General features: G+C 40.6%; 2 protein-coding genes and 1 long non-coding RNA gene across 5 annotated transcripts in view; all 3 read left to right on the top strand.

Annotated features, from left to right (window-relative positions):
• The window catches only part of LOC117525947 (gastrula zinc finger protein XlCGF57.1-like), a 106,291-nt gene extending 81,759 nt beyond the window's left edge, over positions 1-24,532 (top strand). Inside the window, exons 3-4 of one of the 3 annotated variants that reach the window (XM_034187922.1) lie at positions 14,888-14,898; positions 22,217-24,532. In XM_034187922.1, the coding sequence (XP_034043813.1) occupies positions 14,888-14,898; positions 22,217-23,802 (1,597 nt within the window). In that variant the 3' untranslated portion in view covers positions 23,803-24,532. Of the gene's footprint in view, positions 1-10,337; positions 10,746-14,887; positions 14,899-22,186 lie in introns of those variants that run through there. The other 2 variants (XM_034187921.1, XM_034187920.1) reach the window with 2 other exon arrangements.
• A 3,266-nt stretch (positions 24,533-27,798) lies between these two features.
• LOC117525974 lies at positions 27,799-33,045 on the top strand. Its single transcript, XR_004565173.1, has 2 exons — positions 27,799-28,269; positions 32,602-33,045. It is a non-coding gene; the product is annotated as an uncharacterized LOC117525974 (long non-coding RNA).
• Positions 33,046-46,130: 13,085 nt separating this feature from the next.
• On the top strand, positions 46,131-64,237 carry LOC117525956 (zinc finger protein 37 homolog). The gene is made up of 4 exons (XM_034187936.1): positions 46,131-46,604; positions 55,437-55,556; positions 60,581-60,700; positions 63,158-64,237. The coding sequence occupies exons 1-4, from the start codon at positions 46,253-46,255 to the stop codon at positions 64,120-64,122; spliced, it is 1,557 nt and encodes a 518-aa protein (XP_034043827.1). The 5' UTR covers positions 46,131-46,252; the 3' UTR covers positions 64,123-64,237.
• Positions 64,238-72,089: the final 7,852 nt, after the last annotated feature.

Genomic DNA, 72,089 nt, shown 5'->3' with positions numbered 1-72,089 from the left:
TTATGTCTCTCACAGTGGACATGCACCTAAGATGAAAATTTCAGACCCCTCCATGATTTCTAAGTGGGAGAACTTGCAAAATTGCAGGGTGTTCAAATACTTATTTTCCTCACTGTAATTTCAGCTACAATGGTGCAGTGAATGTTAACTCTACCATGTCAAAGCAAGTTTATTTTTTCATGTTTTTCTCCCATCAAAATGTGAATGATTTGGACTCATTTTCTGTCTATTGCATAAACTGATTTTTCATCCTTTGCATAAGCTTTGTAATACCACTGTCCACATTGACAAGGGAACACAAGCAGAAATTGGCTTGTTCAGACCATAATGTCCAAAATTCTTTTCATTTAAACTACTTTTGTGGGTGTGTAACGTCAGTTACGAAAGTCACAACAAAGTGCTGTTGAAAATTCTGTGGATGCTCCAAGCTAGTACTGGTCATATAATTCTTAGAGGTAGGCAGTAATAACCTAAATCACAAATCATGTGTTGCTTTTCATGTATCATTCTTGCCTGAGAATGAAATAAAATTTTGTAACATCAAGCAGCCCCTTGAGGTGACGCTGTCATGATTTGGCACTCTATAAGTTTAATAAATTGAATTAAATTGAAATTTAACATCAGTTGCATGTAATGTCACTCATAGTGAATTGGGTCTGAAGTGTCAGTCACAAAAATATATTGAAGTTGAGCAGCACAATACCAGAAGTGTACATTTAAAGTTAAAACAAAGGTACATGTGTCGTGTTAGTGATTATCATTAGATGGCAGCATCATGAATGTCCTAGAGGTGAATCACAGTTTCAGCAGTCATGAAAAACTATGTCTTTAAAACCAAAGCTCGAGGTTTTTGTGGGCATGTGAGACTCACAACCACCACCTTTTGTCTTTTCCAGAATGCCTATGACTGCATCTGAGCGACAAGCCAAACGAAGGCAAAGCTTAAGGATTCAGGCAGATATGATGGACTGAGAGAAAAAAAAATAAAGCAGAGCAAAGAAAAAGTCGAAAAAAGCAAAAAGAGGAGCTCGGGAAATTGTCAGCTCTGAACAGAAGCAAATCCGGGATGAAACTCGGAAGAAAACAAGGGAGCGGGTTTCAAAATGCCGGTTGCTAAAGAAAGCCAAGGCAAATCAACAGCAGTCGCAGCAGCCATCCCCTCCAGCTTTCCGAGGTGCTCAGACACTAGGCAGAGCCAGGCATCATGCAAAATCTGCAGTTCAACCTTCTCGACCTTCAACACCAAAGAGGAGGAGAGCTGTGTGTCAGAAACTCTTCAGTGACCTTAATGGAGGCAGTCCTACATCGAAGACGCCAACATCAAGCAGTCCCAATGAACTTACTCCAGAAACAATTGATTTAGTGAAAAAAACTTTTACCAACATGACGATTCCAGCAGGCAGGCACCGGGATGGAGAGACAGTGTGACAGAAAGAAGATGGTTCTAAGATAAAAGTTCAGTCCAGGCATTTCAGTTCAAAACAGAATATCCTGATGTGAAAATAGGCAAGTGTAAGTTTGCTGCACTCCGCCGCTCTCATGACCTCCTCAGTAACAAGCTACCGCACTGTGTGTTTATGTAGATGTCAGGAAAGTTTCATTTTAGCTGTTAATGCTCTGCATGAAAAATGGCCCAGTGTGCCGTCTTATAACCATTCCCTCCTTGAAAAGCTCCTCTGCTGTCCAGCTACAAGAGCTTGTTGGTTGAATGAATGTGAGATGTGCAGACAGTAAAGTGTTTTTAGCTACTGGCACAACGGGTGCAGAGGAGCCCATTTCATGGTTTGTGTGGAAAAATGATGCTGATAATAGGCTATGTAAAGTGTTGGAGGAGGGAGTAACAGAAGACCTCAGAGCTGCATATGTTCCTTCCTTTCCCAGTTCATGGAGCACTGTTATGTAAAACACCAGCAGGCAGATGCTTACAAGCAGGAATGAGAGGCAGTCAATGACAGTCCAGATGAGGCACTTCTTCAAGTAGACTTTTCTGAGAACCATACTTGGTATCAAGATGAGATTCAAAGTGCCCACTGGAAGCAGCACCAGGTAACAGTTTTAACTGCTGCTCTCTGGCGTACTGGTTCAATGCACTCCACTGCCTTGGTTTCAGATAACTTGGCACATACCAAGGACACCTTTTTGGCTTGTATTGAGTTTCTTCTGGACACTCTTCCATTCTCTGAAATTAGTGTCAGGTTGGTCTGATGGCCCTGTCTCATTATATTGCAGCTGTCCTAAAGGTCCTCGAGAAAAGGCACAGCATTTTCATCCACTGGAATTACTTTGCTATGCCCCATGGCAAGTGGCCAGTGGATGAGATTGGTGGTGCTGTTAAGAGATGTGTGGAATGCAGTCAGAAATAGGAAGCACAAGGTGGTCAACAATGTTTCCACATGCCCAGTGCAAGTGTTCATGACTTGTCAACAGAAGATATTGAAAGTGCCGTGGTGACTGCTGTATCACAGTATTACGTTACTAAGCCATATATATTGATTTATAACAGAAAACTCTCAAAAGGAGGAATAAATATGTGTAAAGATGATTGAATATATCAGAGCAGTAAATTGATCAGTCTGTGTGCAGTTATTCCCCCCCCCCCCCCCCCAAAAAAAAACACATTTTTGCAGAGGATGTGGTTTGCGATCAAGATTTCTAGAAGTAATTGATTTGTAAACTGAAATCCATAAACTATTTAAAACTGAAAAAAAAAAATGTATGTATCATAAATGATATTCACATTTTGCGAGACCCGTCTTAACCTTTTGGGAGATATTTTACAGTATTCACATTTTGCAATTAACGGTTTGCAGATAATTCATGATTTGCAGCCGATTCACGTTTTGGGGGTTAACAGTGCCAAAATTTTACTGTATTGTTCGTTCTCGCTAAGGAAAAAAAATCTACCCACCCTCATCACTTTTTCTGTTTCCAAGGATGATAAACTGTTTTTTTTTTTTTTTTTTTTATGGGGCTTTACATTTGTTCACCATTAATGGAGGCTTCAGCGTCTTCATTTGACCCTTTGTGTAATATATGCAATCCTGATATTTAGTCTTATCGGCCCATTGCCAAGACAAACCAACCTTTTTCATGACATGAACCTTGAATCTATTTTCTTGTGCATCTTTAACAAAACCTGGAACAATCTGCCCATATTCCACTGCTCACCAATCTCCAATTTCTATTGCTGTGTCAGTCTCAGTGGGAATATTGTCCACATCAGGAGTGGAATGTTTCCCACATCGGGTGAGGCACTATTTCACACTTCAGGTGCGGCACGAGCACACACTTCAGAAGAATCAGCAATACTTGCTTCACTTGTCAGGGGGAATGTAGCAACCCTCCCCTCCTCTGTATGCACGTGGTCTACACGAGCGACACCTTTGATGAGATGCACCCCTTTATAAATATCTCAGCCAAACCAAAGGCATCATTTCTTTTTTCTTGAGGCTGAAAAGAAACACTGAAGTTATACGTAATGCTCTCTGATAGCAGTGATGGACATTACGGTCTACCTTATGTACCAAAAAAGTCTGGAATCTCAGAACCAGTTTGAGCAGTTAGATGAAGGGACGGTGCACCATCAAAAGCAAGAACAAAGTAATGCTAACTGGAAATCCATAATTGCCTAACAAGAATAGATAGTTTACAAACATGAGTGAAAATAGCAGAATAAACTCCACATAAACTGATTAGAAATAGTAGAATCATCTGTTAAAAGTATTGGCCAACAATGTGAAGCCATTTTTTTATAACTCTGAAACTGTCTTTCATATAATGTTCTTGATGTGGTTGAGTGAATTGTATATTGAATGGAAGCTGTATGATCACTGATGGATAGATCTGTTCAAGTGTGTGCTGTGCTGCTGTGACATGGGGAAGAGAATGTCCTCACCCCCACATCACTTTCTGAGATTTGCAGTCACCCGTACGTCCAAGCTGCATTGTAACGTATGGTGTTCATAAAGTGAGTGTTTAAAAATACATCAAATAAGTGGAACCACATAGAATATTGTACTACTACTGTTTGACGCTACTCAGCTTTCACACAGTTTCTTATGCTGAAGTTTCACATGACATCAATAAACTTCTGATAGCCATCATCACATTTGTGTTTCTTTATGATTTCATTTTTCCAAACACAGTCAACAAGCACAAAGTGGAAAGTGTTTCACTGTCCCATGTTCATGCCATAGCTTTCAGTGCGGTTTGGATGAGGAAGGGGGGGAAAAAAGGTGTAATAACAGTATAGTACTTGAAAATGTCCTTAATTATTATTTCGTTTTTATGCAGAGATGATTCACCGGTGCCTAAGAGGTTCCGCTACTCCCACACATCATCTCTCCTGCAGTCACCATCATTTCATGTACTATTGTCCCCATCTCCACTGTCCTGGAAAACTGCAGAAGACGCAGACACTGTTCCCCCTGTTCCAATTTTTCAGCCAGCTTGGCCACCAGGGCCACAGCTGAGTTCCACCTCCACATACACGCCCTTAGACATCTTCAATCTTTTCTGAGGATGCTGTGCAAACTCTGTCAGAACACAAACAAGCAAGCTGCCAAAAGGATTTCACAGGGGAAGATGTTCAAGTGGACTGACCTTGATGTAGAGGAATTTTATAAATACACGGGACTGCTGCTCTATATGGGCATGATAAAACTTAATGGCATCAAGGACTACTGGAAGCAAGGACATCTCTTTTCTTTGACTGTGCCAACTGAGGTAATGTCACGCAGCAGGTTGCAGTGTATTTCCTGGAATCTACATCTCAGTGACCCGGATGAAGATGTAAATAATGACAGGGCAAAGGGCACAGCTCAGTATGACAGACTGTTCAAGGTAAAACTACTTATGGACACCTTGAAGAATGCCTGCAGATCAGTTTATCATCGAGGTGAGAAAGCTCGTTGTGGATGAAAGAATGGTCAAGGCTAAGACTAGAATGACCCAGTACATGAAGGCAAAGCCAAACAAGTAGGGATTCAAGCTGTTTGTGCTGGCAGAGTCAAAAAATGGATACACAGTGGACTTTTCAGTCTACACAGGAAAAAGTGACATCCCTTCTGGACATAGCCTCTCCTATAATGCTGTTACATCTTTCATCCAACCAGATTTCCTTGGAACAGGTTACCATATATGGGTGATTCTTTAACTACGGACACTATTGGCCTTGTAATTTCCACCACACCATTGCCTTACAATATAAAGCGCCTTGGGGCAACTGTTTTTGTGATTTGGCGCTATATACATGTGCTCTGATGTCACTGTTTATCTCCATAGAAACTACCCAAACGATCTTTCATACAAACTGTTTAAAGGGACATTACAGTGTTGTGGTGGAAATTACAGCAGTAGTGTGGGACAACTACATTTTGTTTAAAAAAAATCACAACAGTTGTATGACATTGAATACCCCAATTATGTTTTGATTATTTTACTGATATTTTATAACATTAGAAAAAAATGTTTTTTTACCATTCATTTTTATCATTGAAGATCAAAAGTCTGGGTGTGGGACAAGCACAAAACGGCAATATTTGCATATAATGATGCTTAAAAAAGGTGAAAAAGTCATCATAGGCTACTAGAACAAATTTCTTAAAACACTTTCATTGTAAAGATAACTATAAAAGTGTGAAATTTCCCCTTTTTTCTGTTTTTCATACAATATGATCAAAGGACATAAGTGCCCGTAGTCTAAGAATCACCCATATATATGGATCATTCAAGTCCCAAACTATTCAGGGCACTTCATGAACAGAACTTTGGTGCCTGTGGGACATACAGAGAAAACCAAAAGCACTGCCCTCAAACAGATGCCAGTGCCCTCACAAAAAGATCAGAGAGAGGCTCCATCAAATGGATCCGGGATGGGCCCATTGTTTACATGAAGTGGATGGACATGAGGTGTCAGTCTGCTCCACAATTCATGCAGCTTACCCTGGGGAGACTGCAGAGGATGGTCAAGCAAAAAAAGGCTGGTCTGAAAAGTTGTCCATCCCCTGTCCCACACCAGTCATGCAGTACAACACACACATGGGAGGAGTGGATCACTCAGACCAGCTCATACATTATTACTCTGCATGGCACAAAACAGTGCAGTGGTACAGAAATCTGTTCTGTCATTTTGTGGACATTGGTGTCACCAACAGTTTCATTCTCCACAAAGAACTCTGTCTGACCGAGCAAACCAAGCACATGACACACAGAGCGTTCATGGAGCAGCTGACTGCTGAGCTGTTGGACAGACCTCTGTACTCAACTCCCACCCGGGCACCTTCACGTCATCTTCCGACACCCATCGCTGATGTCAAGGTAGCAGGCCATCGTTCAAAAGCCACCACGGGTCGCAAGAGGTGTGACAACTGCTGGAACCAAGGAGTGCGAAAGGACACACCTTGGAAATGTCCTGAGTGTGAAGCTAACCTCTGCCTGCAGGTGGACAGAGACTGCTTTGCTGCATGGCATGACGGCTGATAACTCCAGACAACTGAGATGGTTCTGAAACTTTTGATATGAGCCACATGGGCATCGTATGGTGTGGAAGTATCTTTGACCAGCAGTTTTATGAAGCTATGAAAAATCAAGAATACAGACTCTTAGATTAGCTGCTCATTACTAATGACGATCTGAAAATCCATCTGCTAATTTATACATGCAAAAGACCCATAAGCTGTTCTGAATGTAGTAAAGCATTTGTCCAGAAGTGTGGTGTTTGCCAGAGACAGCAGTTTGTTGAAGTTGTCTTGGGGAATGAGAATGTTTGCTGAGAGATTTTTGGGAAGTAGAAATCCAGGCTGTCTGATGGCAGTCTGGTCCATCGCCACCTATCAAAAGTAACCATCCATCTGCTGCAGCCAGGTCAAACGTGGGCATCCCCTTGGTCTTCTCCAGCCACTGTGGGTCCTTAACACTGATGTACCTATAGTATGTGTTACAATGTAGGTGGAATAGCTGACACTCCCTCACAGTGCAAGTGGTATTCATCCGAGTCTCCCTAAGGAACCACTTGTTTGACACAGTTATTCCAGTGGAACCAAAGTATCATCCAGAGAGACCTGGTACCAAAGACATCCAGCTGTCACCTGATGTCACTGGTTAGAGTCAAAGCCTCACATTCTTACATTATCATACATGTAACACAATATTAATTATTTGCTTTAAAGTGAAATACTTTGATAGATTTAACATAAAGAAAATGTCAACATGTAAAGATTTATTGGCAAAATTGGGGATGCTGTCAACTGTAGTTTTCATTTCAAACATTAGTTTTGCTTAATTTAATAGCTGATGGGTGTTTGATTTTTTATTATGGATCGATTCATTCATTTTCTATAACCGCTTACTCCAGTTAAGGGTCACGGGGGGTTCTGGAGCCTATCCCAGCAGTCGTAGAGTGTGAGGGGCAGGGTTCACCCTGGACAGGCTGCCAGGCTGTCCAGGGCCACATATAAACAGAAAAAGCACACACACTCTTATGGACAATTTAATGTTTCAAATTCACCTAACATGCATGTCCTTGGAAGTGAAAGGAAGCCGGAGCACACAGAGGGAGCCCACGCAAACACAGGAGAACATGCAAACTCCACACAGACTGGCCACAGGTGGGAAATGATCCCTTGACCTTATTGCTGCGAGGCAACAGCACCTTAGCACAGTGACCACTAAGTCAAAGTGCCCAACCTAATGGAGTGGCTGATTTATTTATTTTTGTGTGTGACAATTTTGGAATATGTAACAAGCTTTTATGTTTTGTCTTTTTAGTCTATTATTTTTGTTGCTTATGATACAAGTTTTTTCTTCATTGTGTAATATGTTCTGCAGAGTATTTATATATTATGTTTGAGACACCAATAAAGTTTTTTGTTTTTAAGCACATACATTTTATTTCCTCAATATTACAATATTTATTGTCAAGTTTACTGTAAAATCAGTAACAGTGCTGTTGTTCCCAATGATAACATGAACAGCTAATCCTTGTAGTACACAATTTTTAGCACATTTTGTGTGTCTCTTGTGGTGTTATTAAAAATGAAGCAAAACAAGCCAAAAAAATTTTTATAGCACTTTAAAAATGTTGAGATTATTTTGAATATGTGTGTGAGAGAGTCAGAAGTTAAATCTAATATTTACTTCAGCTGTTATGTGTAGCTGAACTTGAAAAATGTATTATTTATCTAGGAACAGCAGTGCCCTTGGTAGCTCAGTTCAAGCCTGTGTAATTTCAAAACATTTTAATGCTGATAGAGGCAGGGAGTTATGGGAAAAGTACTTTGGTGGGGAATAAATGCAGATGTGTGGTCAGCAAGGTTGGGTAGGATTACTTCGAAAGAATACATGTGGATTACATGTATGTATGTACATACATTTGGATTACATGTAGTCTGATTACTTTTGGATTACATTTCAAAGTAATCCTCTCCAACCCTGGTGGTCAGATTGTTTTTATCACCGGTATGAAATACAGGGGTATATAGCGATCAGCATGTTTGTCCCTCTGTCTGTTTTCACTTGTTAGCGTTGTGTCTCAAGAACCAGTTGCCCAATTTCATTCATATTTAGCATAAGTGTGTACTTACTTGGCTGATCCCCTGAAATTTTGCATTACTGATTTGTGGTGTCCGGGGGGGTATGTCATCTCCTGATGACTCTTGTTTTATCTGCTAAGAAAATATTTATATGCAATGCACTCCAAGAGAGTCATTATAGAGCTTTAGACAGAGTGCAGTGCGTGCCTCACTTTTTACATAGTCCCATTGAGCTCGAGCTTTCTTTTACAAGGGAGACCTGCACAGTTATTTTTTTCATCTAATCTGCATGTCTTTAGATGTGAGAGGAAGCCGGAGCGAATCCATGCAAACACGGGGAGAACATACAAACTCCACACAAAGGCCACAGGTGGGAATCAATCCTGTGACCTTCTTGCTGTGAGGCATTGGTGCTAACTGCTAAGCCATCATGCTGCCCAAAATTAAATTACACAGATACATAAAATTAAGTCACAGATTTTCCACCTTTGTGAAGCGTAACAAGAAGTAGGGACCAACTATATGGGGAAAAATGCAGCTGTGGAGCACAAGTCCAGTTAGACTCAATATAGTTTTTTGTGGGTGGACCTATGGGGTGGTTCTCTGTATCTGCTAGACAGCTGACTTTTATGTGTAAACTGTTGCTTCTAGTGAGGTGGTGCATTCTGTCCCAGTGGATTCACGAAACACCTCCCTCGGTTACTCAGTGGGACAGAGAAACATTGAAGGCTTTTCATATGGAACGTCTCAGTTCTGTTTTAAAAGGCAACAGCAGCGTCTTTTAAAATATGGCAGCCCCATCTTGGTCATTTCCTCAGTGATCTTGTCAATTTATTGCAGAAAGAGCCTGCATTTTGTCTTCATGAATAAGTCACAAGGCTGTTTAATTTCTTCCTGTGACATGATCTTAATGCAAACAAGTTGTACGATCCAAATGGTATTCTTATGTAATTTGGCAAGAGCTGTGCTGTGTTTGTCTGTTTAATGCAAAATTCACTAAAATATTATTCAACACACATATACATGCTGAAAGCAGAGGTTCCCAAACTTTTTCCTGTGATGGTCAGGTCTGGGAGCAAGCACTTGTGCAACATGTTCCATCCACTACACTGGAACTCTCCTGGATGACAATCAACCTGGCAGACAAACGGTACATCTCAACTGTCAGAACAGTTAATAACGATGTTTCTGTGTAGGCTCTCAGTTGTCCAGGTGTAGTTAATAACGAACATGCAGTTAAAAATAAAGTAACATCAAGCTGACCTATATCTGCTTTTGGGGCCATGCGTTTCCTCAGATTCCGCAGTGAAGAGGACGACAGTCTGATTCCAAATGGATGGTACACCAGTCTGAGGTAGGGTACTTCACAAGCCAAGGCCAAATTTTAATTTATCTTGTCAAAGGATACAGGTGCCTTGATAAGTAAGTAAGTCCCTTCGGCTGCTCCCTTGTTTGCACTCGGGGTCGCCACAGCAAATCCAAGGTGGATCTGCATGTTGAATTGGTACAGGTTTTATGCCGGATGCCCTTCCTGACACAACTCCACATTACATGGAGAAATGTGGCAGGGGTGGGATTTGAACCTGGAACCTTCTGCACTGAAACTAAGCGCATTAACCACTTGGCCCTATACAGGTGTCTTGATAACGAATTTGAAATTAGGTCAACATTTTGGTAGCCCAACGATAGAGGGAGCCATTTGCACGTTGAACTTGCGATACTATTTTTAACTTTATTTAAAGTTTGGCGTTTTATTTTGAAGGTCAAAATCCAAATTGAAGTAATTCATAACTTCCTAAAGATGGCGCGTGTCAGTGTGAATAGTGTCTTTTTTGCGAAACTTTACCTGATATCCAGCTGGACTGAACCATTCTAAATTCTCTGTGTGCTTAATCCTGATCACGGATTAAATATGAAGTTCAAGATATGCACTTTTTCTTTTCTTCTGCCGAATGTTGTCTTTCAAAGCTAGCGGAGTTAGCTTAGCCTGCTAACTGGGCCTTTTGCGTGTAGAAACAGTTTGTTTTTGTGTGAAAATGTCTAAAGTCCACATTTTAAGAGCGTTACTGAAGCAGCGACTACCTGAAGATGAAGAGATATTTGAGTTGTTCGAAAGAACAACAGCAGAATACGAGGAGGAACTTTGTGGTTTAAAACAAGAGAACGAACGACAAAGAAAACTACTGGATGATGTTTTTAACTCCGACGACTCAGGTTTGTGACAAGTGACAAAGTTTTTTATTCGGCACACAAAATATTCAAATAGAAAAAAATTAACAGTTCCACAAACAAACAGACAAAACTAGTGAGTCCGAAAGGGTGTGGGCTGAAGCAAAGCTTATTAGCGCCCACCCCTGCTAGTACAAGTCCAACAATTCTAATCAGTCATATTTACATAAATACAAATTTATTACTACATGTTGACACACAGACATACACATCAATATACTGTTCACTTGTAATTATATTTATATAGTACCAGATCACAAGAAAGTCGAATCAAGGCACTTTACGCCAGTAAGGACTAACTTTACCAACCCCCAGAGCAAGCACTAGGCAACTGTGGTGAGGAAAAACTCCCTATAAGGAAGAAACCTCAAGCAGACCAGGCTCTTGGGGGTAACCCTCTGCTTGGGCTGTGCCATATATACCTATATACATACGTATATACTTTACAAACATAAATATATACATACATATACACAGTCACATATACATATACACCTACCCATATCTATATATATCTACATACGCATATACATACCCACACATTCAAATATACAATAACTCCCACTTATAAATTCAACATTCCATATAAATCAAATTATATTTGCTTCTTTATGATACTTAGACATGATGTTCTTTTTGAGTAGTTTCTTAAATCTTACTAAGGTACTACTCACTCTAACCTCTGTTGAACATTTGTTCCATTTCCTCACCCCAACCACAGACACACAAAAACCCTTTACATTTGTTCTTACTGGTGGTTTCATAAAAATTGCACAACCTCTTAAACTATATCTGGATTCCCTCAATCGGAACAGACTCTGGACATGTCTCGGTAAGGCTTGGTTTTTCGCTCGAAATAAAGTTTGAATTGTAATGTAATTGCCCAAATCTATGAATTTTAATAAATTTAAAGACACAAATAGAGAATGAGTTGGTTCCCGATATTGTTTATTGCAGATGATTCGTATGGCTCGTTTTTGCAAAAGGAATATTGGATTGGTATTTGATTTGTGTTTCCCCATGACTCAACACAATATGTCATATATGGTACCATCAGAGAATGATATAAAGTAAGTAACCCTTCTTGCGGCAGTAGGTCTTTGGCTTTATACAAAATGGCTATAGTTTTTGACAATTTTGATTTCACATAATTTATATGTGGTTTCCAGCTAAGTTTATTATCAGTTATAACACCTAAAAATTTATTCTCTGTTACTAACTCAATTTCCTTATTGTTTATAGTTAAATTTTTACATTTGGGTGCCTGTTTATTTCCAAATATAATACATTTAGTTTTCCAAAGGTTGAGTGACAACTTATTAGCGTCAAACCAAACCTTAAATTTTTCCAGTTCTTTCTCCACTATGTCCAGAAGCTGTTCAAGATTTTCACCGCTACAGAACACAGTTGTATCATCCGCAAAAAGGACACATCTCAGTGAACTAGACACCCAACTTATATCATTTATATAGATTATAAACAACAAAGGACCCAGCACTGAGCCCTGCGGCACCCCACATGTGACATCGCTGAGTTCAGAATTTGTATTATTGAATTGAACATACTGAAATCTGCCTTGTAAATAACTAGCTATCCATTCATATGCCAGACCTCTGATTCCATATTTCTGCAGTTTAATTAATAGTATTCCATGGTTAATTGTGTCAAACGCTTTCTGTAAATAAAAAAAAAACACCTATTGTGTATTGTTTATTGTCAATTGCAGTTGCTATACTTTCCACAAAGTCCATCAAAGCATGTGATGTAGTTCGAAACCTTCTGAATCCATATTGTTCTTCACAAATGATGTTATGCTTCAGTAAATAATCATTTAATCTTTTAGCAAATATTTTTTCCAAAATTTTGGAAAATTGTGGCAGGAGTGATATAGGTCTATAATTAGAAAATGTGTGTTTGTCACCAGTTTTAAACAGATTACTTTGGCTATTTTCATTTGAGAAGGAAATTTACCAGTATTTAGTGACATATTGCAAATATAATTGAACGGTTTTACTATACAATCAATAACTTTTTTAATAAAGCCATATCCAAATTATTAAAATCAGTCAATTTCTTACTTTTTGAACCATGAACCAGATCAAGTATTTCCCTTTCATGAGTACCACCAATGAACATTGAAACAGATTTGTTAAACGTTGAATTATTTACCCAGAAGTTATTAGTTGAGTCAATTTTACTGGCAAGATTTTTACCCACATTAACGAAGTATTCATTAAAGTGTTCAGCAATAGACTCGTCGTTATCAATCGTGATGTAATTGTTACTCTGAAAAAATGGAGGATAATCTCTAGTTCATTCTTTTTTACTATTTCATTTAATATGTTCCATGTGTTTTGATGTTATTTCTATTTTTGACAAGTAACTCATTATATTTTTTTACTGAGTCTCATGATATTGATTAACTTATTCTTATATGTTTTATACTTGAATGAATGAAAACTGTTTATTTCGAACATTTGATACAACAACAATTACAAGATAGATCAGTAAAGACAACAACAAAAAAAGTTCCTACTGTGTACCCAACATGTCCGAAAAGGGGTAGGGTGAAGCATCAGCTTATTTATCCCTACCCCTTCTTCCCCACAACCAGTAATACCCTTTGCCACATATACACATAGATTCCTACACACCTAAACCGATATATATATCTATATATCTATCTATATATCTATCTATATATATATCTATATATCTATTATATATATCTATATCTATATATACACATACAAACATAAATATACACCTACACATACCTACTTACATACAAAATACTATATATTTACAAGCCGAAGCAAAAAACAAAAACACCCTAACCCTCATTACCCTTCCTCCTCCCTATACCTAGAAAAAAACATATTTTTGTACCGCTGTTTGAACTGGTTCATGCTTGGACATTGCTTGAGCCCCACTCCCAATCTGTTCCACATCCTCACCCCACAGACCGAAATACAGAAACCTTTTAATGTTGTTCATGCCCACTGATGCTTTAAATTAAATTTCCCCCTCAGACTGCAATCCCCTGATCTGTTAAAAAACATATTTTTAATATTTGCTGGAAGTAAATTGTTTATTGCTTTATACACGATTTGTACTGTTTGAAAATGAACCAAGTCTGTGAATTTTAAGAATTTGGATTGTAAAAATAGTGGATTTGTATGATCTCTATAGCCACTATTATGAATAATTCTTATAGCTCTTTTCTGCATTACTGATAGTGATTGTGTTGTACCTTTATAAGTATTACCCCATACCTCTGCACAGTACTGTAAATATGGTAAAACCAGTGAGCAGTAAAGAATGCGGAGTGAGTTGTGGTCCAGAATATGTTTCGCTTTGTTTAGAACTGAAATGCTTCTTGACAGTTTACTTTGTATATGTTTTATATGAGTCTTCCAGTTTATCTTATCATCTATTATCACCCCCAGAAACTTATTTTCATGTACCCTTTCAATATCTACCCCCTCGACTTGTAACTGAACCTGTGTGTCTGTATTACAATAGCCAAATAACATGTATTTTGTTTTACTTAAGTTTAATGATAATTTGTTTCTGTCAAACCATATTTTCAATTTTCCCATTTCTATACTGATCCTCCTCAGTAACTCCTGCAAATCCCCCCCTGAACAAAAAATGCTTGTCATCTGCAAATAATACTAATTTTAATATTTTGGAAACATTGTCAATATCATTTATATAAATTAGAAACAGTTTTGGACCCAATACTGACCCCTGTGGGACGCCACAAGTATTGTCCAAGCATGATGATGTATATTCCCCCAACTTCACAAACTGTTTTCTGTTACTTAAGTAGCTTCTCACCCAGTGCAACACCAACCCCCTAATCCCATACTGTTCAAGTTTATTGATTAATATGTCATGATTGATTGTATCAAAAGCCTTTTTAAGGTCTATAAATATTCCAACTGAATGTAATTTGTGGTCTATGGCGTTTGTAATCTCCTCAACTAATTCTATTAATGCAAGTGATGTTGAACTATGTGCTCTGAATCCATATTGACTATCAGTAAGTAATTTATGTTTATTTTGAATTTGTCTAATCTATTATTGAATAACTTTTCTAATAATTTGGAAAATTGTGGAAGCAAAGAAACAGGTGTATAATTTGTGAAGTGGTGTCTATCCCCAGTCTTATACAGACTGGGGATAGACACCACTTCACAAATCTATCCCCAGTCTTATACAGACTGGGGATAGACACTTACTTACTTACTTTCAGCTTCCTTAGTTCGTAGTTTTATGAATTGTTTATATAGTACGTTTTTCTTTTTACATGCCCTCTGAAGCCCCTTAGTTATCCATGGTTTGTTGCTATATTGATTTCTATATATTTTGTCAACAAATGGACAGTGTTTATTATACAAACTGGAAAAAATGGAAATGAAAGCATCATATGACCTGTCAACATCATCAACAAAAACATCTGACCAATTCTGACTTGATAAAGCCTCCCTTAAATTATCAATTGTTTCAGGTGTTACTTTTCTACTCATGAATTTGATATTGCTTCGATACATACAACAACCCTCCAATGCAAAGACTGAGAAAACTGGCAAGTGATCACTGATATCACTGATTGTTAATTTTATGTTCCTTTTTTGCACATAGTAATGAGTCATATCCTGAACATTTTATACGTGGATAACTCACTGTAAAACTAGTTGCCTGGTCATCTTGAGCTGAACTGGATTTATTGCTCTTTTATTGCATCATCAGTTTACAGCTTCAATTTCAATTTATTTAACTTATTACTCCAAATCACAATAAAGCTGTTTCAAGGCACTTCACACAAGTAAGATCTAACCTTACCAACCGCTAAAGCAAGCACACAGGCGACAGTGGTAAGGAAAAAGTCCCTCTGATGATATTGAGGAAGAAACCATAAGCAGACCAGACTCAAAGAGGTGGCCCATTGCTTAGGTCATTTTACCAACACACTTGACAATATGAAGATACAGGAATTTTTGGGAGTCCATGCTGTTGTACAGGACAGGAGGCCTGCAGATGGATGGAGCCGCACCTCAAACAGAAAAAAACAATCAGTTGGCAGAAAGACAACAAATAAGCTATAATTTGTCAGCATTAAGCATCAAGAACAACAGAAGAAATACTAAGGTGATCTCTGGCCACTAGCCCTAAGCTTCACTAAAAGCCCCAGACTTTCGATAAAGTTGAGGCCACGAGCCGCTCTGTTTACTAATAAAATGAAATTAAAAGGGTAGAAAGCATAGTACCATACTATACCAGTATGCTAGCCATATGAAAGGGAAAATAAGTGCGTCTTAAGTGTGGACTTGAAAGTCTCTACAGAATCTGACTTTTATTGACACAGGGAGATCATTCCACATATGTAAATTTGTTTAAATAGCTTGGTTGTGTTATTTGCTGGTACTATAAGTGTGGAGTGGTGTGTATTTGATGACTTCTGCCATTGTTTCTGTGTAAAAATTAAAGCACTTTTAGAGGAAGTGTGCAAAAACAACTAAATCTGTGGCTCGGTTGCCGTTCTTCTATGCAGGTCACAGTGTAAAATGAAAATGAAATGAGTGCGTCCGTGTGTTTAAATGCTGAGGCCAGACCAGCACAAGTAAAAAAAAATATTAGGTGCGCAGTGGCTGTGTGATATTCACGACATTACACACGTTTATGGACAAGTACTGAACACAGGGTGACATTCAAGGGCTTGTTAATAAGCTCTCTAGTTCCACCATCAAGAAAAAGAAGACACATTAATAATAACAAAAAACGTTTGAATACGCACATGCCCAAATGTGTCCAAGCTGGTTATCATTAGAAACATTTAAGGGTGATTCTTTAACTACGGGCACTATTGGCCTTGTAAATGTAATTTCCACCACACCATTGCCTTACAATATAAAGCGCCTTGGGGCAACTGTTTGTTGTGATTTGGCGCTATATACATGTGCTCTGATGTCACTGTTTATCTCCATAGAAACTACCCAAACAATCTTTCATACAAACTGTTTAAAGGGACATTACATGTTGTGGTGGAAATTACGGCAATAGTGTGGGACAACTACATTTTGTTAAAAAAAAAATCACAACAGTTGTATGACATTGAATACCCCAATTATGTTTTGATTATTTATTCAGAGATATTTTAAAACATTAGAAAAAATGTTTCTTTACCATTTATTTTTATCATTGAAGATCAAAAGTCTGGGTGTGGGACAAGCACAAAACGGCAATATTTGCATATAATGATGCTGAAAAAAGGTGACAAAGTCATCATAGACTACTAGAACAAATTTCTTAACACACTTTCATTGTAAAGATAACTATAAAAGTGTGAAATTTCCCCTTTTTTCTGTTTTTCATACAATATGATCAAAGGACATAATAAGTGCCCATAGTCTAAGAATCACCCTTAAATTTAAATAAACATTTAAATAAACTATTTACCCACGCAGCCATGCATCGCACACCGTGCCAGCCTCTAGCCTGATGCGTTTCGCATGGTTTGAACATTGATGGAATGAAAATGTTTCCTATTAACAAAAATAAATCCATCATGTGATGGCGCCTTTATGGCAACGTGTGCAGTTAAAAGCTTTGATCACATTAGGGAAACCGGATCTCGCTGTAAATTGCGCTTTATTGTTGGAATGTGATGTACCTGGATGCTGTTTGGATGATTGCATTCCACACAGCTGGCATTGCTTGGTTCAAGGTTGACTGGCACACTCCTGACCGGTTGGCGAACTCCCGCTGAAATGCCCCTGTTGCCAGGAAGCACAGCATGGGCAGCACCTGTGTGGGCACAGACAACCCCCAGCTCCTCGCTGTATTGCACTCTGGGTCGGCCGCGTTCTATGCACAACTCGGGTAACACTGGCCTTGGTAAGTGAAATCGGGTTATGGACCAATTATCACCATTTGCAAGGTCCTCTGATGCTAACGCAGCCATTGTTAGTGTCATTTTACGCATCACTTTGCTCATATTTTTATACCCGCTCATATAATTGTAAACATGTGGATGTGATAACTGTTCATGAGTGTGTCTCTGATGTCCACATCACTCTGATGACTTCGTTTTCACATTATTAACAGTTCCCAGTAGGGCTGCATCTATCGGTTATTTTAGTAATCAAGTATTCTATCGATTATTCTGGTGATTAATCGCATAATTGGATAACAAGTACTTTTGCATTTTTAAACAATATCAATAGTCCAGGGCTCTCCCTAAGCAATGGCACATCGCTGCACCAGTGTTGACATTTTTCTGAAATGGCGATGGGATGTGGTTTCTGTTTTGTTTTTTTCCCAACTTGTAAAATGTAACCATTTTTTATTTTATTTTTTTTAAAGGTTGGTGGACTGGGTCCCTGCTTTTATTATTTTTTTAATCCCTCTTTCTCTGCAGTTCAGCAGATGCATTTCAGCTGGAGGTTGAACATGCAAGCTTTGTAGTCAGTTTTTTTTTATTATTTTATTTAAGTTACAGTGTTTGTGAAGCGTTGTGTGTTGCCCAAAAAAGCGAAAATTAAAAAGCAAAACACCCGATGCGAGTCTGAGTAAAACACAGAATAGAGAGTGGACTTTTGCTGAGAGGATCTTTCAGAAACTGTTTGTCAGTGTGGCCTTGGATGGAGCTGTGACTTGCCCAGTGTGAGTGGAGTGCTGAGCCCCTCACACTGGGCAGAGAGAGACAGCAGCCAGCCGCCGAGCAAGTCACTCCCTACGTAGAGCGGACTGTGTGTTTTTAAAAACAGACCAACACACTGCTTCACTTTAAATGCACAGTCTATTTCAGATGGTCAGCGTGGAGCCTCTTTCTCTTTAAAGGCTATATTTTACTCGGTGTGTTGCACTGGAAAGCGGAAGCTTTTGGATTAGCCTTTGCACGGTTTATGGGCATGCTCTAGTCTTCTGTTTTTTTCTGGTGACATTACTGCGCCACACACAGGCCTGGCATATGTACTACAATATCAAACGAAGCTTCGAGGCACAGAATTTGCCTCAAACATTTTTTGTAATCGAACTGTTCGAGTTACTCGGCTAATCGTTTCAGCCCTAGTTCCTAGCATCACCTTTACGTGTTGGCAGTGGAACAATAGCTGTAGAAAAATGCGTACGCCAGCCAGGATATTTGCGTGACGCACCACACATTTCCTCGGTCATTTCGCTTTTGATACATCTGAATGTTGGCGTGGAGACGGACATACACCACGTTTTTGTGCGTATGCACGCTTAGTACATGAGGCCCCTGCTGCCGGGACTCCTCAAGGATGAACAAGCAGTGAGGCGGTGAGCCATTGGAGGTCTGGATCCCTTCAGATACAATTGACCTCCTGCTCAATCTCCCATGAGATGGCACCAACCACAAAGGAGGGGCAGAGAGGATGATAGACTTATTCCTGGACAAGTAAATGGAAGAGAACTGATGGGACATCTGGTTTAATGTCATGAGAACCTGGGTGACAAGATTGTGCAAAATCAAATTGTGTGAAAAGTAGGGCCCACCTGCCTTGATGGGAGTTGGCTTGGCACTGCAGTTGTACTTGAGATTTTTATGGTCTGTCCACATCTGGAATGGCTGTCCAGTCCACCTCCAAGCCTTGCCTTAATTATTAAGATAGACCTTAGCTTAATAACCAGCAGGTCCTGATTGCCAGTGTTGTAATTGCACTTTGTAGAGAAGTAAGCACAGGGATGTACCTTGTTGTCCCCAGAGTTAGTGCTGAGAGAGAATCACACACTCCAACAGCAGTATTTAGGATCATTGCGCACATGCTGAAAATTACATACTGAGTGCCCATTCAGGAGTAGTTGTTTAATCGTGCTATTGTTGATATTATATATTTTTTAATTAGTTATAATTATAGCTATATAGTTATATAGTTATAATTATAATTAGTTATAATTCTTGGTGATTTTAACAAAGGGAATCTCAGTCAGGAATTACCAAAATACAAACAGTTTGTTAAATGCCTGACCAGAGAAGGGAGCACGTTAGATCATTGTTACACGACAGTGAGCGGCGCCTACCGCGCAGTGGCCCGTGCAGCTTTGGGACTCAGATCACGTGATGGTCCACTTGATCCCCACGTACAGACAGAGACTAAAACTCTCTAAACCTGTTGTGAGGACCTCTAAAGTGTGGAGCAATGAAGCTGTAGAGGAGCTACGCGCGTGCTTGGCCACCACGGATTGGGATATGTTTGAGGCTTCAACAGACAGTCTAGATGACTACACAGACACTGTGACGTCATATATTCATTTCTGTGAAGACAGCATCATCCCACAGCGTACCAGGGTGAGATATAACAATGACAAGCCCTGGTTCACACCTAAACTCCAGCAGCTCCGTCAGCAGAAAGAGGTGGCTTTCAGAGAAGGAGACAGAGACAGCTATAGAGGTGCAAAGTACAGATTTAGCAAGGAGGTGGCAAAGGCTAAATCCATGTACAGTTCACGTCTGCAGCAAAGGTTCTCTGCCAATGACTCGGCCTCTGTGTGGAGGGGGCTGAAAGAGATCACCAACTACAAGCCCAAAGCACCTCGTTCTATTGACGACCTGAAGCTGGCCAATGACCTGAACGTCTTCTATTCACGCTTTGAAGACAAGGACTCACACCTCCCCACCCCCCACACAACTGGATAGTCAAACACTCTGGACCTCCCCCCTCTCACTGCTGCCCTCCCCACTCCCCCTGTTGCCCTCTCGGTCCAAGAGGATGACGTGAGGAGACATTTCAAAAGGCTGAATCCACGTAAGGCCCCGGGCCCAGACTGTGTCTCTCCTGCCACCCTGAGACACTGCACTGATGAGCTGGCCCCAGTCTTCACGGGGATCTTCAACACCTCCCTGGAGTCATGCCATGTTCCAGTCTGTTTCAAGTCCTCAATCATAGTTCCAGTCCCCAAGAAACCATGCGTCACTGGACTTAATGACTACCGTCCTGTGGCTCTCACGTCTGTAGTCATGAAGACCTTCGAACGCCTGGTTTTATCCCACCTGAAGTCCATCACCGACCCCCTCCTGGACCCCCTGCAGTTTGCCTACAGAGCCAACAGGTCTGTAGATGACGCCATAAACCTGGCCCTGCACTCCATCCTGCAGCAGCTGGACTCCCCAGGAACCTACACTAGGATCCTGTTTGTGGACTTCAGCTCTGCATTCAACACCATCCTTCCAGCTTTGCTCCAGGACAAGCTTTCTCTGCTCCACGTGCCCAACTCCACCTGCGGATCACAGACTTCCTGACGGACCGGAGTCAGCGTGTGAGGCTGGGAAAGAATGTCTCGAACACTCGGGCTCTCAGCACAGGATCTCCACAGGGCTGTGTCCTTTCCCCTCTGCTCTTCTCCCTGTACACTAACTGCTGCACCTCCAGCCACGACTCTGTAAAGCTCATCAAGTTTGCGGACGACACCACCCTCATCGGACTCATTTCGGATGGGGATGAGTCTGCCTACAGGAGGGAGGTGGACCGGCTGGTGACCTGGTGCAGCAGCAACAACTTGGAGCTCAACGCCCAGAAAACAGTGGAGATGATCGTGGACTTCAGGAAAGCCACAGCCCCCCGCCCTCCCTCGCACTCACAAACAGCCCCATCACTACTGTGGTCTGTCACCGCTTCCTCGGCACCACCATCACCCAGGACCTCAAGTGGGAGTCAACCATCAGCTCCCTCATCAAGAAGGCCCAGCAGAGGATGTACTTCCTGCAGCAGCTGAAGAAGGCCAAGCTGCCTGTCCAGCTGATGGTGCAGTTCTACACGGCCATCGTCGAGTCCATCCTCTGCTCCTCCATCACGGTGTAGTACGCCGGGGCCACAGCCAGGGACAGACACAGACTGCAGCGCATTGTGGCCTCTGCTGAGAAGGTGATCGGCTGTAGCCTTCCATCTCTCCACGACCTGCACATCTCCAGGACTCTGGGCCGAGCAGGTCGGATCACGGCTGACCCTTCTCACCCTGCACACGGTCTATTCAAACCACTCCCCTCGGACAGGAGGCTATGGTCCATCCAGACCAGAACCTCCCGCCATAAGAACAGTTTCTTTCCCTCTGCTGTTAGACTCATGAACACCTCATAACTCAGTCACCTTAAGCTTAACTCTGTCACTTTATCATTTTATCACGGGTCACTTTAGACAATGTACTTTGGTTTTTAATTGCACTCCTCCCACTGCACTGTTTTTTCTGTTTCTCTGTTTTTCTGTTGCACACAGCCTTTCATATTTCTTTTTTTATCTTATATTTTATCTTATTTTGACACATATGTTATATTTTATCCTAGCATTTTATCTCTTCTTAATGTTGCACCATTGTACCGAAGCAAATTCCTAGTCTGTGAATCCTGTTCACTGGTAATGGCAATAAACTTCTTCTGATTCTGATTTTTTTGTTTTATATAGATGTGCAGCAGCTGTTGATACAAGGAACAGAGGTTCCCCCTGAGCAACAAGCATGGATGTCCTGTCTGGACCAGGAGTGCCCTGAGCTGCATCACATTAAAAAGGAAGAGGAGGAACTGTGGAGCTGTGAGGAACAACAATACCTGCAAGTGCTGGAGGTTAATTCCTCCTTGTATGCAAATGATGAGGTGAAACCCGAGTCTTCACTTTGTCATCAGCCACAACATGAGGAGAACAGGGAGGCTGAGTCTCTTGGCAGCTGCTCAGCTGAACAGAGGAAAACTGAAGATTATAAAGAGGACATGGGAGGATCAGAACCAGTTGACAGGTTAGATCAAGATAGTTATTCCCATCCACATAGTGACTTCATGATGCAACACTTTCCTGGACCTAAAAGTGGTGTCAGCTGTGTTGATTGGAAGGAGACCAAGAAAGCTAAATCAGGTTTAAATGCTCTGAAATATAAAATAATCCCTGTTTGTGATAACAGATGTAATGCTGGTGTGAAACCATTTAACCCTGATTGTGATCAAAGGCTTGTCCATAACAGTAATTTGAAGAGACACGAGGGAATTCATGCAGAAGAGAAACTGTTTTGCTGTTGTGAGTGTGGTGAAACATTTAACCGAAATGGCAATCTGAAAACCCATATGATGGTTCATACAGGAAAGAAAACCTTCAAATGTTCTGAATGTGGAAAAGCATTTCGCCAAAAGAGTCATTTGAAGAGGCATGTGACCACTCATATGGCAAAGACATCATTTAAGTGTCCTGAGTGTGGTGAAACATTTCACAGAAACAACAATCTGAAAACTCATATGATGGTTCATACAGAAAAGAAAACATTTAAGTGCTCTGAATGTGGAAAAGCATTTAACCAAAGCAGCAGTCAGAAGAGACACATGTTAATTCATACAGGAGAAAAACTCTTCAGTTGCTCTGTGTGCAGGAAAACATTTAGCAGAAAGAGTATTCTGAAAACCCATATGTTAATTCATACAGGAGAAAGACCCTTTAGCTGTTCTGAGTGTGAAAAAACATTTCACACAAACAGCAATTTAAAAACTCATATGCTAAGTCATACAGGAAAGAAAATATTCAAGTGTTCTGAATGTGGAAAATTATTTCCCCTGAAGGGTAATTTGAAGCGACATATGACCATCCATATGGGAATGACACCATTTATGTGTTTTGAGTGTGGAAAAACATTTAACCAAAACAGTAGTCTGAAAGGCCATATGCTAATTCATACAGGAGAAAGACCCTTCAGCTGTTCTGAGTGTGGAAAAACATTTAACCAAAACAACGGTCTGAAAAGCCATATGCTGATTCACACAGGAGAAAAACCCTTCAGTTGTTCCGAGTGTGGAAAAGCTTTTAACAAAAACAGCCGTCTGAAAGTCCATATGTTAAATCATACAGGAGAAAGACCCTTTAGCTGTTTTGAGTGTGGAAAAGGATTTGCCCAATGTCGTGATTTGAAGAAGCATATGACCATCCATTTAAGAAAGAAATCATTTAAATATATCAAAGGATCTGGAAAAGGAAACACTAGTGATATTCCCTCCAGGCTTCAGACTACCTGTGCTGAAGGAGTTAAAACAAGCAGGAATTAGAATTAATCATCTTGAGTGTAAAAGCGAAGAGTAAAATATTAAAAATTAAGATAATTGTGTCTGTGGTTGAGATGTGTGGATCAGCTCCAATGCCATCCAAACCCACTGCTAAAAATAAATCATCAGCTCTCACTGAAGATTTTGACATGAAATCACATATATGTAAACTCTGCAAATAATCCATGGCTCACATGCGTTATGAACTGTAGGAGGCGGTCAGTACAGCTCATGGATCGACTGATCCAATCCACCAATAATCAGAATGTTTTTTTGTTTTGTTTTTTCTTTATCATTTGCCCTGCCTGACCCATGGATAATCTGCAGTGTCTGTGGATAATCTGTGCATCTGTAGTATGTGAAAATAAAAATTAGATGACAGGTAGTTGTCATTAAAAAGCTATGAATTAATCAAAATGTTTGAGGAATAATAACCAATGAACTTCTGTATGCATTATTTGAACTTTTTTTTATATGTTAAATGAATTCAAGTCCTGTGTTAAATGTGTTGTAATGTTTCAGAATATCACTGTGTCATTTTTGATCGAGGACAGGAACCTGATATCGTCAAAACCACTGTGTGATGGTTAATGCTTGGGCTAGAATTATTCACCCATCAATTTATTCAAAAATTGTCATGCTGATTAATCAACTAAGTGGGAGATTAATGCAATGACTGACCAACCAACTTAATTGAATATTAAGCATGTATGTCTGGGACAAGTTTGTATAAGGCTGGCTACATAAAGATAAATATATTAAACCATTTAAACGGTTTACTGAATGACCCTTCCTGACTTACATATAAAGAAGTTAACTGTTGCATTTTTTGTATTAGGCCATGAGACATGTAAGGAATATATGACTAATTTTTCATTTTTGTGCAACAATGGTGGGGGAAACTTAAAACTGGTATGGCTTTGTAGGAAATGTGTCCCAGATCAGCAATATCAATGTCCCAACTTTTGTTTTTTTTTTTTTTGGGGGGGGGGGGGGGGGGGGGGGATGACTTTGTGACGTGCCGTTGATGGACGTGTTTTCTCCTTTGGTACATCAAGTGTATTGTGGTTCATGTTTTCCGCAGATCATCAGATTGATGATTAATATTGATTGAGAACTACTGTTAAGTACTGCAAGGTCTTTTCTTGCATCTGCAGGGGTGGGCAAAGGAGGCAAATTTATACCACATATTTCATGGAAAAATATTATTAGGTGATCTAACAATATTTCATATTACATTTTTGGAGGGGTAAAGTGAAGCAGACCATGTTGGTAAATAATTGTACATTACAATGTACAAATATAAAAAACAAAAACTTCAATGGTAATACTTAAAAAAAAAAAAAAAAAAAAGCCAGAGTGTTGCTGGGGTGGAATGAATTACTGTCATATACCTCCATCGTACGAAATATGAAGTCCACAAATTTTGCAGTTTTATGTTTGACAAGAGTGAGCTATGTTTACCTATTTGAAATTATCATATGATTTCTCTTTGATACAAGTGTCAGGACCCCAAGGATAGGACAAGATCCCAGGACCCTATCTCAGATCCCTTCCCCAAGGACCAACCCCAGGATCAGACCCCAGATTGAACAAGATCTTACAATGAACATAAACACAAAATGCCAAATTTTCTGCACACTAGATCTTTGCTTTTAGGTAGCCGCTACTGAAAAATAATGAAAATGCAAAGGATTGAAATTGTAGCAACTGTCCTATTTATGTGCATTTTACATAATGCAAACAAAAACACAGTGTGACTAATAATCAGCACAGACAAGTATTGTTTTATAGTTTCTAATTCTCACCTTTTCATCAATATACAATGAGGTACTGTAGCTTCAAACCATTTGTCATGTCAAAACATATTTTTGAAAAATATATTTTTCTAATTCTTTAAGCACCTTCAGTAATTTGGTGATATGAATGGTGCATAAAACAATCAATTATACATTGTACATAACCAAATTATTAAAGAATTAGGGGGAAGAATGCTGTGGATGGAGCCACCAGGCAGGAGGAGAAGAGGGAGGCCAAAGAGGAGGTTTATGCATGTGCTGCTGAGGGAGGACATGCAGGTGGTTGGTGATAGAGATTAAGTTACAGAGGACAGAGTGAGATGGAAATGATTGATCTGCTGTGGTGCCCCTTAATGAGAACAGCTGAAAGAGGAAGAAGAATCACCGAGTTGTTTGGTCCATGAAATGACTGGAAAAAAAACAGGTGAAACATTTTTTACTGGTGTTACCTCAAGGCCTAGATAACATGCTCAAATGTGGTCTTGTCTTCACAACCAAAAGAAATTCAGATTATTGTCAAAGAGGATGTAAAAACTAAAAGTGAAAAAGGTTAATATAATTTGTCAGTTATGTGAGAAAGGGAACACATTTGGTGTAAAAGGTGCCAAATCACAATGTGGATCTGGTGGATCTGCTGTGGTGACCACACCCAGGAATAGCCAAAAGGTCAACAACGGCATTTGTTAATTTTCATCAAATATGGCCATTGGGTATTGTGGCGACTTTGTGTCACTCTGCCCGTCTGTGCTCAGCATAAGTCCATTCCTAGTACTGCCAGAGACTTCAAATTCACAGGAAACATTCTTACCTGTGATGACACGTTGCTGTTGGTGCTGGACGTTGATACAGATGTTGAAGCTGGTGTTCGAACCCGCCTCGCTTATGGAACTGGATTCTTCAAAAAAAACACAAAATGGCGAAATGTAAAAAAAAAAAAAAACGTCACCGTAATGGCACTAAATGAGTCAAATGTACACGTTTGTTGTCTTGCTGACTTGATGTTTTTCTGTCAGAAGTTAATACTTTAAGCGGAGCACGGAGTTAGCTAGCTCGCTAGTTAGTCAGCTAGCTCACTGTGTCCGCGTACATGAGACAACGATGTTACTTTAACACAAGTTAGACTCAGTCTTAGTTTGTTAAAGTGTGCTTCCCACCACCAATGGGATAAGGAACGTTAAACGGTGCTTTCAAGCAGACTACAGTCAAAAACACTTACCATCCGTCGCTTCCAACAAAGCCGTGGCCCAGTCGCGGTCATACTGCCTCCCGTTGCTCGCCGGTCGGTGTCCGTAAATAGCGTTCCTGCGGTCGAACCGTTTCCAGCCCTTGCGGTCCGACCTACTCGGGTCATTGTGGTCCTTTAATCACTTTTAAACTTTTTCAGCTGTTCTCTGAGTTGCTGTAATGTCCGGTGAGCCGAGTGCGGCCTCATTTCGGATCGCTTCATCCACCTCTCTGTATTCTCTCCTCCGCCACCAAACATAAACGTCCGCAAGCTCATCCACAGACCACGGTGTGGTTTTGTTGCGAGTAAAAAAAAAAAAAAAAAAAACGCCGTAAAACGAAAGAAAACGACGGTCGCTGTGACTATTTAAAAATGGCGGGTTTTGATTTTCCTCTCGGACGGCGCACTCATGACTCGTCCAGTGACGACGTTCTCTGACCAATCAGTGGCCGGCAGCCTGTTGACGTCACATTTTAGTATCGGCTCGGCTCGCTTGGAACCGCTCCCGAGCAGGTACTAAAAAAAAGGACCCGGTACCAGATACTACCGTAATGGAAAAGCAAAAAAAAAAAAAAAAAAAAAAACCGAGTAGAGTCGAGCCGAGTAGTGCTACTTTTGTGAAGTGGAAAAGCGCCTTTTGAGTCTGGTCTGCTTGAGGTTTCTTCCTCTGAGGGAGTTTTTCCTTACCACTGTTGCTCTGGGGGTTGGTAAGGTTAGACCTTACCTGTGTGAAGCGCTTTGAGGCAACTCTGTTGTGATTTGGCACGATATAAAGGAAAATAAATTGAAATGAATTGAAAATAAAATAGCAGATATACTGAAAAACAAATGTACAACGTGCAAATTGCAGGGTGGAAGCTGGATAAATAAAATAACATGTAGTGCTGATGTATAAACGCTGTCAGCAGCCCCCTCTAAATCGGAAAAGGCCCTTGGAGTTTTATTTTGAAGGAGAAAATCGAAATTTACAACTCCTAAAGATGGCGCGCGCGCCTGTCAAGAAGTTTTCAGCGCGTCATTTTGACGAAAACTAACCTGATATCCAGTTTAATCGAACCGTCAGAAGTTATCGCCGTGTGTCTACTTCAACCTGAACTTGGGTTAAATATTAACATGATTTTCTTATGCTGCTCGTTAGCTTCCAAAGCTAGCGGAGTTAGCTTAGCCTGCTAACTGGGCCTTTTGTGTGTAGAAACAGTTCGTGTTATTGTGTGAAAAATGTCTAAAATCCAAATTCTGAGAGCGTTACTGAAGCAGCGACTACCTGCAGATGAAGAACAAGAGATATTTGAGCTGTTTGAAAGAACAACAGCAGAATACGAGGAGAAACTTCGTGGGTAAAGGCGGAATATGAAGAGGAGCTCGGTCGTTTAAAAGAAGAGATCGAGCGACAAAGAAAACTACTGGATGCTGTTTTCAAGCCCGAAGTTCGTTTGCACAAAACAGGTTTGATATTCTGCATCGTAAAGCAACAAAGCGCAAATATCATTAAGCAGCGTCATCGCCCACATAAAAAAGAGGAAAGATTTCGCTTCACTTTTTCCTACATTTTTTATGTTACAGCCTTATTCAAAAATACTTAATTCATAAATTTTACACAACACCCCATAATGACAGCATGAAAAGTTTATTTATTTATTTGCAAATTTGTTAAACATAAACTTAAAAAAAATCACTTGTATATAAGTATTCACAGCCTTTTGCTCAATACTTTGTTGATGCACCTTTGACAGCAGTTCCAGCCTCAAGTCTTCTTGAATATGATGCCACAAGCTTGGTGCACCTATCTTTGGGAAGTTTGGTCCATTCCTCTTTGCAGCACCTCTCAAGCTCCATCAGGTTGGATGTGGAGTGTCAGTGCACAGACATTTTCAGATCTCTCCAGAGATGTTCAATCAGTTTCGGATCTGGCCTCTGGCTGGGCCACTCAAGGACATTCACAGTTGTCCTGAAGCCACTCCTTTGATATCTTGGCTGAGTGCTTAGGGTCATTGACCTGTTGGAAGATGAGGTCAAGAGCGCTCTGGAGCAGGTTTTCATCCAGGACATTGCTGTACATTGATGCATTTATCTTTCGGCCGAGCAGTGCTCTCCGTAGCTGGCGATCAATCTACAGCTACGGAAAGATTGTTTTCCTAGTCATACATTGATTGCTGACGCCTGAGAAGTTTGTGGTTGGCATCCAGATTCAGCATGTCCTGGACTGTGGACAGCCTCACCATCACTGAGCTTCCGCTGTGAGGATAGTGTTGGTATACGGTGATTCTTAGACTACGGGCACTTATTATGTCCTTTGATCATACTGTATGAAAAACAGAAAAAATGGGAAATTTCACACTTTTATAGTTATCTTTACAATGAAAGTGTGTTAAGAAATTTGTTCTAGTAGTCTATGATGACTTTTTCACCTTTTTTCAGCATCATTCTATGCAAATATTAACGTTTTGTGCTTGTCCCACACCCAGACTTTTGATCTTCAATGATAAAAATGAATGGTAAAGAAACGTTTTTCTAATGTTTTAAAATATCTGTGAATAAACTATCAGTAAAATAATCAAAACACAATTGGGGTATTCAATGTCATACAACTGTTGTGATTTTTTTAAACAAAATGTAGTTGTCCCACACTATTGCTGTAATTTCCACCACAACACTGTAATGTCCCTTTAAACAGTTTGTATGAAAGATTGTTTGGGTAGTTTCTATGGAGATAAACAGTAACATCAGAGCACATGTATATAGGGCCAAATCACAACAAACAGTTGCCCCAACTTTGGATGCTGTAGCTCCTCTGAAAAAGAGAGCTTTAAATCAGAAGTGCCTGACTCTGTGGTATAACTCACAAACTCGCAGCTTAAAGCAGATAACCCATAAGTTGGAGAGGAAATGGCGTCTCACTAATTTAGAAGATCTTCACTTAGCCTGGAAAAAGAGTCTGTTGCTCTATAAAAAAGCCCTCCGTAAAGTTAGGACATCTTACTACTCATCACTAATTGAAGAAAATAAGAACAACCCCAGGTTTCTTTTCAGCACTGTAGCCAGGCTGACAAGAGTCAGAGCTCTATTGAGCCGAGTATTCCTTTAACTTTAACTAGTAATGACTTCATGACTTTCTTTGCTAATAAAATTTTAACTATTAGAGAAAAAATTACTCATAACCATCCCAAAGACGTATCGTTATCTTTGGCTGCTTTCAGTGATGCCAGTATTGGTTAGACTCTTTCTCTCCGATTGTTCTGTCTGAGTTATTTTCATTAGTTACTTCCCTCCAAACCATCAACGTGTCTATTAGACCCCATTCCTACCAGGCTGCTCAAGGAAGCCCTACCATTAATTAATGCTTCGATCTTAAATATGATCAATCTATTCTTTATTAGTTGGCTATGTACCACAGGCTTTTAAGGTGGCAGTAATTAAACCATTACTTAAAAGCCATCACTTGACCCAGCTATCTTAGCTAATTATAGGCCAATCTCCCAACCTTCCTTTTCTCTCAAAAATTCTTGAAAGGGTAGTTGTAAAACAGCTAACTGATCATCTGCAGAGGAATGGTCTATTTGAAGAGTTTCAGTCAGGTTTTAGAATTCATCATAGTACAGAAACAGCATTAGTGAAGGTTACAGATAATCTTCTTATGGCCTCAGACAGTGGACTCATCTCTGTGCTTGTTCTGTTAGACCTCAGTGCTGCTTTTGATACTGTTGACCATAAAATTTTATTACAGAGATTAGAGCATGCCATAGGTATTAAAGGCACTGCGCTGCGGTGGTTTGAATCATATTTATCTAATAGATTACAATTTGTTCATGTAAATGGGGAATCTTCTTCACAGACTAAGGTTAATTATGGAGTTCCACAAGGTTCTGTGCTAGGACCCAATTTTATTCACTTTATACATGTTTCCCTTAGGCAGTATTATTAGACGGCTTTGCTTAAATTTTCATTGTTACGCAGATGATACCCAGCTTTATCTATCCATGAAGCCAGAGGACACACACCAATTAGCTAAACTGCAGGATTGTCTTACAGACATAAAGACATGGATGACCTCTAATTTCCTGCTTTTAAACTCAGATAAAACTGAAGTTATTGTACTTGGCCCCACAAATCTTAGAAACATGGTGTCTAACCAGATCCTTACTCTGGATGGCATTACCCTGACCTCTAGTAATACTGTGAGAAATCTTGGAGTCATTTTTGATCAGGATATGTCATTCAATGCGCATATTAAACAAATATGTAGGACTGCTTTTTTGCATTTGCGCAATATCTCTAAAATTAGAAAGGTCTTGTCTCAGAGTGATGCTGAAAAACTAATTCATGCATTTATTTCCACTAGGCTGGACTATTATAATTCATTATTATCAGGTTGTCCTAAAAGTTCCCTGAAAGCCTTCAGTTAATTCAAAATGCTGCAGCTAGAGTGCTAACAGGGGCTAGAAGGAGAGAGCATATCTCACCCATATTGGCCTCTCTTCATTGGCTTCTTTTTAATTCTAGAATAGAATTTAAAATTCTTCTTCTTACTTATAAGGTTTTGAATAATCAGGTACCATCTTATCTTAGGGACCTCATAGTACCATATCACCCCAATAGAGCACTTCGGTCTCAGACTGCAGGCTTACTTGTAGTTCCTAGGGTTTGAAAGAGTAGATTGGGAGGCAGAGCCTTCAGCTTTCAGGCTCCTCTCCTCTGGAACCAGCTCCCAATTCAGATCAGGGAGACAGACACCCTCTCTACTTTTAAGATTAGGCTTAAAACTTTCCTTTTTGCCTAAAGCTTATAGTTAGGGCTGGATCAGGTGACCCTGAACCATCCCTTAGTTATGCTGCTATAGACTTAGACTGCTGGGGGGTTTCCATGATGCACTGAGTGTTTCTTTTTGCTCTGTATGCACCACTCTGCATTTAATCATTAGTGATTGATCTCTGCTCCCCTCCACAGCATGTCTTTTTCCTGGTTCTCTCACTCAGCCCCAACCAGTCCCAGCAGAAGACTGCCCCTCCCTGAGCCTGGTTCTGCTGGAGGTTTCTTCCTGTTAAAAGGGAGTTTTTCCTTCCCACTGTCACCAAGTGCTTGCTCACAGGGGGTCGTTTTGACCGTTGGGGTTTTTCCGTAATTATTGTATGGCCTTGCCTTACAATATAAAGCACCTTGGGGCAACTGTTTGTTGTGATTTGGCGCTATATAAATAAAATTGATTTGATTTGATTGCTGACACCTTTGAAGAACTCGCGTCTAAAGCCTAGTTCACACGACAGGATTTTAAAATTATGTTTAGGTTTCCAAAACCTGAGAGACCACACACGTGAAGATAAAAATCATGGATCTAACAGGTTTGGTCATACAGTGTGTGGTGTTCAGCCACACAGTGAGGACAACAACACCACACACGAACAGATTTCACACACGAACATTTACAGTTCAGACATCCAACATGTTGAATAGCCCCAATTTGCGATCGGAGCGCTCATAATGTCCTTCTGAGGACACCACACATGGGAGGAATATCTGATAAGATTATCTTTAGTGTCATCACGATTGTCGGGGCATACTTTAAGATTGTTGGAAGGGGAAGATCGGGTCCGATATCGGCCTAATTGTCCTGCCGTGTGAACCTGGCTTAAGGAGTGAACTTCATCCAGTGAAGTCACAAACCCAGACACTCCAGTCAGAGTATCCACTGATTCCACAAGGATCAACGCTGTGGATATTGAATATTGGTAAAAGCCATGATTGTACATCCCTAATGATGATGCATTGTTGTCTTGCATGTAGATGCGCAGCAGCTGTTGGTGAAAGAAGAAGTTTCTGCTGAGCAGCAGGAACCGACCTGCAGTCTGGGCCGGTCAGACCATGACCTTCATCCCATTAAAAATGAAGAGGAGGAACTGTGGATAAGTAAGGAACGAGAACACCTTCAGGTGCTAGACGTTGATGCCACAAAGTGTGAATATGATGTGAAACCTCAGACATCACATTGTCTTCAGCAACCAACTGAGGAAAACAGAGAGGTTGATCTTCTAACTCGCATCATACTGAACAGTTAAAAGCAGACTCCAAAGAACAGTATTGGGAAGGATCAGAATTAACTCATATGTTTGAACAAGACAGTTATTCACACCCACAGACTGCTGATATGATCACACATGCTCCTGAACCTGGGAGTAATGCCAGAGGTTTTGACTGGGGTGAGACCATAGAACCTGAGTCATGTTTATACTCCCTGAAAAATAACACAATCCCTGTTTATGACAGGAGAGCTAATGGTGATGTGTCATTATTTAGCCATGTGTATGATCAGATGAACCAGGGCATTCTGGGGAGAAACACGAGAAGTAATATTTGGGAGAAACCATTTAGCTCCTTTCAGTATGGTCAAACATGTCATCAAAATGCCAACGTGAAGAAACACACGAGTCCTAAAAAAAGTAAACCATTCAGCTGTAGTGAGTGTGGTTACACATTTCACAGACGGTCTCATCTGAAAAGGCACATGATGACTCACACGGGAGAGAAACCATTTAAGTGTTATGTGTGCGATCAGACGTTTAGCAGAGATTGCCATCTGAAGAGGCACATGATGGTTCATACAAGAGAGAAACCATTTAAGTGTTATGTGTGTGGTCAGGCATTTTGTAGGAATTCCCAGCTGAAGAGACACATGATGGATCACACAACATAGAAACAATACAGCTGTTCTGAATGTGGCTAATCACTTCATGTCATAGGCAATCTGAAGGCACATGAGGCAGCAGTGCTAAACACTGAGCCACGCCGCTGTCCATGAGCCAGTAAAATAAAATACATGCATGGTGTTACACCCATGAGACACAACACAAAAAGCCAAATGCTCACTGTCAAAAACATGACATTAGTAAATCATTCAGCTGGAGTGCAACCTGACACGCACCAGCTGCTTTGATACAAAACACCTCCACTCTCTGAAAAAGAAGGAAAAAAGCCTCCTTCCACTCCGGGAGGAAAGAAATGCAAGCAGTTAAATTTGATAATAGTGTCAGATGTTGCATCTGCCATGATATGATTAAACATTCCCGCTCCTTGTGATAATTGTGGACAAATGTACCCACTGGTCATGAAAATATGGAGTACAGTGGATATTTTGGGGGTGGAGCAACAACCATTTCAATAACTCACTAAAAAATTTCTATTATTGTTTTATCTTTTATTTGTAGATGGCAAATATAAAATTTGGACACTGAACCACAGACAAGAAGACAACTGTGTGCACAGTTCTCTGTGCTGTCTGCACAACATTCCCCTCGGCAGTGTAGTGCAGTGTGAGGTACCACTGTGAGTTCATGTTCAGCCCAGTGTGACTTTTGTTTTGAGAAAGACCACTGTCCTACACACACATTAAATGTATATAAGACCTCTACTGGTGGTTGGCTCTCACTGCGGTATTGTATCACTTCCTGTTCCGGAGCACAGCGGTGTTTTGCTGTATCTGTTAGCTGTTTAATCTGCGCAGTTAGATTGATCTAGTTAACTAGATAACGATTTGTTTCACAGTGTAATCTTCACGTGCCTTAACTAAAGCACTCCCTCTGCTGAATCACCTCTAAATTATTTACTTAGCGCAGCTACTAGCTCTTAGCCGGTTTAGCATGGCGGCTTCTCCTGTCTCTCCCGCACTTTTCTGCTCTGGGTGTGAAATGTTTAGTTATTCCTCGGCCTCCTTTAGCAGTAATGGTACTTGTAATAAGTGTAGCTTATTCGTAGCTTTGGAGGCCAGGCTGGGCGAATTGGAGACTCGGCTCCGCACCGTGGAAAATTCTACAGCTAGCCAGGCCCCTGTAGTCGGTGCGGACCAAGGTAGCTTAGCCGCCGTTAGTTCCCTTCCAGCAGATCCCAAGCAGCCAGGAAAGCAGGCCGACTGGGTGACTGTGAGGAGGAAGCGTAGCCTTAAACAGAAGCCCCGTGTACACCGCCAACTCGTTCACATTTCTAACCGTTTTTCCCCACTTGGCGACACACCCACCGAGGATCAAACTCTGGTTATTGGCGACTCTGTTTTGAGAAATGTGAAGTTAGCGACACCAGCAACCATAGTCAATTGTCTTCCGGGGGCCAGAGCAGGCGACATTGAAGGAAATTTGAAACTGCTGGCTAAGGCTAAGCGTAAATTTGGTAAGATTGTAATTCACGTCGACAGTAATGACACCCGGTTACGCCAATCGGAGGTCACTAAAATTAACATTGAATCGGTGTGTAACTTTGCAAAAACAATGTCGGACTCTGTAGTTTTCTCTGGACCCCTCCCCAATCGGACCGGGAGTGACATGTTTAGCCGCATGTTCTCCTTGAATTGCTGGCTGTCTGAGTGGTGTCCAAAAATGAGGTGGGCTTCATAGATAATTGGCAAAGCTTCTGGGGAAAACCTGGTCTTGTTAGGAGAGACGGCATCCATCCCACTTTGGATGGAGCAGCTATCATTTCTAGAAATCTGGCCAATTTTCTTAAATCCTCCAAACCGTGACTATCCAGGGTTGGGACCAGGAAGCAGAGTTGTAGTCTTACACACCTCTCTGCAGCTTCTCTCCCCCTGCCATCCCCTCATTACCCCATCCCCGTAGAGACGGTGCGTGCTCCCAGACCACCAATAACCAGTAAAAATATATTTAAGCATAAAAATTCAAAAAGAAAAAAATAATATAGCACCTTCAACTGCACCACAGACTAAAACAGTTAAATGTGGTCTATTAAACATTAGGTCTCTCTCTTCTAAGTCCCTGTTAGTAAATGCTATAATAATTGATCAACATATTGATTTATTCTGCCTTACAGAAACCTGGTTACAGCAGGATGAATATGTTAGTTTAAATGAGTCAACACCCCCGATTCACACTAACTGCCAGAACGCTCGTAGCACGGGCCGAGGCGGAGGATTAGCAGCATCTCCCACTCCAGCTTATTAATTAATCAAAAACCCAGACAGAGCTTTCATTCATTTGATATAAGGAGGTGGAGGAATGCATCATTTGTTTTGACTGGATATCATGGGGTCAGACTGCTTGATGTAAGTGACTGACAGTGGACAGACAGACATTTCAATACTCTCATCTCTGAAAAATGGTAAATGGACTGCAGTTATACACGTATAATGCTTTTCCATCGGAATCAGAAGTTCAAAGTACTTTACATTGATTCCTCTCCTTCACCCATTCACTCACACTGACGTCAGGCTGCACTAAAAATGTATAGGGCACCGCAGTCTCGTTTGAACCCTGCATGATATGGTGTGATGTGACCACTTATGGGGACCTGTGCTTTGTTGTGCAATATAATACACAGCATAACTACACACGGAAAATGGTTTGTACTGTTTTGTTTTCGGCTGCAATCACCGAAGCAGTTGCAAAAAGTATTTTTTTGCTTTCAGCTCCCAGTGGAGAAGAGAAGATGAGGCAGATGTGAGACGTCGTGTTGGTAAGTGTTAGCCTAACAGCTAACCAGAGTAGCTGCGTTCTTTCGCCTGCACAACTGCTTTGACAAGTTTGTGCTCCGGGTCATAAACAAACCGCAACATGTCCACTTTCCACTGCATCGTTTTCTTTGCATTTTGACTTTGCGTGTAATTTGCCCAATAACCATTTGAAAATGTTGTGGTTTTTCCCCTGGAAGTAGAGAAATTGTCATATGCATTATATTTACCGCTTTAGCGTCCGCCCTCGAGACTGCGGTGCCCTATTACTTTCTACAGTAATTAATTTTCATGTATCTTCAAGTGTTCTGACAGTTATACTTTATTTTGTTTCCTGCACTCTGCGAACATATCTTTGCCTAATTGGATTGGCCAAAATTGTGTGCATGCATGCAAACCACATTATAACTTAGCACGCATGCTCATTTTTGTGCATGATACACACACTACAGTGTGTGATTGGGAATACTGCCAACAATTCATGCCATCAGTGGACTGTTGGGTTGTCTGCTGTACATGCATTTATTGCTCAAGTTAACTTGATGGCTCGTTCAGAAAATGCTGCCAAGCCTTAAAGCGAGAACGGCATATCCCATTTCCACCACTCATCAAAAAATTGTATACAACTACTGTATTGCAAATGCGCCATGATAGACGGCTAAAGCAAACACTTGGCCATTGTTCAAATATTTAGTGACCATCTGTCTGGAAATATTACGAATAGCTCTTACAAGTCCTATTGTTTCAAAGGTTTACAGTATTATCCTGAACTTGTAGTAGTTTGTGGTATGAATTCATATTGGATTGTATTGTTTTACTGTTTTTATTTTATAATTTCCCATTTACTTTCTTTTACACTTGATAACTTTATTTCACTGTTACTCAACTGATGGTATGGTTCATTATGAGAGAATTCTGCTCTGTAGATTCTTATAGTTTTTTTTTTTTCATTTCTTGTGAAATGAGAATAAATTACTTTTGTAAATGTGAATTGTGAATTTTAATTGTTTTGTCATTTATGTCTAGAGGGTCACCCTTTTGAGTCTGGTCTGCTTGAGGTTTCTTCCTCAGAGGGAGTTTTTCCTTACCACTGTTGCTCTGGGGGTTAGTAAGGTTAGAACTTAGTTGTGTGAAGCGCCTTGAGGCAACTCTGTTGTGATTTGGTGCTATATAAATGAAAAGAAATTGAATTGAGATGAAATTTTGGATGTATGTTTTAGGTGTTATTGTTGTTGCAATGTCACTGCATGTGGGTTCACTGTGAAGTAGGTAACATTGTATAGTGATAATGTTCTCTTTGCTGAACAGAATAAGGTCTAACACTGACTCCCTTATCTTCAACTGCTTCCAGTTAAAGGTCACAGGGGTGCTGGAGCCTGTCCCAGCAGTCAGTGTGTGAGGAGGGGTACAACCTGGACAGGATGTCAGTCTGTCGCAGGGCCACATATAGACAAATAAACACATCCACACCTACGGACAATTTAAAGTTTTCAATCCATCTAACCTGCATGTCTTTGGATGTGGGAGGAAGCTGGAGCACCCGGAGGGAACCCACACAAACACGGGGAGAATGGCAAACTCCACACAGAAAGGCCACAGGTGGGAATCGATCCCATGACCTTCTTGCTGTGAGGCAACAGTGCTAACCACTAATCCACTGTGCTGCCCTAACATCGAACATTCATTAGCATATTTGTTTTTCTAATTAAAAAAATCTGATACAAAACATTATATTTCTTCACTCTTTAGAGGTACAAGTAGTTTTGGGCATCTAAATGTATGAGATTAAGTTCTTAAGTTTCATTTTAGGTTTAGTTGTGCTGTTTAGAAATACTAACATTTATTTTGATTTCCTTCCATATGTAACATTTTATAATAATTATTTGCTGTATATAAGTAAGTAGAGCTTTTAGTTCATGTGGAACTAAATTTAGAAAACACAATTAATAACTGGTTTAACATATTGCAGATGTTTTTTAAGGAATCTATTAACTGTTAATGGGTGATTCTTTAACTACGGGCACTATTGGCCTTGTAAATGTAATTTCCACCACACCATTGCCTTACAATATAAAGCGCCTTGGGGCAACTGTTTGTTGTGATTTGGTGCTATATACATGTGCTCTGTTGTTACTGTTTATCTCCATAGAAACTACCCACAAAATCTTTCATACAAACTTTTTAAAGGGACATTATTGTTGTGGTGGAAATTACGGCAATAGTGTGGGACAACTACATTTCGTTTAAAAAAAAATCACAACAGTTGTATGACATTGAATACCCCAATTATGTTTTGATTATTTTACAGATATTTTATTCAGAGATATTTTAAAACATTAGAAAAAACGTTTTGTTACTATTCATTTTTATCATTGAAGATCTGGGTGTGGGACAAGCACAAAACGTTAATATTTGCATATAATGATGCTGAAAAAAGGTGAAAAAGTCATCATAGACTACTAGGACAAATTTCTTACTTCTAACACTTTCATTGTAAAGATAACTATAAAAGTGTGAAATTTCCCCTTTCTTTTTTCATAAAATATGATCAAGGGACATAAAAGTGCCCGTAGTCTAAGAATCACCCTAATACAGAGCTGCTGCAAGCCTTTTGGGTGCCTGAATGATGATTGCTTTGTGAAAGGTTCAATGACACTGATGACATAATCTATTTATGAGACTGAGATAAGTGGTGAGAGACTTTCAGGAAACTAATTGCATGAAAGAAGGAAAATCAAGTTGATCTCGTGGTAGAAATTCCCATTATTCTTACAGCTGTTCATTTTTGGTGGTCATTTGGGAAGTTTGAGTCGGAGAAAAATTTGGTCCCTGTTTAATAAATTTTTATTGATGGACAAAATTAAAGAAATTTCATTTAAAAGTATACACAGATATTATCCATCTAGTGTTTATTTGATTTATTTGAGCATATTTACAGTATTTGAGCATATACAAGTGATAATTTCCATAGGATTTATTTAATTTATTTTGGAGTTTCTGTTCAATTATTTTGGGTTTGTCTGTGTGTGTGTGTGTTTGCATGTATATCAACAATAACATCAATGTAGAATTCAAATTCTGTTTTGAAAATGTTAGATTTGTTAGTTATGGAAATGCTGAAAGACTAAAAAACAAATATGACTAGTCTTTTCATAATTGTCACTAATTTCATATCCACAAATGTGAGTATGAATATGTAACATTTTATAATATTTATAAAATATGAGTAAACAAGAATAGCGAATAGCTTGCCAACAAGAATTCTGTTTAGAATTTTTTTCTAACAGACTAACTTACATCTTAACACTTTGGAAAACTCCCTAAATGCAAAAGTGACAAAACATTAATGATTTTGTTTTTAGCATAGTTTAGTGGGGTTTATTTCATTTAATTAAGTCATTAATAATTTTTTAACTTAAGTTGGGACCCTTCAGATAGTTGGATACAATTATTGCATCAAACTCACTAGTAAACACTGCATTCAAGTAACTATTAAGGAAAAGGTATTTCTGTTTAACGCATACTGTGTGTTGTGACATCAGATCAGCGACCTTTCACAGATCCTGCCTGAGTTTCCAATTTGAAATGTCATCTTGAATGGCATTCTCTTTGTGCATTTTCTCCTTGATTTTTGAGTACATTTGGATGCAGCAAAGTATTTTACTCCCTGTTTACACCATCAATCAATCAATCAATCAATTTTTTTAATATAGCGCCAAATCACAACAAACAGTTGCCCCAAGGCGCTTTATATTGTAAGGCAAGGCCATACAATAATTATGTAAAACCCCAACGGTCAAAACGACCCCCTGTGAGCAAGCACTTGGCTACAGTGGGAAGGAAAAAACTCCCTTTAACAGAAAGAAACCCTCAGCAGAACCAGGCTCAGGGAGGGGCCAGTCTTCTGCTGGGACTGGTTGGGGCTGAGGGAGCGAACCAGGAAAAACACATGCTGTGGAGGGGAGCAGAGATCGATCACTAATGATTAAATGCAGAGTGGTGCATACAGAGCAAAAAGAGAAAGAAACCGTGCATCATGGGAACCCCCCAGCAGTCTCCGTCTATAGCAGCATAACTAAGGGATGGTTCAGGGTCACCTGATCCAGCCCTAACTATAAGCTTAGCAAAAGGAAAGTTTTAAGCCTAATCTTAAAGTAGAGAGGGTGTCTGTCTCCCTGATCTGAATTGGGAGCTGGTTCCACAGGAGAGGAGCCTGAAAGCTGAAGGCTCTGCCTCCCATTCTACTCTTACAAACCCTAGGAACTACAAGTAAGCCTGCAGTCTGAGAGCGAAGCGCTCTATGGGGTGATATGGTACTACGAGGTCCCTAAGATAAGATGGGACCTGATTATTCAAACCTTATAAGTAAGAAGAAGAATTTTAAATTCTATTCTAGAATTACAGGAAGCCAGTGAAGAGAGGCCAATATGGGTGAGATATGCTCTCTCCTCTAGTCCCCGTTAGTACTCTAGCTGCAGCATTTTGAATTAACTGAAGGCTTTTTAGGGAACTTTTAGGACAACCTGATAATAATGAATTACAATAGTCCAGCTAGAGGAAATAAATGCATGAATTAGTTTTTTCAGCATCACTCTGAGACAAGACCTTTCTGATTTTAGAGATATTGCGTAAATGCAAAAAAGCAGCCCTACATATTTGTTTAATATGCGCTTTGAATGACATATCCTGATCAAAAAATGACTCCAAGATTTCTCACAGTATTACTAGAGGTCAGGGTAATGCCATCCAGAGTAAGGATCTGGTTAGACACCATGTTTCTAAGATTTGTGGGGCCAAGTACAATAACTTCAGTTTTATCTGAGTTTAAAAGCAGGAAATTAGAGGTCATCCATGTCTTTATGTCTGTAAGACAATCCTGCAGTTTAGCTAATTGGTGTGTGTCCTCTGGCTTAATGGATAGATAAAGCTGGGTATCATCTGCGTAACAATGAAAATTTAAGCAATACCGTCTAATAATACTGCCTAAGGGAAGCATGTATAAAGTGAATAAAATTGGTCCTAGCACGAACCTTGTGGAACTCCATAATTAACTTAGTCTGTGAAGAAGATTCCCCATTACATGAACAAATTGTAATCTATTAGACAAATATGATTCAAACCACCGCAGCGCAGTGCCTTTAATACCTATGGCATGCTCTAATCTCTGTAATAAAATTTTATGGTCAACAGTATCAAAAGCAGCACTGAGTCTAACAGAACAAGCACAGAGATGAGTCCACTGTCCGAGGCCATAAGAAGATCATTGTAACCTTCACTAATGCTGTTTCTGTACTATGATGAATTCTAAAACCTGACTGAAACTCTTCAAATAGACCATTCCTCTGCAGATGATCAGTTAGCTGTTTTTACAACTACCCTTTCAAGAATTTTTGAGAGAAAAGGAAGGTTGGAGATTGGCCTATAATTAGCTAAGATAGCTGGGTCAAGTGATGGCTTTTTAAGTAATGGTTTAATTACTGCCACCTTAAAAGCCTGTGGTACATAGCCAACTAACAAAGATAGATTGATCATATTTAAGATCGAAGCATTAAATAATGGTAGGGCTTCCTTGAGCAGCCTGGTAGGAATGGGGTCTAACAAACATGTTGATGGTTTGGATGAAGTAACTAATGAAAATAACTCAGACAGAACAATCGGAGAGAAAGAGTCTAACCAAATACCGGCATCACTGAAAGCAGCCAAAGATAACGATACGTCTTTGGGATGGTTATGAGTAATTTTTTCTCTAATAGTTAAAATTTTGTTAGCAAAGAAAGTCATGAAGTCATTACTAGTTAAGTTAATGGAATACTCAGCTCAATAGAGCTCTGACTCTTTGTCAGCCTGGCTACAGTGCTGAAAAGAAACCTGGGGTTGTTCTTATTTTCTTCAATTAGTGATGAGTAGAAAGATGTCCTAGCTTTACGGAGGGCTTTTTTATAGAGCAACAGACTCTTTTTCCAGGCTAAGTGAAGATCTTCTAAATTAGTGAGACGCCATTTCCTCTCCAACTTACGGGTTATCTGCTTTAAGCTACGAGTTTGTGAGTTATACCATGGAGTCAGACACTTCTGATTTAAAGCTCTCTTTTTCAGAGGAGCTACAGCATCCAAAGTTGTCTTCAATGAGGATGTAAAAACTATTGACGAGATACTCTATCTCCCTTACAGAGTTTAGGTAGCTACTCTGCACTGTGTTGTATATGGCATTAGAGAACATAAAGAAGGAATCATATCCTTAAACCTAGTTACAGCGCTTTCTGAAAGACTTCTAGTGTAATGAAACTTATTCCCCAATGCAGGGTAGTCCATCAGAGTAAATGTAAATGTTATTAAGAAATGATCAGACAGAAGGGAGTTTTCAGGGAATACTGTTAAGTCTTCTATTTCCATACCATAAGTCAGAACAAGATCTAAGATATGATTAAGTGGTGGGTACCATAAATGTACTGGTGATGTTTGGAGAATGAGGTTGACAGTAGTTTATAATGTCATAGCTACATAAATGAGAATCGCAGCCCAAAAATCTAATTCCTTTAAAACTTTATCTTCATTTAAATACCAGTCCATTTGTGGGAAATAGTTTGTCTACTGGTTCATTATGCTGGTATTATGTTTGCTTGAATCTTTTAATTAATAAACGCATGGTTTGGACTTTTGCAGTCCTTCCCACAGCCACCAGATAGAGATTTTGATTTTTTTGTAAGAAGTTTATTGACTACTTGCAAATCTTGGTGTTGTCAGCACACAGGGTAGCCGGACCATTCATAAACACAAACCATTCATAGACACAATGTGAAAATTCATTGACAAAAAGACCATTCATAGACACAAACCATTCATAGACAAAAAAAAGACCATTCATAGACACAAAGTGAAAAATTCATTGACAAAAAAGACCATTCATAGACACCAAAACTATAAAATTAAAATTATTTCCTGAACAAATGTGTCATAGTAAGCATGAAGGTGTCAACTCATACTTCTGAGAAATCACATCTGTGTTAAAGAAAGTGTCGCATCTAAAGAGAGGTGCACCAGACATAAAGATCAGTATAGAGCATGGAATATCCCTGCATCACCTGGCCATCACCCCTGACAGCTGTGACCAGTGGAATCATCTCAAGCATGACACCAGTATTTCCAGATATACATACCATGGAGCTAATACTTGTATGTGCAATATGTACCTCCTCATCCACATCCTGCACAGAGAAGCCACTGAAGTCATTTTTCACCTCCAGATTCCTATGAGAGGGACATCTTGACAGCAACACAAGGCCTACAGATGTCTTCATGATGTCTTTACTGATGTCCTGCTGTCGGACCAGAACACCAGTAAAATGACATGAGTAATAAAGTGCTTTATTTTGGTTTTGGTTATGTGTTACCTATTGAATAATTAATGGTTCTTCATTTTTCTGTCTAAATGGTCGGGATTTTGGGGGGAGGGGGAGTCTATGAATGGTCTTTTTGTGTCTATGAATGCTCTTTTTTTTTTTTCTTTTTTTTTTTTTTTTGGTTTGGTTTTTTTTGGTCTATGAACAATGTTTTTTGGGGGAGGGGGGAATCTATGAATGGTCTTTTTTGTCTATGAATGCTCGTTTTTTTATTTTTTTTTTTGGTTTGTTTTTTTTTGGTCTATGAACGATGTTTTTTGGGGGAGGGGGGAATCTATGAATGGTCTTTTTTGTCTATGAATGCTCGTTTTTTTGTTTTGTTTTGTTTTTTTGGTCTATGAATGGTGGTTTTTGGGGGAGGGGGGTCTATGAATGGTCTTTTTGTGTCTGAATGCTTTTTTTTGGTCTATGAATGGTGTTTTTGGGGGGAGGGGGGTCTAAGAATGGTCTTTTTTTTCTATGAATGCTCTTTTTTTTTTGTTTTTTTTTTTGGTCTATGAATGGTGGTTTTTGGGGGAGGGGGGTCTATGAATGGTCTTTTTGTGTCTGAATGCTCTTTTTTTTGGTCTATGAATGGTGGTTTTTGGGGGAGGGGGGGTCTATGAATGGTCTTTTTGTGTCTGAATGCTCGTTTTTTTTGGTCTATGAATGGTGGTTTTTGGGGGAGGGGGGTCTATGAATGGTCTTTTTGTGTCTGAATGCTCGTTTTTTTTGTTGGGGTTTTTTTTTGGTCTATGAATGGTGGTTTTTGGGGGAGGGGGGTCTATGAATGGTCTTTTTGTGTCTGAATGCTCGTTTTTTGGTCTATGAATGGTGGTTTTTGGGGGAGGGGGGTCTATGAATGGTCTTTGTGTCTGAATGCTTTTTTTTTTTTTTTTTGGTCTATGAATGGTGGTTTTTGGGGGAGGGGGGGTCTATGAATGGTCTTTTTGTGTCTATGAATGCTCGGTTTTTTTTTGTTTTTTTTCTATGAATGATGGTTTTTGGGGGAGGGGGGTCTATGAATGGTCTTTTTGTGTCTATGAATGCTGTTTTTTTTGTTTTGTTTTTTTTTTGGTCTATGAATGGTGTTTTTTGGGGGAGGGGGGTCTATGAATGGTCTTTGTGTCTGAATGCTCTTTTTTTTTTTTTTTTTTTTTTTTGGTCTATGAATGGTGGTTTTGGGGGGAGGGGGTCTATGAATGGTCTTTTTGTGTCTATGAATGCTGTTTTTTTTGTTTTGTTTTTTTTGGTCTATGAATGGTGGTTTTTGGGGAGGGGGGTCTATGAATGGTCTTTGTGTCTGAATGCTCTTTTTTTTTTTTTTTTTTTTTTGGTCTATGAATGGTGGTTTTTGGGGGAGGGGGGTCTATGAATGGTCTTTTTGTGTCTGAATGCTCGTTTTTTTTTTGTTGGTTTTTGGTCTATGAATGGTGTTTTTTGGGGGGGGTCTATGAATGGTCGTTTTTTTGTTTGTTTATTTGTTTTGTTTTGGGGGTTTTTTTGGTCTATGAATGGTGGTTTTTGGGGGAGGGGGGTCTATGAATGGTCTTTGTGTCTGAATGCTCTTTTTTTTTTTTTTTTTTGGTCTATGATTGGTGGTTTTTGGGGGGAGGGGGGTCTATGAATGGTCTTTTTGTGTCTATGAATGCTCGTTTTTTTTTTTTTGTTGGTTTTTGGTCTATGAATGGTGTTTTTGGGGGGGTCTATGAATGGTCGTTTTTTTGTTTGTTTATTTGTTTTGTTTTTGGGGGGTTTTTTGGTCTATGAATGGTGGTTTTTGGGGGAGGGGGGTCTATGAATGGTCTTTGTGTCTGAATGCTTTTTTTTTTTTTTTTTTTTTTTTTTGGTCTATGAATGGTGGTTTTGGGGGAGGGGGGACTATGAATGGTCTTTTTGTGTCTGAATGCTCGTTTTTTGTTTTTTTTTTTTTTGGTTTTTGGTCTATGAATGGTGTTTTTTGGGGGGGTCTATGAATGGTCGTTTTTTTGTTCGTTTATTTGTTTTGTTTTGGGGGTTTTTTTGGTCTATGAATGGTGTTTTTTGGGGGGGTCTATGAATGGTCGTTTTTTTGTTTTGTTTATTTGTTTTGTTTTGGGGGTTTTTTTTTGGTCTATGAATGGTGGTTTTTGGGGGGGGGGGGGTCTATGAATGGTCTTTGTGTCTGAATGCTCTTTTTTTTTTTTTTTTTTTTTTTTTTTGGTCTATGAATGGTGGTTTTGGGGGGAGGGGGGACTATGAATGGTCTTTTTGTGTCTATGAATGCTCGTTTTTGTTTTGGTTTTTTTTTGGTTTTTGGTCTATGAATGGTTGTTTTTTGGGGGGGTCTATGAATGGTCGTTTTTTTGTTTCGTTTATTTGTTTTATTTTGGGGGTTTTTTTTGGTCTATGAATGGTCCGTAAACCGCACACAGCAGTAGGTTACACAATCCTGACAATCCCTCTCCCAAGATGGCGGAGGAAAATATTGTATGAATTCGCTCTTTGGCCACTCCAAGCTCTACGGGGAACAGCATCGGCGCGCCACGAATGACGTGTGCGGCCAGCGTTAGCTTAGCTTAGCTTGCCGCCAGTTTGAGGACGATAAACTCGTTCGGGGTGGAAATATGCCTCGTAGGTGCGTCGTGTTTGGCTGCTCGAATCAGAAGGATGACAGACAGAATGTTAGCATTCATGGTTTTCCAAGGAACCCACAGTTACACCGAAAGTGGGAGAAAAGTGTCCAGAGGACTCGGGCGCAGTGGGCGGCCACAAAGTGGAGCTACATCTGCAGCGCGCACTTCTCCGAGGACAGCTTCGAGGAAGGACCCATGCTCATGTCTGAAATGGGCATAAACGTGATGCGAAAGCGCGTGTTGAAGCCAACAGCAGTCCCGACGATATTCCCCCAACCAGGGCAAAGTGTGCGACCCGAGGAGGCTGCAGATAGTCCCGGAGCGGCGAAGCGAAAACGGCCCGGTGAGTTTTCTCCAGTTTATCAGCTTTTGTACTCCTCTAAATCTCAAATTCTCTTTGGCCAAACTTTTAAATTTATGTAATTCTTACAAACATAAAGAAAGGTATCCCTAATGAATGTTCATGTCATTTCTAGAGGTGCAACGATTAATCGATGATTAATCAAAAACTAAGATAAATCATTACAGTTTTTTTCAAATATTCATATTCCTTGATTTAGCTTTTTAAATGTGAATAATTTTTTTGGTGTTTTACTCACTGGTTTGGTTCATTGGTGTACTTGGGAGTGGTAGTAGGTTTTCTTCAGTTTGCCTCTATTTTGGTTTGTATGGTATTTAAAGTTACTTGGTGAACTTGTTTCAGCTCGTACGCGGTGCATTTGACAAGACGGAGCTGAAAGGCTGGTGTTGTGTTGGTCACTGCCTCCACTCTGGTCAGGTGTTGTTGTTTTTTGTTTTGTTTGGGGTTTTTTTTGTTTGTTTTTTTTTAACTGTTTGCTTTCTCTTAGTTTGGCTGGTGATATTCACCTTATCAGGAAGTCAGAGTGGACGGCTCCTTTTTGTCAAGCAACCTCTGGTTTGCCACTGCTTCTGATGATTAGCTACGTGGAACACAGTACGCTAGAAGTATCCGAACATGAGCAGCATTAATTGTTCAGTTCATGGGTGCCACAACAACTAGAAGAAGCGGAAACTATCACTTTTAGAACGATGTTTTGAACATGGAAAGGAGAGATCTGAGTGCTGTGGACAAGCATTTAACTTGTTCCCCCCTCCATTGAAAGATGAGGATCTTGCTCGCTAAAGCACTGAATTTGAAAAATCCACCCAGACATCCCTTTGTCTGTTCTTTTTATTTTATGGAGAAAAAAAACCACACCACTGGATCTTACCCAAAGAAATGGTTGGACAATAACGCTCCTTTGAAGAAGCCACAATGGATGCTAGTGAGATAAATGGGTAAGCTGTGTTTGTAGCGTTAGTTGCTATGTAATTACCCATTTTGTGGCATTTAATACAACCAAGCACTGCATGAATAACACCATACGTATATTCATGTTACGTAATCTTGGGATTATGGTGGTACTACTTGTCAGGTAGTATTTTAACTTGATTGTGCTTTTATACATGCTTCAGCGGCGCGGTGCGAAGCTCGTAGTTCCTTATAGCCAAACTGTCCATGCAGAGTACCAAAAGTAGTTAAAAACTAGGACTGCAAGCAGTCATATACGGGACCTCGTTCCGTGCGACCGCCTACCCAGGCCAGTGGGTGCCCTTGTGACCACATGTGGGCATGTGCATGCAGGGGCAACCACTCATCACACAGTTAAAATTTTAAACAAATCACACAATGCATCAAGGAGTTATGACATGTTGATGGTTCATCCACTAGGGGGCGCTCAATGTACAAACAGAGGGGCCAGGTGTGTTGAGGGGCCAACCATCATCATACATGTGAAGTTTCAAGTCAATCAGGCAAAGCATGAAGGAGTTATCATGACTTGATGTTCCATGGCGAAGGGTCAAAATGGCGGCACCATAGCGGCCACACCCTTCGACATAAAGAAAAGCTTTTGATAACTTTTGGTCAGTATCGTCTGTGGGTGATGTTGAAGAAATTTGAAGTGCATTGGACAAAATCCTTAGGAGGAGTTCGTTCAAATACAACATGTGGAAATCACTCCAAAATGAGAAGAAAATTCAAAATGGCCGACTTCCTGTTTGGAGTAGACCCATGGTGCAAAGAGAGTTTTTTGTACGTCTATGCAAGTCACACGTTGTACCAATTTTCATCTCCCTACTCCAAAAAAACCCCTATGTGGAGGGGTTTTTGAAAGTTTCAAGGGGGCGCTATTGAGGCATTTTGTCCCGCCCATGGGCGAAGCCCCTATGAATTGTAAGAGGTTGTCGTGCTCGACCTGTGTATCAATTTTCATGATGATGTAACAAAATTAAAGCCGTCAAAATGAAGAACGTAATTTCATGGTGAATGGTCAATATTCAGCACGCCGCCACATGGACGCCGTTACTCGTAACTTCACGGCGTTCATCGCCTACGTTCACCAATTTGTTTTGCATGTTTTAGAAGTGGAATGAAGTTGATTGGGTTAAGTATGTGACATCAGGACCTCTTAAAGTAAAAATAGGACATTTCCCGCCACCACTGGGGGGCCGCTATGGCGCAGGTGGGAACTTAAGATATGTAGACGTTCAGTGTGGAGCCCTCATAATGTCCTGCAAGTTTGAAGGATCTACGATGAAGTATGTGGGCGTGACAGCTGTTCGAAGTGAAATGGCATGCTCCGAAAAGCTTGCCAAAGTTTGAGGACCCCTAGCAGCCACTTCTTTTGACTTAATTAGAATCTTTTGATAACTTTTGATCACCATTGTGTTGTGATGATTTTGACCAAATTTGAAGATGATCGGATGAAATCCCTAGGAAGAGTTCGTTCAAATGTAAGTAGTTGAAATGGACAAAAATGGCAAAAATTTGCTCAGAATCGAAACTTAAAATCAAAATGGCCGACTTCCTGTCGATATTTCACCATGACAGTAAGAGCCTTTCTCGTGCGTCCTGGAATGTTAAATATGTGTACCGAATTTCGTGAGGCTCCGATGAAAAAAGCCCAATGCGGAGGGGTTTTTGAAAATTTCTAGGGGGCGCTAATTTGCGATTTTTCTGTGACCATGTGCGACGCCCCCAAAATATCGAATTTCGGATCCGGCCGGACGACTTTGGAAAGTTTGGTGAGTTTTTGAGCATGGGAAGAGGCCGAAATTTCGATTTCAAGAGTGAGAATAATAATAGTAATAATAATAACTAGGACTGCAAGCAGTCATATACGGGCCCTCGTTCCGCGCAACCGCCTACCCAGGCCAGTGGGTGCCCTTGTGACCACATGTGGGCATGTGCATGCAGGGGCAACCACTCATCACACAGTTAAAATTTTAAACAAATCACACAATGCATCAAGGAGTTATGACATGTTGATTGTTCATCCACTAGGGGGCGCTCAGTGCACAAACAGAGGGGCTGGGTGTGTTCAGGGGCCAGCCGTCATCATACATGTGAAGTTTCAAGTCAATCAGGCAAAGCATGAAGGAGTTATCATGACTTGATGTTCCATGGCAAAGGGTCAAAATGGCGGCACCATAGCGGCCACACCCTTCAACATAGAGAAAAGCTTTCGATAACTTTTGGTTAGTATCATCTTTGGATGCTGTCAAAGAAATTTGAAGTGCATTGGACAAAATCCCTAGGAGGAGTTCGTTCAAATACAACATGTGGAAATCATTTCAAAATGAGAAGAAAATTCAAAATGGCCGACTTCCTGTTTGGAGTAGACTCATGGTGCAAGAGACTTTTTTGTATGTCTATGCAAGTCACACGTGTACCGATTTTCATCTCCCTACTCCAAAAAAACCCCTATGGGGAGGGTTTTTTGAAATTTTCAAGGGGGCGCTATTGAGGCACTTTGCCCCGCCCATGGGCGAGGCCCCTATGAATTTTAGGAGGTTGTCATGCTTGACCTGTGTATCAATTTTCATGATGATATGACAAAATTAAAGCGGTCAAAAGGAAGAACGTAATTTCATGGCGAAGGGACGATATTTGGTACGTCACCACACAGAAGCCGTTACTCGTAAGTTCACGGCGATCATCGCCTATGTTCACCAACTTGTTCTGCATGTTTTAGAAGTGGAAGGAAGTTGATTGGGTTAAATATGTGACTTCAGTACCTGTTTAAGTATAATGTTCATATGGCGAAGGGTCAAAATGGTGGCACCCATAGCGGCCACACCCCTTCGACATACAGAAAAGCTTTCGATAACTTTTGGTGAGTACTCGTCTCTGGGTGATCTGTAAGAAATTTGAAGTGCATTGGACAAACTCCCTAGGAGGAGATCGTTCAAATACAACATGTGGAAATCACGCCAAATGAGAAGAAAATTCAAAATGGCCCGACTTCCTGTTTGGAGTAGACCCATGGTGCAAGAGACTTTTTTGTACGTCTATGCAAGTCACACATGTGTACCAATTTTCATCTCCCTACTCCAAAAATACCCCTATGGGGAGGGGTTTTTGAAAGTTTCAAGGGGGCGCTATTGAGGCATTTTGCCCCGCCCATGGGCGACGCCCCTATGAATTGTAAGAGGTTGTCGTGCTCGACCTGTGTATCAATTTTCATGATGATGTGGCAAAATTAAAGCCGTCAAAAGGAAGAACGTAATTTTATGGCGAATGGGCAATACGCCGCCACACAGGATGCCGTTACTCATAACTTCACGGCGTTCATCGCCTACGTTCACCAATTTGTTTTGCATGTTTTAGAAGTGGAATGAAGTGATTGGGTAAGTATGTGACATCAGGACCTTTAAAAGTAAAAATAGGACCTTTCCCGCCACCACAGGGGGTGCTATGGCGCAGGTGAGAACTTAAGATATGTAGACGTTCAGGGCGGAGCTCTCATGTCCAGCAAGTTTGAAGGATCTACAATGAAGTATGTGGGCGTGACAGCTGTTCGAAGTGAAATGGCGTGTGCCGAAAAGCTTGGCAAAGTTTGACGACCCCTAGCAGCCACGCCTTTTGACTTAATTAGAATCTTTTGATAACTTTTGATCACCATTGTGTTGTGATGATTTTGACCAAATTTGAAGATGATCGGATAAAATCCCTAGGACGAGTTCGTTCAAATGTAAGTAGTGGAAAAGGCCAAAAATGGCAAAAATTTGCTCAAAATCGAAACTTAAAATCAAAATGGCCGACTTCCTGTCGATAATTTACCATGACAGTAAGGGACTTTTTCGTGCGTCCTGGCATGGTAAATATGTTGTACCGAATTTTCGTGAGGCTACGACGAAAAAAACCCAATGCGGAGGGGTTTTTGAAAATTTCTAGGGGGCGCTATTTCGCGATTTTTCTGAGACCATGTGCGAGGCCCCCAAAATATCGAATTTCGGATCCGGCCGGACGACTTTGTAAAGTTTGAGTTTTTGAGCATGGGAAGAGGCCAAAATTTCGATTTCAAGATTGAGAATAATAATAATAATAAACGGCGCAATTACAATAGGGTCCTTGTAGGACGTTGCCTACTCGGGCCCTAATAATCAAGGGCCACTTTTTCATGGTATCTTCTCACTCTGTTATGACCCGTGGGTGAACCAGAATCGATCCCTTTGAACTTTTCAAAAAGGTTTTTGTTTCTACTCATGTAATATCTTCCATTATTCTATATTGAAAACCACCGTTCACCGGAAGTCCTAAGACAAAACGGAAATGCTTCTGTTGTAAAAATGGGCAGGGCTGAATAAGGTGAATAAAGTCAGTTGGAAAACTTTGCTCGTACTGAACGCAGTGCTTTTTAGAAGAATACAATGAACAAGGCTGACATATTATTTTCCTGTTTGCCATCACTGGATGTTGCATGAATCACCAAGTTCACCACAGATCATAAAAAATAAACAGTCTTAGAACAACCTCTCTCTCTCCCTCAGTCACACACACACACACACCTTAATCAACATTGTGTAACTTTGTGTGGGGGAAAAAAATTTATTTGAATCTCAATTTTGAGGCTGTTTTGTAAATAGTTCCTTTACTATTGTGATCAAAATCATTGAATGTCAATTCTGAGGCTGCTCTGTAAATATTCATTCATACACTTAAGAATATTCATGTTCTGAGTTCATAAAAAAAACTTGTTCTGTAAATAGTTCTCTTACTTTTGTGATCAAAATCATGATTTGAATCTCAGTTTTGAGGTTGTTCTGTAGTTTCCAAATAAACAATAAATATAGCAATGTATGATCAGTCCATATCAATTTCAGGCTTAAAATAATGTCCCACTTCCGGTTTAGACCCCGCCCACTCCGAGTACAGATACCGATAATTTAGATGGTTGAACAGATACAGATAGTGGTGTATTGCTCTTGAATTCCAGATTTAAGTAATTATTTGTTTGAATTGAGTTATATTTCTCTTGTTGGGACCTTAGTGTGGCCATCAACTATTGCTTGCAGTGCTTGGATATCACCACCTGGGAGCGATATAAACCAGATTAGCAGCAGCAGCAGGACTGGCATCTTGTCTGTACCAACTGGAAGATGGAAAATGATCCTACACAATGGCCAGATGTTCAATATCCTGGTATTTATTCCTACGTCATACACACACCAGGTATTTTATGTCATGTATACATTGTGAATTGCTGGTCTGCCCCGGGAGGGGCCATGCTGCTGGAATATTTCCCCCCAACGTAACACATGATACTGATCAGTGTGATGCGTAATCCTCTTTGTGTGTCGTCATTGTGCTTTATGAAATACTGGCCTGTGCCGGGGAGGGCCACGCTGCCCAAATTTTACATTCTAGATTTTTGTTTTTTTAAGTATCTTAATGGATTTTAATTTTCTTTTCTCACTTATTGGTACAACCCACTGCCTCGCATTGCCCAGGCATTTAAAACCAAAAACAAATTATTTGTTGGAGGTCTCGTGGAAGATAATATATTAATGGAAAAAAGAAAAAAAATCATAATTGTGAGGGGATACTAGCGGAAATAAACTTACTGTTATCATAACACTGAAAGGTGTCTGCTTAACCTGTCTCATTATGCACCCCCTCATAAAAATTTAAAGATTTAAAAAATCCTAGCCAGATCTGCATTCTCAGTCACCCCCATGTGGAGCTGTGGACTTCGCACCGGTTGTGGCTGTGGCCTGTTGCTGTTTTAGGTACAATTGCATTAAATGCAGGGGTACCACTTTCACACATTACGTGTTCAGTTATTCATTTAGATCCACCAACCCCGTTTACTATACAGTATCATCATGGACCGAGAGGGCTGAGTCTATTCACCTGGCGGCCGGGGACGCAATGCCGTGTCAAAAAGTCTATTCGCCTGATCGTTGGCTGAAGAAGGCACAAATAGTCTATTTGTCTGACCATGATCAGGCAAAGTCTTGACATTTTACTGAAACGGTGATGGGATGTGGCTTTCTGTTTTTTTGGGGGGGTTTTTTTTTTCCCCAACTTGTAAAATTTAACCATTTTTAATTCTTTTTTAAAATTTTTTTTTAAAGGTTGGTGGACTGGGTCCTTGCGTGAATTTTTGGTTGGTTTGAACAAGCGTCATAATCACTTTTTTTTTTAAGTTGCTGTGATTGTGAAGCATTATGTGTTGCCCAAAAAAGCGAAATTAAAAAGCTAAACACTCAGTGCGAGGTCTGAGCAAAACACAGAAGGAAGAGTGGACTCTGCTGAGAGGATCTTCTTTTAGAGACTGTTTGTCAGTGTGGCCGAGGACGGAGCTGTGACTCGCCCGGTGTAAGGGGAGTGCTGAGCCCCCCACACCGGGCAGAGAGAGGACAGCCACCGAGCAAATAGCAAACTTCGACTGTGGGTACCCGGCCAAGCGGAGCGCAGCCAGTGGACCAAATTGCATGTTTTTAAAAAATAGACAAACACACTGCTTCATATTAAATGTGCAATAAACTATTTCAGATGATCAACGTGGACCCTCTTTCTCTTAAAAGGCTTTATTTTACTCTGTGTGTCGCGTTGGAACGCTGCAGCTTTCGATGCTAAATTGATTAGCTCTTACATGGCTTATGTGCATGCTCTAGTCGTCTTATGTTTTTTTTTTCTGGGGATGTTACAGCGCCACACAGAGGCTGGGCATATGTACTACAACGTTAAATGGAGCTTTGAGGCACAGAATTTGCCTCAAACATTTTTTTTGTAATCAAATTATTTGAGAAACTCGACTAATCATTTCAGCCTTAGTTGGTATCATGGTCCAAGCAGACAGTCACCCCTTTGAATCTGGTCTGCTTGAAGTTTCTTCCTCAAATCATCAAAAGGAGTTTTTCCTTGCCACTGTTACCTGTGTGCTTACTCTAGGGGTTGGTAAGGTTAGATTTTACTTGTGTGAAACACCTTGAGGCAGCTTGTTGTGATTTGGTGATATATAAATGAAATAAATTGAAATTGAAATGGCTGTGGTGAGCACCTACTTTAAGAAATGGAAGGAGCACAGGGTGACCTATAAGAGTGGAGGAAGGTGCACACAGGTGGACTACATTCTGTGAAGGAGATGCAAACTAAAAGAAATTGGAGACTGTAAGGTGGTGACAGGGTGGTTTGTGGGATGACTTGAGTGGTGAACAAGAAGAAGAGTGCGAGAGCTCAACAAAGGATGGTCGAAGATGGTCGAAACTGAAGGAGGAAGACTGTCATGTGAAATTCAGTGAGCAGGTGAGAGATCTGGAAAGTACTGCAGATGTGGTGAGGGAGACGGTTAAAAGGTACTGGGTTGTGACATCTGGACAGCGGAAGGGAGACGAGGAGACTTGGTGGTGGAACGAAGGCGTCCAGGAAAGCATAAGGAGAAAGAGGTTGGCAAAAAAGAACTGGGATAGTGTGAGAGATGAAGAAAGTAGAGAGGAGTACAAGGAGATGGAGCATAAGGTGAAAAGAGAAGTAGCAAAAGTAAGGAAAGGGCGTATTGCAAGCTGTACAAAAAATTGAATAGTAAGGAAGAAAAAAAGGCTTCTACTGAGTGGCCAGACGAAGGGACAGAGCTGGAAAGGATGTGCAGCAGTTTCGAGTGGTAAAAGATACTGCCTGTTATCGGCCTGCAGACTTATCAAACAGGGATGACTGACATGCACCACTGATGGTCTGTGTGAAGAAAATAGGCTTGTTATGTATTTAAAGCGAGTGTTTCATTTCTTTGAAAATGCGTACTGTGGCTTTGTAGTGACACAGCAGCTGGACCTGTTCAGTCTGCTGGCACTGAGCTTATGCTAATGAATTACTGTTTGTGACATCTAGGTGTGCAGCAGCTGTTGGTTGAACAGGACATTTCCCCTGAGCAGCAGGAGTTGACCTGCAGTCTGGGTGATACAAACAACAAACTCCACATAAAAGAGCAAGATGAGGAACTGCAGAAAAGTAAGTTTTCTTACCTTCAAGGGCTGGAGGTTGAAACCAAGTGTACAAATGATGTGAAATCTTGGTTCATGCATTTGTCTTCACTTGCAAACTGAGGAAAGTGGAGAGTTTGAGCTTCCTTCCAGCAGGTCAGCTGAAAAGATAGAAACAGATTCTGATGGAATATGTTGGGGGGATCAGAATTAGCTAACACGATTAAAGAAGAAAGTTATTCAGACAGGTTGATATAATTTCACACTCTTCTGAACCTGAGAATGACATGCAAGATACTTATTGGGGTGAGACCAGGGGACCTGAGTCATGTTTATAATCCCTGAAAAATAAGACCACCCCTGTTTAGCCATAAAACATGGTCAAAGGGTTGGTCACAAGTCCATTGGGATGAGAAATGTGACAAGTCATGTGAGGGAGAAAACCATTTAGCTCAGCTAATGGTAAAACATTTAATTGAAACATAACCTAGAAGAAGAGCTTTTAGGGTTATTGTACAACAAAATTTATCCTCTGCATTTAACCATCCTAATTACAGTTTGACACAATCCAACCACCAGGAGCAGTGGGGAGCCACAGTCCATCCCATTAGCAAAACTTAACAGCAATTCATATAAAATGTCAAATAGTATTGTATAAGTATTGTAATAAGTTGGTGGCATTGTCAATGACTCGCATGCAGTGCAGTCTGGTCGCATACAGGGACAGTCATTCAACACAAATGTGGATCAGTACGCTTTGGCTTTTAGGTTCCTAGGTTTGGAACAAAAAGCAAGTTAATCAATTAATTTTTCCAAACTTCTGGATGGAGTGATGCAGCCTGGTACACCGTTGTATGCTGTACACTTTAAGCTCTCCTCACACAGCAGGGTTTTAGGCAGCCCAACCATCCAGCGTCATTTGGCATGATCAATTTTCAAAAAATGATCAAATCAAAAATTGATTTAAAAAAAAAAAAAAAAAAAAAAGCCGTGCGCGCGTGTGAGAGAGTCGGCTGGCTGCGAGGAGGGAGAGGGGAAGTGGGGAGGGGCATGATCTGCTTCAGTCAGTGCAGAGAGAGAGAGAGAACTTTAATTTCTTATTTTGTGTGTGTTTGCTCACTTCAGCAGCACAACGTGACTTTGGACACCGCGATGGTTGGAATATCACATGGGATTTATTTTTGCCGTGGTTGATTCCAGCACACAGCAGCCGGGTGAGAGGATTTTAACCACAGGCTGCGGTCCCGGCTCCACGTCCACACTGTGCACCTGGACCACTGTTGGAGGTGAGATACATGTTTATTAATATTGTCACAGCCTGGCACAACAGTTCCGTGTCATATCGCCTACAGAGTTAGAAGGTGATCATATATTACAGCGGTCAGATCCATTCAGCTCCGAGCCTGGTGCATGCAATGACGCATTACTGCGCACCATGGAGAAGCGCAGCTGCCCATGTTATATACAGATATGATGGAGACAGTAGTTCATATTATTTACGTAGCCCACGGGAATGAATGGACAAATATTTGTACTGTAAGGTCTATTATGGATACACAGTGAAGAAATAAGTATTTGAACACCCTGCAATTTTGCAAGTTCTCCCACTTAGAAACCATGGAGGGGTCTGAAATTTTATCTTAGGTGCATGTCCACTGTGAGAGACATAATCTTAAAAAAAAAAAAAAACGGAAATCGCAGTGTATGATTTTTTTTTTTTTTTTAAATACTTTATTTGCATGTTACTGCTGCAATAAGTATTTCAACACCTGCCAATCAGCAAAAATTCTGGCCCTCAAAGACCTGTTAGTCCGCCTCTAAAAAGTTCACCTCCACTTATTATTCCATATCAGAAGCACCTATTTGAGGTTGTTGGCTGCATAAAGACACCTGTCCATCCCACACAATCAGTAAGACCCCAACTACTAACATGGCTAAGACCAAAAAGCTGTCCAAAGACACCAGAGACAAAATTGTAGACCTCCACAAGGCTGGGAAGGGCTATGGGGCAGTTGCCAAGCAGCTTGGTGAAAAAAGATCAACTGATGGAGCAATTATTAGAAAATGGAAGAAGCTAAACATGACTGTCAATCTCCCTCGGACTGGGCTCCATGCAAGACCCCACCTCGTGGCGTATCAATGATCCTAAGAAAGGTGAGGAATCAGTCTAGAACTGCACGGGAGGAGCTGGTCAATGACCTGAAGAGAGCTGGCACCACTGTTTCCAAGGTTTACTGTGGGTAATAAAACTAAGACGTCATGGGTTAAAATCCATGCATGGCACGGAAGGTTCCCCTGCTTAAATCAGCACATGTCCAGGCCCGTCTTAAGTTTGCCATGACCATTTGGATGATCCAGAGGAGTCATGGGAGAAAGTTATGTGGTCAGATGAGACCAAAATAGAACTTTTTGGTCTCAATTCCACTCGCTGTGTTTGGAGGAAGAAGAATGCTGAGTACCATCCCAAAAATACCGTCCCTACTGTGAAGCATGGGGGGTGGAAGTATCATGCTTGGGGGTGTTTTTCTGCACATGGGACAGGACGACTGCACTGTATTAAGGAGAGGATGACCGGGGCCATGTATTGCGAGATTTTGGGGAACAACCTCCTTCCCTCAGTTGTAGCATTGAAGATGGGTCGTGGATGGGTCTTCCAACATGACAGTGACCTGAAGCATACACCCAGGATAACCAAGGAGTGGCTCCGTAAGAAGCATACAGTAGTGTTCAGAATAATAGTAGTGCTATGTGACTAAAAAGATTAATCCAGGTTTGAGTATATTTCTTATTGTTACATGGGAACAAGGTACCAGTAGATTCAGTAGATCCTCACAAATCCAACAAGACCAAGCATTCATGATATGCACACTCTTAAGGCTATGAAATTGGGCTATTAGTTAAAAAAAAAAAAAAAGTAGAAAAGGGGGTGTTGACAATATAGTAGTGTGCATTCAGTCAGAGTTCGTCAGTTTTGTGGAACAAACAGGTGTGAATCAGGTGTCCCCTATATAAGGATGAAGCCAGCGTAGTTTGATTTAAAAAGTGATTGGAGAGGGGAAACGTATACGCAGGTGCAAAAAATTATAGGCTGTTCATCTGCAATGATCTCCAATACTTTAAAATGGACAAAAAAAAAAAACCAAAGACACGTGGAAGAAAACGGAAAACAACCATGAAAATGGATAGAAGATTAACCAGAATGGCAAAGGCTCACCCATTGATCAGCTCCAGGATGATCAAAGACAAAATTATAGGCTGTTCATCTATAATGATCTCCAATGCTTTAAAATGGACAAAAAAAAACCAGAGATGCGTGGAAGAAAATGGAAAACCACCATCAAAATGGATAGAAGAATAACCAGAATGGCAAAGGCTCACCCATTGATCAGCTCCAGGATGATCAAAGACAGTCTGGAGTACCTGTAAGTGCTGTGACAGGTAGAAGACGCCTGTGTGAAGCTAATTTATTTGCAAGAATCCCCCGCAAAGTCCCTCTGTTAAATAAAAGACGTGCAGAAAGATGTTACAATTTGCCAAAGAACACATCAACTGGCCTAAAGAGAAATGGAGGAATGTTTTGTGGACTGATGAGAGTAAATTGTTCTTTATGGGTCCAAGGGCCGCAGACAGTTTTGTGAGACGACCCCCAAAACTTTGAATTCAAGCCACACGTTCACAGTGAAGACAATGATTTTCCTTATTTTCCTCACTGTAACAGCCTGTTAAGATTTGCGACGGTGTGCACACAGTAGCACACGGTGCTTTTGGTTTGATAGCCGCTGTTCACATTCACTGTACATGATAATAATTCATAATTATTATCATGCTGAAGCGTGTCACATACATTTCAACAGTTCCTTTGCATTCCGGAGTCGGTGGTCATTATTATATGTGGCACATGCAGGTCAAACGGCAGGCTTTGCTGTGCCAGTTCCATCTCGAGATTCCCTCATATCCCGCAAATCCTTTTGGATCCTGCTTTTCCGCCATCAGAATAGGTAAATTGCGCTCAGATGGTCCTCAGATTGCACATGGACCACCGGCGGATAGGTGTCCCATCTTGACGGCGCACAGAGGGTTTTGACCATGTGTATCACACTCGGGGCCACGGGCCGATTTTACCAACTGTGTGGACTCTCACAGATGGCTGACAGAATGTTTTGGAACTGAAACCCGACACTTTTCAGATGTGCGCCAATTTGTCATTCTGCATGATTCTGGCTGTGTGTGAGGGGGTATAAGAGTTTGGTGTTTGTGTTTGTTCTACAAAATTTTAAAAACAATGAAATGTTAACACTTTATAGCAGTTCTGTAATTTCAGAAAAAGTTGTGGCTATGTGTAAAATGAAGATAAAATGATGCACTATTCCAGTTTCTCCACTCACATCCACAGAAGCCAAAAATTCTTCCAGAGTTGTGTCTTGGTGGTTTCCCTCACTCATCTTCCAACATGGACATTTAGTTTTCATTCATACACGCACACCCAACCTCCCTGTCGGTTGGGTTAGGCTGTTCGGTGCCTAAAAGTTTGGACACCCTGATTTTTTTTGTTTGTTTTTTGTTTTTTGGACACCAAAAAGTTCCATTTCTGCTAAAACTATGTCACACAGGCTCTGTCCACACTGGCTCACACACGGAGCAAGCTAACTCCACAGCAGGAGAGAGGGATGGTAGCAACTCAACAAAATGTTGGTGACTTATTTTACAGCAGTGTGGAGCAACCAAAAAAAAAAAAAAAAAGGACAGAGTTAATGTGCATCACACCCGTAACACACAAACCTTGCATCAGATCAAGACATCCGTAAACATAACCTTTTGTATTCACGATTTGAGTACCTCTGTAGTTATTACAATAATAATAATAATGCATTGGCTTGTCTGTTTCCTGTTTCTTCAGCTTGGCAAAACTTGGAATGGCCTAAGCAGTGGGTCACCCCTCTGAGTCTGCTCTGCTTAGACCTTATTTGTGTGAAGCGGCTTGAGGCAGCTTTGTTGTGATTTCACACTGTATAAATAAAATTAAATTGAAATTGCATTGTCTGTTTCATATAGATGCACGGCAACTGTTGGTGAAACCAGTTGTCTCCCCTGAGCAGCAGGACCGGACCTGCATTCTGGGTCAGGACAACAATCTTAATCACATTAAAAGGGAAGAGGAGGAACCAGCGATAAGTAAGGAACAAGGAGGAAACCAGCAAGTGTGCAAATGATGTGAAACCTTAGTCCTCACCCTGGGCCTCACACATTTGCTAATATACGTGCAGAAATGTTCTTCTTCGCCACATAAAATAAGTGCTTGTGCAAAGTCACCACCAGTTTCATGACAAGTGCGTACCAGCCAGTTTTGGTTTCACCACCAATCAACCGAACACATGGAAACAGAATCTGATGTAAAAGCTTGGGGAAGGATCAGATGAGATTAGACTTTGCCCATGTGAGGTGCCCTGGGTGACTTATGTTGTGATTTGCTGCTATATAAATTAATTAAAAACATTTAATTGGTCATGGCTTGAAAGCAACTGAAACTTCAGCTGACTGCATTAACAAAAGAGGAAAAAACCCAGACGTTGAGGGCACAATGCATTCTGGGTCACTTTTTCTCTAATATACAACATGAACAATTGGTGACACAGCTCTAAACTGCAAACAATATGAGGTCTGTCCAAAAAGTAACGGACCTTTTTATTTTTTGCAAAACCATATGGATTTGAATCACGTGTGATTGCATCAGCCAAGCTTGAACCTTCGTGCGCATGCATGAGTTTTTTCACGCCTGTCGGTTGCGTCATTCGCCTGTGAGCAGGCTTTGTGTGAGCAGTGGTCCACCCCTGCTGTCGGATTTTTATTGCAAATAAATGTCTGAAAGATTTGGAGCTTCGCTGCATCAAATTTTTCCAGAAACTGTGAGAGACCTCCAGGTGGACACCATTCAGAAAATTCAGATGGCTTTCAGGGACGATTTTATGGGGATTACACAGATTAAGGAGTGCTCCAGCTGGTTTAAAGACCGCCCACAGCGGCTGAGAGCGCGCCGTGCTCCGAGCGACGATCGACAGGCTCAGACCCCGCTGAAACAACCAGATCATTTCCAACGTGAAGGCTTTGTTGATCCGGGACATCGTCTGACTTTCACAAAATAGGCAGAAGGCGTGGACATCAGCACTTTTTCAGCACATTCTACTGTTACAGGAGTTTTTTCATGGAAAGAGAAGCGGAGGATTGCACCACCGTGCCACTCATGGCGCGGGACAAAACCACCTCCGTGTTGTTCTCACAGGACGGCTTTCAGGTGGCTTTCAGACGGCTTCCGGTTGCTTTTCAGTCGTGTGAGTATCCGAGAAATTGTGCATGAGCTGGACATGCCCCAACATGTCCTGTGAGGCTTCATCACGGCGTTGCTTTGTGCCATGCGGCTCTGCCGTGACTCGCGGAATTCCTCTGCTCCTCTTTCCATGACAAAAACCCCTGTAACAGTGGAATGTGCCGTTCATTTCTAAACTGGACGCTGTCTTGATCCGGTATGTCGTCTGACTAGCACAGGAATTGCGGAAGACGTGGACATCAGCACCTTTTCGGCATATTGAGACAGACGTGCAGAGGAATTCCACGCGTCGCGGTGGAGCCGCATGGCGCAAAGCAACGCCATGATGAAGCCTCACAAGACATGTTGGGGCATGTCCAGCTCATGCACAATTTCTCGGATACTCACACAACTGAAAAGCAACCGGAAGCCGTCTGAAAGCCACCTGAAAGCCGTTCTGTGAGACCAACACCAAAGTGGTTTTGTCCCTCGCCATGAGCAGCACGGTGGCGCAATCCTCCGCTTGTCTTTCCATGAAAAAAAACTCCTGTAACAGTGGAATGTGCCAAAAAAGTGCTGATGTCCACATCTTCTGCCTTTTTTGTGAAAGTCAGACGACATCCCGGATCAACAAAGCCTTCACGTTGGAAATGATCTGGTTGTTTCAACGGGGTGTCAGCCTGTCGATCGGCGCTCGGAGCGCGCAGCGCTCTCAGCCGCTGTGGGCGGTCTTTAAACCGGCTGGAGCACTCCTTAATCTGTGTGATCCCCATAAAATCGTCCCTGAAAGCCATCTAAATTTTCCGAATGGTGTCCAGCTGGAGGTCTCTCTCAGTTTCTGGAAAAATTTGATGCAGCAAAGCTCCAAATCGTTCATACATTTATTCGCAATAAAAATCCGCTCACACAAAGCCTGCTCACAGGCGAATGACGCAACCGACAGGGGTGAAAAAACTCACGCATGCGCATGAAGGTTCAAGCTTGGCTGATGCAATCACACGTGATTCAAATCCATATGGTTTTTGCAAAAAATAAAAAGGTCCGATACTTTTTGGACAGACCTCGTATACTCTTAATGTTGTTAAATTACTTTTAAATATGTGCCATGGCTCTCTAGTGAGGCAGCAGCCAAGCCTCTGGTTTGTCTGACACAGATCTTGTCAAATGAAGCAGAGGAAATGTGCATGCACTTATTTGATGGCTTTCATTTAACTGATATCAATAAAAAAGTGCTTAATTTGGGCCTTTAGTGACAAAGATCTTTTGTTTTCCCTACCAAGTAGTAGTAGTAATAATAATAATAATGCATTATTGTTTCTTGCATATAGATGAACAGCAGCTGTTGGTGAAACAAGACGCTTCCTCTGAGCATCAGGAGTGGACCTGCAGTCTGGGTCAAACAGACAGCACACTCTGTCACATAAAAAAGGTTGAGGAGAAGCTGTGGACAAGTAAGGAAGGAGAGCATCTTCAAGTGCTGGAGGTTGAAGCCATCACCTCTGCACATGATGCGAAACCTCAGTCTTCACATTATCATCAATCACAAACTGAGGAAAATGGAGAAGCTGAGCTGCCCTCCAGCAGGTCACCTGAACAGATGAAGACAAAATCTAATGGAAAACAGTGTGGAGGATTAGAAATAGCAAGCACAATTAAAAAAGAAAGTTATTCACAAAGACACATTGATATCATTTTCCAACCTTCTGAACCTGAGAATGAATCCAGAGATATTGATGGGGATGAGACCACTAAATTGGAGTCATGTTTATACTCACTGAAAAATGAGATAACCCCTCTTTGTGATAAATTTAATGGTGGTGTGGAAGTATATAGCCATGAACATGGTAAAACGATTGGTCACATGGGCATTGTGATGAGAAACGTGACAAGTCGTACAAGGGAGAAATCATTTAGCTGCTCTCAGTGTGGAAAAATATTTAAACGAAATGACAACCTGAGGGCACACATGATAATTCATACAGGAGAGAAACCATTTAGCTGTTCTAAGTGTGGTAAAACATTTAATCGAAGTGACAACCTGAAGATACACATAATGATTCATACAGGAGAGAAGCCATTTTGTTGCTCTGAATGCGGTAAAGGATTTCGCAAAAAGGACCATCTGAAGGTGCACATGATGTGTCATACAGGAGAGAAACCATTTAGTTGCTCAGAGTGTGGTAAAACATTTAGCATGAAGGGTCATCTGAAGATGCACATTATGTGTCATACAGGGGAGAAACCATTTAGCTGTTCTGAATGTGGTAAAGCATTCTCAGAATCGTCATCTTAAGACCATATGATACTTCACAAAGGAGAGAAACCATTTAGTTGTTCTGAATGTGGTAAAACATTTCGTTATGACTGTGATCGGAAATCCCACATGATAATTCACACAGGGTACAAACCATTTATTTGTTCTGTGTGTGGTAAAACATTTAATGTAAAGGGTAATCTGAAGAAGCATATGATCAGTCATACATAAAAGAAATCGAGTTGTTCTGAGTGTGGTCAAGAATTTAATACAAGGTACCACCTGAAGAAACAGCCAGATGTGACTCTTTTGATAATATGACTCTTGTGGGACAGTTGAGGTATGCTAATGGTTTTGTACAAGAAGACACTTTCCTATACTTGGAATGATGGCTCAAGGAAACGAACACACACAGAAAATGGGCCAAGACAGCTTCATATAGATCAAAATATTACTCTTGTGGAGAAAAAATTGCCGTCTTTCACTTTGCATCAGCTGGTTACAAAAAGACATGATTAAATGTATTTGTCTTCTTAATTTTCTGTGGTTTAACAACTTTTGCTATCTCGTATACATATTGAAACGAGTGACATAAAAATGTTTAGATTTTGTTTGTATTTATGAATATGGTAATGATTAACAAGTTTAAGCTATAATGTAAAAAAGGGGTAAGGCTTGAGAAGCTTAATTCTTTCTACTCTTTTTGGACACTGAACAATGGCATTATTGATTATTATTTCAGATGCGTCTGTTTATTTTTCTATGATTATTCTTGTCTTTACTTTTTATGTCTATCTTTATTTGTTCAAATAACTCATTAATTTACTGAAATGCTGAACACAACATGCTCTTTTCCAGGTTATGTTTGCAGTATATGTTATCAGAGTGATCTGCCCAGGTACAAAGAGAGTCACATTCAGTTGAGGTAATAAATGGATAGTTTTGATTCTGCTGAGTGTTTGGTCTCTAAAGTAAAGGTCAAACGAGGTTGAAATCCACTGAATTTTGTGATAGGTGATATACGAGTATGTTATTCTGTAATGTGATAGCTAAGCATAGCAGATGGTGCAAAGTATATTATAATAGTCAAGGGACCTTTGTGTGCATGTATATGGTTTTGAGCACTGAGAAACTGGGGAGAACTGACATTTGTTGTTTGATATGCTTAATCATTTTATACATACGTATGTCATACATATACAGGTGAGCCCCATTAACTCGTGAGAGTTGGGGGTCCACAAAATGGACCATGAGTTATCTGAAACTACAAGTTAATTAAATGACCAAAAAAGTTTACCTTGCCATATTACAATAGTTTCGACCATTTGAAGCATCATTCTTTCCTGGGTGGTGATGATTCTCTCATCTGGAGTAGATTCGGTATCTTTTTTTTTTTTTTTTTTTTTTCCTCCTCCAGCTGTGCCAGGTCAGTGATGGAGGATTTGTCAGTGCGGACAATTCTGGATGATAATTTCATCTGGAGTGGGTTGGATTTTTTTTTATTTTTTTTATTTTTTAATGGCCACCTCTGCTTGAAGGTCACCGATAAGTGTTTCGTCAGTGTGCAATTTATATGCACCCGCCCCACGTGGTGGGTGGTTTAAATTCCCTCCGCTGATCTGCAGCAGCCGGAGGAGGAAAGAAGAAATTGTCCGTACTGACAATCCTCCCAAAAACGTCAAATCAAAATAGACTTTTATAGGTAGTCTAAATTTTCAGGGTCCAGAACCTGACCGCAAGTAAAGCCAAATCCTGACATGCGTGGGTGAGTTAACGGGGCTTACCTGTATCCATACATACACAAATATGTATATACAACCCCTGGCAAAAATTATGGAATCACCGGCCTCGGAGGATGTCATTCAGTTGTTTAATTTTGTAGAAAAAAAAGCAGATCACAGACATGACACAAAACTAGTCATTTCAAATGGCAACTTTCTGGCTTTAAGAAATCACGGAAAAAAAAAATTGTGGCAGTCAGTAACAGTTTACTTTTTTAGACCAAGCAGAGGGAAAAAAATATGGAATCACTCAATTCTGAGGAAAAAATTATGGAATCATGAAAACAAAAGAACGCTCCAACACATCACTAGTATTTTGTTGCACCACCTCTGGCTTTTATAACAGCTTGCAGTCTCTGAGGCATGGACTTTAATGAGTGACAAACAGTACTCTTCATCAATCTGGCTCCAACTTTCTGTGATTGCTGTTGCCAGATCAGCTTTGCCAGGTTGGAGCCTTGTCATGGACCATTTCTTCAACTTCCACCAAAGATTTTCAATTGGATTAAGATCCTGACTATTTGCAGGCCATGACATTGACCCTATGTGTCTTTTTGCAAGGAATGTTTTCACAGTTTTTGCTCTATGGCAAGATGCATTATCATCTTGAAAAATGATTTCATCATCCTCAAACATCCTTTCAATTGATGGGATAAGAAAAGTGTCCAAAATATCAACGTAAACTTGTGCATTATTGATGATGTAATGACCATCCATATCCCCAGTGCCTTTACCTGACATGCAGCCCCATATCATCATGACTGTGGAATTTACATGTTCTCTTCAGGCAGTCATCTTTATAAATCTCAGTGGAACGGCACTAAACAAAAGTTCCAGCATCATCACCTTGCCCAATGCAGATTCGAGATTCATCACTGAATATGACTTTCAGGGGAGGTGGATGGTCTAGTAGTGGTTAAGGTTTGGGCTTGAGGTCCAGAAGATCAGTGGGTTTCAAATCCCCGCCTGACTGGAAAATCACTAAGGGCCCTTGGCAAGGCCTTTATCCCCTATTGCTCCCGTGTGTAGTGAGCGCCTTGTATGGCAGCCACCCTGACATCGGGGTGAATGTGAGGCATATTGTAAAGCGCTTTGAGCGTCTGATGCAGATGGAAAAGCGCTATATAAATGCAGTCCATTTACCATTTATCCAGTCATCCAGAGTCCACGATTGCTTTTCCTTAGCCCAGTGTAACCTTGTTTTTTTCTGTTTAGGTGTTAATGATGGCTTTCGTTTAGCTTTTCTGTATGTAAATCCCATTTCCTTTAGGCGGTTTCTTACAGTTCGGTCACAGACGTTGACTCCAGTTTCCTCCCATTCGTTCCTCATTTGTTTTGTTGTGCATTTTCGATTTTTGAGACATATTGCTTTAAGTTTTCTGTCTTGACGCTTTGATGTCTTCCTTGGTCTACCAGTATGTTTGCCTTTAACAACCTTCCCCATGTTGTTTGTATTTGGGCCAGAGTGTAGACACAGCTGACTGTGAACAACCAACATCTTTTGGCAACATCTCGTGTTGGAACCATAATTCATGTCAGTCCACTTGGTGCAACAGCTCTCCAAGGTGTGATCACTCCTTTTTTAGATGCAGACTAACGAGCAGATCTGATTTGATGCAGGTGTTTAGTTTGGGGATGAAAATTTACAGGGTGATTCCATAATTTATTCCTCAGAATTGAGTGAGTCCATATTTTTTTCCCTCTGCTTGGTCTAAAAAAGTAACAGTTACTGACTGCCACAATTTTTTTTTTCCTTATTTCTTATAGTGTTTCTTAAAGCCAGAAAGTTGCCATTTGAAATGACTTTAGTTTTGTGTCATGTCTGTGATCTGCTTTTTTTTCTATAAAATTAAAGAACTGAATGAACATCCTCCGAGGCCGGTGATTCCATATTTTTTGCCAGGGGTACATGCACTCACTCGCTAATCTTCAACCCCTTAAGTCCCTGGGACCAGGATATCTAATATAAAAGGCAATCTATGTATGTATGTATGTGGCAGAGTTTGTATTCGCTATGCACAGCCACAGTAATTAATCGACACGAACCTTGGTATGGTGACTGGGGCCCTTAGGTTGAAAACACACGTGCGCGAACATACATACACACACATGGTCAGCCTTATATATTAGATCTCGACCCGCTTACTGGAGCCCATGTATTTTCACAGTTCACATGGTACTCAGGTAAGCATCACACTTTGCTTACTGCGTAGTAGTGGCTGGTGAGGGTGGATTTTAATTAGAATCCGAATGGACCAATGCGCACTGCATGCGAGTTAAGGTGTGTGTTTTATGACTTAAAATGTACCTGCTGTATACAGCATGCAGACTGTCAAGAAGCAGGGGGCGTTAGGTCATAAAACCCCAAGTGCAAAATGGATGAAATGAAATAGAACTGGGGAAACATCTGCAGAGACACTAAGGACTAAGTTGCTGAGAGACTGGCGCTTTGTTTGATCAAAATTTTTTCTAAACCTGTGAGACTCATCGAAGTGGACATGGTTCAAAAAATGAAGCTGGTTTTCGGTGAAAATTTTAACGGCTGATGAGAGATTTTGAGGTGATACTGTCGCTTTAAGGACTTCCCACAGAGCGAGACGTCGTGCAGCACTCCCAGGTGCCGTCGTCAGCCTGTTTCAAGCTGAAAACCTCCACATTTCAGGCTCTATTGATCCAGGACATCATGAGAGAACAGAGAAGTTTCAGAAGAAGTCGGTTTCAGCATTTTATCCGGATATTCCACTGTTAAAGGAGATTTTTTTAATTAGTGAAGGTTACAAAGGATCTTCTTATGGCCTCAGACAGTGGACTCATCTCTGTGCTTGTTCTGTTAGACCTCAGTGCTGCTTTGATACTGTTGACTATAACATTTTATTACAGAGATTAGAGCATGCCATAGGTATTAAAGGCACTGCGGAGGTTTGAAGCATATTTATCTAATAGATTACAATTTGTTCATGTAAATGGGGAATCTTCTTCACAGACTAAGGTTAATTATGGAGTTCCACAAGGTTCTGTGCTAGGACCAATTTTATTCACTTTATACATGTTTCCCTTAGGCAGTATTATTAGACAGCATTGCTTAAATTTTCATTGTTACGCAGATGATACCCAGCTTTATCTATCCATGAAGCCAGAGGACACACACCAATTAGCTAAACTGCAGGAATGTCTTTCAGACATAAAGACATGGATGACCTCTAATTTCCTGCTTTTAAACTCAGATAAAACTGAAGTTATTGTACTTTCTCTTTTTGCTCTGTATGCACCACTCTGCATTTAATCATTAGTGATTGATCTCTGCTCCCCTCCACAGCATGTCTTTTTCCTGGTTCTCTCCCTCAGCCCCAACCAGTCCCAGCAGAAGACTGCCCCTCCCTGAGCCTGGTTCTGCTGGAGGTTTCTTCCTTTTAAAAGGGAGTTTTTCCTTCCCACTGTCGCCAAGTGCTTGCTCACAGGGGGTCTTTTTGACCGTTGGGGTTTTACATAATTATTGTATGGCCTTGCCTTACAATATAAAGCGCCTTGGGGCAACTGTTTGTTGTGATTTGGCGCTATATAAATAAAATTGATTTGATTTGATATATATGCACACACACAGACTGGTGTCCTGTCCTGGGTGTACCCCACCTTGCGCTCTATGACTGCTGGGATAAGCTCCAGCCCCCCGTGACTCTTAATTGGAAGCAGTTGTAGATGAGCCTGTGTGTGTGCGTGTGTGTGTATATACACACAGTTATATGCAAAAGTGGTTGTCTGGATCAGAAATTTCAGTTAAATATATCATATAGCAGACGAACACACTCATATTTGAGAAGTGAAATGAAGTTTCTAGTATTTACACAAAGTGTGCAATAATTATTTAAACAAAATTAGGCAGGTGCATAAATTTGGGTACCCATGTCATTTTATGGATTTGAATATATTTAGCAATAATTATTGGAACACAAAATTGGTTTGGTAAGCTCACTGACCATTGACCTCCTTACACAGGTGAATCCAATCATGAGAAAGGATATTTAAGGAGGCCATTTACAAATGTTTCTCCTCTTTGCATCTCTTCTAATGAGTGGCAACATGGAAGCTTCTAAACAACTCTCAAATGACCTGAAAACAAAGATTGTTCAACATCATGGTTTAGGGGAAGGATACATCTCAGAGATTTCAACTGTCAGTTTCCACTGTGAGGAACACAGTGAGGAAATGGAAGACCACAGGCACAGTACTAGTTAAGGCCCAAAGTGGCAGGCCAAGAAAAGTCTCAGATAAGCTGAATCGAAGGATGGTGAGAACAGTCATAGTCAATCCACAGACCTGCTCCAAAGACCTACAACATGATCTTGCTGCAGATAGTGTCTCTGTGCATCGTTTAACTATACATTGTACTTTGCACAAAGAGATGCTGTATGATGCTGTAATTCAGAGGAAGCCTTTTCTGTGTGCACGCCACAAATCGAGTCACTGGAGGCATGCTAAAGCACATTTGGACAAGCCAGCTTCATTACCTCCACCAAGGAGGTTATGTTTTCGGTCGCATTTGTTTGTTTGTCTGTCTGATTGTCAGCAGAATAACTCAAAAGGTTTTGAACGGATTTTGATGAAATTTTGTGGAGTGGTTGGAAATGACAAGAGGAGCAAATAATTAAATTTTAGTGGTGATCCGGATCCAGGAATGTTTTAAAGGATTCTTCATCATTGCGGGATAGGGGGAATTTTGACATTCTAGTTTCTAACTCCACAAAAACAAGGCAGAAAGGCTTGAAAAAAATTAGGGTGTAACATAGTCAATTGTTCTATCAAACAACAAAGTTTGGTGATGATCGGATCCAGATTCCGGATCTGGTGATCCAGAATATGCAAAAATATAGGGAAAATGTGTCAGTGTGAGGTGACAAATGAAGCTAGAGATGCACAACTAACACCAAATTGTAGCTGAATCTGTACTGATTCAGTAAGATGTCATCAGATTTGATGTAGCTTCAAATGTTATGGAGCTAGATCCAGAAGAAAACTGCCATTACTGAAAAATCGTTTTTATACAATAACTTTTGAACTAATAAAGACATAAAAGTGATTCCAAGTTCTAGTGGTATGTTTTCATGGTCAAGGATGTCAAATATAAAGGAAAGAAAAGTGTATGCATCATAGTTTTGGTTGTAACACTGAATTGTTGAATAGATCACTGTGCCAAGGAGGGAATCTCTTTAGGGTCAGTGACCCTATGACCTTGTTTAGAGAAGTGTTTCATAATTGTTAAAAAATTTTTATTTGCAGTTTAGTTGAATAATAAATTGAATTTTGTCATTTGTTTTTGTCTATAAGCACATGCGATATCAATATCAGTGCTCAGACGACAGTAGCTTCTGGGAAAGATGCAAGTTGCAATAAACTGGGATGCCAAGCGCTAAGGATACATGCTATCCAGTCACAGCAGATGCAACTTTTTACTACTGAGCAAACATCGTTAGACTTTTTTTTAGGTTCAATGATTCCACGGTGTGTAGATGTTATGGCGTCAGTGACCCCATGACCTTGGCGGAGGTTTGCACTCTGAGTGCTTCTAGTTTTGGAATAAGGTGCAGTAGACTGATGAAACTAAAATTGAGTTATTTGGACATAACAAGGGGTGGTATGCATGGCTGAAAAAGAACACAGCATTCCAAGAAAAACACTTGCTACCTACAGTAAAATTTGGAGGTGGTTCCATCATGCTGTGGAGCTGTGTGGCCAGTGCAGATACTGGGAATCTTGTTAAAGTTGAGGGTCACAGGGATTCCAGTCAATATCAGTAGATTCTTGAGAACAATGTTCACTAATCAGTGACAAAGTTGAAGTGTGCCGGGGCTGGATCTTTCAACAAGACAACGACCCTAAACACTGCTCAAAATCTACTAAGGCATTCATGCAGAGGAATAAGTACAATGTTCTGGAATGGCCATCTCAGTCCCAAGACCTGAAGATTATTGAAAATCTGTGGTGTGATTTTAAGCGGGCTGTCCATGCTCAGAAACCAACAAACCTGAGATGTTTTGTAAAGAAGAATGGTCCAAAACACCTTCAACCAGAATCCAGACTCTCATTGGAAGCTATAGGAAGCATTTAGAGGCTGTTATTTCTGCAAAAGGAGGATCTACTAGATATTGATGCATTTTTTTCTGTTGGGGTGCCTAAATTATGCACCTGCCTAATTTTGTTTTATTGCACACTTTCTGTAAATCCTATAAA

This window comes from Thalassophryne amazonica, chromosome 15 (genome assembly GCF_902500255.1).
Source record: "Thalassophryne amazonica chromosome 15, fThaAma1.1, whole genome shotgun sequence".
Taxonomy (NCBI): domain Eukaryota; kingdom Metazoa; phylum Chordata; class Actinopteri; order Batrachoidiformes; family Batrachoididae; genus Thalassophryne; species Thalassophryne amazonica.
This window is presented reverse-complemented; position numbering and strand designations above follow the sequence as displayed.

What these genes read in the sequence shown, in the direction of transcription:
- LOC117525956 (XM_034187936.1), top strand. Translation starts at nt 46,253, where the DNA reads ATGCCTCGTAGGTGCGTCGTGTTTGGCTGCTCGAATCAGAAGGATGAC. An exon ending in AGATGAGGAACTGCAGAAAA is followed by an intron (nt 55,557 to 60,580) that starts GTAAGTTTTCTT and finishes TGTTTCATATAG; the next exon opens with ATGCACGGCAACTGTTGGTG. An exon ending in AGAGGAGGAACCAGCGATAA is followed by an intron (nt 60,701 to 63,157) that starts GTAAGGAACAAG and finishes TCTTGCATATAG; the next exon opens with ATGAACAGCAGCTGTTGGTG.